Source organism: Pelobates fuscus, chromosome 4, assembly GCF_036172605.1.
Source record: "Pelobates fuscus isolate aPelFus1 chromosome 4, aPelFus1.pri, whole genome shotgun sequence".
NCBI classification, from domain to species: domain Eukaryota; kingdom Metazoa; phylum Chordata; class Amphibia; order Anura; family Pelobatidae; genus Pelobates; species Pelobates fuscus.
The window spans coordinates 308,530,732-308,602,820 of NC_086320.1; the positions used below are offsets into that span (position 1 = coordinate 308,530,732).

The 72,089-nt window shown below is 41.8% G+C and overlaps 1 protein-coding gene across 1 annotated transcript; it reads right to left on the reverse strand.

Moving 5' to 3' along the window:
* Positions 1–5,369: 5,369 nt before the first annotated feature.
* UBE2E1 (ubiquitin conjugating enzyme E2 E1) lies at positions 5,370–44,090 on the reverse strand. Its single transcript, XM_063452294.1, has 5 exons — positions 43,643–44,090; positions 35,865–35,915; positions 13,746–13,878; positions 7,575–7,722; positions 5,370–6,167 (listed from the first exon to the last, which is right to left on the reverse strand). Exons 1-5 carry the CDS (start codon positions 43,813–43,815, stop codon positions 6,070–6,072), a joined length of 603 nt encoding a protein of 200 aa, XP_063308364.1. The 5' UTR covers positions 43,816–44,090; the 3' UTR covers positions 5,370–6,069.
* Between the last annotated feature and the right edge of the window lie 27,999 nt (positions 44,091–72,089).

Consider the following 72,089-nt stretch of genomic DNA (forward strand, 5'->3'; position numbering starts at 1 on the left):
GCAATGTTGCTCCTACCTGACCGACCCGACCTGCTTAATAGCGGTCAGCAACTCGACAGAGTCTTACTTACCTCCGCATGGCAAGTGTGGCCTGGTGCTCACCGGGCGGGAGAGGCGGCCGATCTCCCGATCCTGGGATGCCCAGGAGCAGCTACTTCGCAGCAGGAGCTCAGTTACCCCCCCCCCTCGGACCGGTGGGGGTTGTTATCCCGGTCCACCCCTGAGAGGCTGTCTGGAGCTAATGGACGCACAGAGCACAGCCGCCCAGGCTGACATACTCATCTGCGACTCTCCCAATATGGCGGCAGCCGCATGTCCTCCTGGTACCAGCAAAGCATGGCAGGATATTTAGTCTAAGCTGGACAGACTCTTTAATCAATTTTGGAAGCAAATAACAAGCAGGAAGCCCCAACAAGCTCCACCACAGCTAAGCGAAGCAGTCCCCATTAAAATCCACCAAAGCAAAAGGCGTCGAAGACGGGACCGGAGGCACAAACAGAAATGCAGAGCCTGCCCCACGTCAAGCACTCGCCTCCACCTTAAGGCACCACAATCCCGCACCGGACGTAAAGCACCACCGGGACAGATCCGACCACCCGACAAAACAAGCTTCCACCACCTCAAGCCGCGAACCCGGCACTCAGCCAGAGACTTGCCTTTGTTGTTCCAGGTATCAGGGACTCTCAGGGTCTGCACCTGGCGCCCAGAAGGGATCGGATGAGCACAAGCAGTAAACAGCAGCCTGCCAAGCATGTCCCACTATAGCCGATCCTCCACACCATGCCTTTGATCACATGAACTGGTCTCTGCGCATTAACTAATCATAAAGTAGCACGCGTTTAAACATGTCATTATTTCACCTCCTAAAAAGTTTATTGTCGTAGTTCCTTACCTTAACCGTTCATGTATTATGTTAATCACTAGTCTCATCTCATGGGGCGACTCACACTTGATTTATAACTAGTGGTGGAGCTGCTGATATAAATACACAGTTGATAACGTGCAAGCTACACCCTAAACATGACAGCCATCTTTCACAACAATGTACTGCTATATACTCATACCCTCAGTGCAACTAGCCATGATATACGCACGTTCAGCCTAGCATGCTCAAATATAACACACTTCTGTCTAAAAAAAAAAAAAAAAAGAATGCAGCTTCAGAATGAATCTAAATTGTATGCTGTCTAGGAGGTGGGAGGGTCTGGGAGGGAGGGTCTGCTGCTGATTGGCTGGAATGTGTCTGCTGACTGTGAGGTACAGGGTCAAAGTTTACTCAATGATGATGAATAGGGGGCGAACCGAACATCGCATATGTTCGCCATCCGTGGCGAACACGAACATGCTATGTTCACCAGCGAACCGTTCGGGACATCACTAATGGGAAATTCATGGCATAAAGAAATGCACAGAACCAAAATAAAAAATTCCATTGTTCTGGTTTGTTTAGTCCTCACCCATTCTGCAATGGGTTTGCTGGAAGAGTGAGGGAAAATATATAGATTTTATAGTCAGATCCATTACAGAATTTTTTTTTTTTAATGTTTAACCCCTTAGTAACCAGACTTTATTTATATTTTTACCGTTAAGAACCAGGGCTGTTTTCACATTTCTGCGGTGTTTGTGTTTAGCTGTAATTTTCCTCTTACTCATTTACTGTACTCACACATATTATATATAGTTTTTCTCGCAATGGTCTTTCTAAAGATACTATTATTTTCATATCATAATTTACTATAAAACAAATTATTATATATATATATATATATATATTTTTTTTTTTAACCACACTTTCTAACTTTGACCGCCAAAATCTGTTGCGTATCTACAACCATCAAACACCCATGCTAAAGTTTCTAAATTTTGTACCTTGGGTTGTCTTCATTTGCAAATGGTATGCCATCATGGGGGTAATTCTCATTCCTGGGCTACCATACGCTCTCAAAGGCAGCATAACCAATCTGGCAAATTTCAAGGTGAAAAAAACAGAAAATCAAGCCTTATATTTGACCCTGTAACTTTTAAAAACACTATAAAACCTGTACATGGTGGTTATACTCGGGGGAACTTCACTGAATACATATTAGTGTTTCAAAACTGTAAAACGTATCACAACAATTATATCGTCAGTGTAAGTGTCATTTGTATGTGAAAAATGCAAAAAAAGTCACTTTCACCGACTATCATCACTGTGATTATGTCTTACGGTTTTGAAACACTAATATTTGTGTTCAGCAAAGTCTCCAGAGTAAAAACCGTACAGGTTTTAGGGTGTCATGGAAAGTTACAGGGTTAAATAGTTAGCAAACGAAAATCTCTGGACTTTCGACTTGGGTTGTCAGGCAGGTCCATCAAATTGCAATCAATAAAATTACTTAATTATGTAAAAATATTACATAAATCTGCACGTAGAATTCTATATAATTATAGTGTGTGTATATACACAAAAAAAAGGGGTTGGTGAAAACCCCTTCCACCTTATATAAGTGGATAGTTGATGCAATGTTAAACACAAATACACACACCAGGCAAACCATAATATATAGATGGAGTATGTGTCTGCTGTATACAACAGTTTTGAAACACAACTGGCTTTGCTTCTCTTCCAGAGTTGTTTCAAAGCTGTTGTATACAGCAGACACATACTCCAAGGAATCCATGTATAAAGTGGAATTATGAGGCAAAAATGTGGTTCTTTGAGCTCATTTGCATATGCATACCCAGAATCCCTTGCAGTAGTGAGAGCACTGTTAAAGTGAGATTTCTGTGGAAAAGGCAATTCTTATGGCTTGCCTGGTTTATGTTTAACAATGTATTAACTGTCCACTTCAGGTGATGAGTGTTTTCATCCACACCTTTTTCCCCACCACAAATATTTATGGGGGTGGGGGTGTGTGTATCGCACAAAGGCAGAGCATCGGAAGCCTGCCCAATGGCTTCCGATGCTATGCTACACGGCCGGGCGCCACGTGGGGCAACCTGGAAGTGAGCGGTCACTCGACGGCCTGGCAGTAAGAGGTGATGTAGGATGCCTCGACATCGAGGCATCGCTGCAACACCCTTATAGCAGCTGAAATCTATCATGATCGCTTCCAGCACTCATATTTGCCGCGGACGTACTAGGTATGTCCGCAGTCCTTAAGGACAATTTTTTTTTTTTGTCAGATGTACCTAGTACGTCCGCGGTCCTTAGGGGTTACATTTTAAATTCACTTTGAATTCTCACTTTAGTGAATAACCCTGCATTGAATTAAATATTGGAAATATTTATATTAAATCTTGAGCGAATGACTTCACATGCCAGGGCACACATTGCATTGGGTGATAGTGACTGCCACAACTGTATCTTAGTCTTACCCAGATTTAGATGAGGCACTAAACAAACACGATGAATGCTTGTTCGTAGGCCATACAATTGTGCCATTGGCCTGCTCCTGGCACTAGGCCTAATATGGCTTGTTTACCCCTTATCCACTCTGAGAATGCTGCCGTGGAAAACTAGGTCATCAAGGATTACACAGGGGGAAAAAAAATATTTGATCCCCTGCTGATTTTAAACATTTGCCCACTGGCAAAGAAATGATCAGCCTATAATTTTAACGGCAGGTGTATTTTAACAGTAAGAACAAAAAAAAAAATACAGAAACGCATGTCAAGAAAGTTGTAAATTGATTTGCAATTAGTACTTGGTGGCAAAACCCTTGTTGGCAATCACAGAGGTCAGACGTTTCTTGTAGTTGGGCACCAGGTTTGCACACATCTCAGAAGGGATTTGTTCCCACTCCTCTTTGCAGATCCTCTCAAAGTCATTAAGGTTTCGAAGCGGACATTTGGTAACTCTAACTTCAGCTCCCTCCAGGTTTTCTATGGGATTAAGGTCTGGAGACTGGCAATGCCATTCCAGGACCTTAACGTGCTTCTTCTTGAGCCACTCCTTTGTTACCTTGGCTGTGTGTTTTGGGTCATTGTCATGCTGGAATACCCATCCATGACCCATTTTCAATTCCCTGACTGTGAAAAGTAGGTTCTCACCCATAAACTGTTGGGGGCTAAATCTTACGACATCCAGGATTAGCAGTGAAGGGTGGGATATCTGGCCTCTTGCGATGAGGCGCTACCCACTCCTCAGCAGCACGTATTCTTCTGGCAGGGGGCCTAGCAGACACAGATACATCACTAGCAGCAGACGCTATATCTAGTGATGTATCTGAGCAACTGGCAGGGTCAAAATCTGGACGTGTCAGACTCTGACGCAAGGATGGCATACGCCTCTTCAGCGTTATACAACCAATTGGAAGTGCTCTAAAGTTTTTAGGTATAGCAGTAAAAGCCATTCATGGCCTGTTCTAGTATATCCATCCATCACTTACCAGGGAGAATTGGCTTTAGGCTGTACTGCTGTTCAGTTCTAATCTATTTTGTTTATTTTGAGAAGTGCATAGCATGTTGTGTCGCCCTCATACACAAGCTGATTTCGTAAAGGTTAAAAACAAATCCCTATTTCATCGTCTAATTTGTGGCTTAACTTGCTCAGATTTTTTAAAATCAATCTCTTTACAAAAAGATTAAAAATCAATATCTTGTTCTTTCATCAAAGATGTTTAAAAACATCCTATCTTTTTAAAAGTTTGCAATCACTGAGTGCATTGACCACTTCAGCCCATAGGCAGAGCATCGGAAGCCTGCCTGATGGCTTCCGATTCTCTGCTACACTGTCGGGCGCCACATGAGGCAACCCGAAAGTGATGGATCACTCAGCGGCCCGGCAGTCAGGAGAGGTATTGCAAGATGCCTCGACATCGAGGCATCGCTGCAATACCCTTAGAGCGACTGAAAACGATCACGATCGCTTCCAGCGCTCATATTTGCCGCAGATCTACTAGATACGTATACGTTTCTTAAGGGGGGTTAATATCGCCACAAAAATCTTAACTTGGACAATCCAGGCTGGGGATGACAAAAGCGTAGAGAAGGTTCAAAAAGCCACCAAATGTCTGTCTCTCTCTCTCTCCCATGTTCAGTTTATATTTCTAAGCTTTAGTAAAATCACTTATTCAGCCTTTGCTTTAAACTCATGGCATCAATGGAGATCGTTTTAGTTACATTGACAAACTGTCAGACTAAGTTTACTGCACAGACAGATAACTAGAATACCTTGTTCTTTTTGAGAACCAGAAAATGCCAACACCCTTCTTAGAATACCAACCGCATAAAGCAGTCTCCCGGAGGGGTATCCGTTTAATAACGGACCGTTTACCAATTTTAATTTTTTTATGGTTGCCTAAATTCTCCAGATGAACACTAGTGAAACTTTTTTTGTGTGGAGGCATGAGGGAGAATTACCAACCTTAATAAAAATTCAGCCAACATATTCTTCCACTTTTATTAACACAGTAACAAACGTAGGCATAATTGGCCTACAAACATAACCAATCCAATGAGTAATTCTTATCCACCTTTTACAGTTAAACATCTTAAGGTATATTTCACTAAAGGTTCTCGTTAACAAGTCTTTTCTCTGGTTATTAGACATACAAAAGGGGGGGGGGGGAAAGTTCATAACACACACACAAAAAGTTTCATGTCCCGGAACTGGGATTTATAACCTCTGAAGGTGGTAGGTGAGGTCTGGAGATTCGAACAGTGCAGCCTCCTTTATTACATTTTATTAACCACTACTGCTCCTTGTCCATTAAAGAAATAACAAAATACTTTACACAAAGGCCTAGGGTATAAGCAGTGTAACTGTACAAAACTAATAGTTTATATACTGCACCCAAACAAAAGAGGGGAAAAGATATTTTACATTCTTTGTACTCCTTTTATAAGCCAATATTTCAGAGCTTGTCTGCCTTACAAAAAGCTGTCCTCATCCAGTCTAATGATCTACTGCAGAAAGATACCTTAAGTTACAATAACAAAATTCTCTGGAAATAAGAGACTGAATAAAATCTGTTATAGAAATACCCTATTCTTTATCAATTCCCACCCTCCCTTGACCCCTTCAAATTAACAAGCAGCTCTCTCCATCACAGACAAACAGATGAGTTTGGTGGGGAAGCCGTGTGTCTATGTGGCATATCTCTTGGTCCACTGTCTGGCCATTCGGTCATGCTCCCCTCTGTTAGTCATGTACTGAGTGGCAATGCTTCCAACGAGGGGATCAGCTGGAAAAAAAAGTACAAAAACAAAATCCTGTGAGTGCTTTCTTTGCATTTATAGATTTTAAGCTTGCTTGAACAACTCTTTTCACACTATTATGTCCATCATTTATGGTTTTATCCCACTTATAAACTGTATAGAGCTGATTAATATGTTGGCTCTACAAAAATGACCATTATAGAAAAATAAATGACTAATGGTAAAAAAAAAAATATTTTTAGAGGAACATACCTCCCAACATTCTGGGATACTAGGTGATGGCCCACCACATCATCTAAATAACTGAATAAAGTAAATTTCAGCACAATTTGGATTAAAGGGACACTCCAGGCACCCAGACCACTTCTGTCCATTGGGGTGGTCTGGGTGCCAACTCCCACCACCCTTAACCCTGCAAGTATAATTATTGCAGTTTTCACAAACTGCAATAATTACCTTGCAGGGTTAAGTACTCTTCTAGCGGCTGTCTATTAGACAGCCACTAGAGGGACTTCCGTGTTCTTAGAACATAAAAATTGTTTTAAACGATGCTGGACATCCTCATGCTATGCAAGAGGACCTCCAGCGTTGCCGGAATCCCCATAGGAAAGCATTGAATAATACTTTCTTATGGGGAGGTCTAATGCACGCGCGGTCTCCCCCACCAGCTGACGTCAGCAGGGGAGGAGCGTGGGCCGAGCCTGACTCAGGCACTGGATTCAGATAATTAGCTGAAGTAGTTTTAACCCCTTTAGCAACATGGGATGGGGGGTGGGAGGGAAGGAGGAACTGCAGTTATCCTGGCACTGGAGAGTCCCTATAAGGATTTATTGTTTTCTACAATTTGGGGACCTAGAGGTGGACGCAACTGACAGTCCAGGATTAGCAAGTGCACTTTCTATACGTTTTGTCTTCCAAATTTTTAAATCATACCATCTATCCTTAACTCTGAGCATCCTCACTCTAAAAGTAAACACCTCTAGCATTAAGCTGTTGACCCGGACCATGACCTAAAAAAAATTATAGAACCCAAGTCCTGAAGTATACTGACACAATTGAAAACAAAAAGTTAACATGAACTTTAATGATTGCCTCCATTGTAGCAGTCGGTGTAGATTTGCTGCAACATCTTACATCAATGTTGTGTCACATGCCTGCAAGATATCACAGCAATATACAGCCCTAACAATGCATCATGTTTAGTTGGTAGATGAGGTGGGGAAGTCTTACAGAGGGGATTACAATAAGGTAGAAACTACACTAAATGGACTTAATGTTTCAGAACCCAAACCCTGAAATGAACATGTTGCTATTTGTCAGTGTATCACAACAATTACTTAATGAAAGACCTATTAGATTTATTTTGACATCAGCAACACAACATGGTCCAGACGTGTTAGTGTGAGCTGGTGTTTGTTTGAGAGTAGTCTTACCAGGGTTGCAATCTGTGAGCAGCGAGCAGATAGACAGGAGAACTTTAGAAATTGTTAGAGCTGGGCTCCAGTTATCTTTCAGGATATCGAGGCAGATCACGCCCTGGCTGTTAATGTTACAGTGGTAAATTCTTGTCCGAAACGTCACCTAGAAGAGGAGATAAAAAAAAAAAAAAAAGACATTTAGCATTCCTTGTTTGCACACATAATACTAAACACAAAGTGAAGTGGCTATAGAGCCTTCAAATGCAACAAAACAATCAGTGCATGCAAATTTTAGTCTATAAACGGGACATCATACCTGTATTTCTCAGCCTACAATCTCTAAAAGTGTGAAAGGAACACTGGGAGGCGCAGTTACTGAGGCCATGCAGCACTGAGATAGTGAGAGGTTTTATGTTTACAATTCTTCTCCCATGCTAAGTCAACCAACCAGGATCTATAGTGCTGATGTATTGAAGATGTGGTGTATAGTCTAAGAGACTATTTTTTTCCCTTCTACTATACTATTTAAAGGAACACTATAGGGTCAGGAACACAAACTTTCATTCCTGACCCTATAGTGTTGAAACCACAATCTAGACCCCATAGCCTTCCGCTGCCTCATAAATATTGTAAAATCTTCACTGCATTTTCTTTGAAAACTGGAACAGCAACAGCAAATTACAAGATAAAATTCATAAGATCAAACAAAGCATACAAGTAGTTACATTTGCCTTATTAACTGCACTGCATGAGTGCAATCTATGGGACACTAGTTTTTTTTTTTCCGCTCACCTAGCTAAATACTACGGGAAAACACTTTTCTACAATCTAAAAGCTGCAATACAAAATCAAAAATTATTTACTTGAGCCTGCTGACCTCTAGTGGTTATACCGGAGAATTACCACTATTCTACAAATAAAGAAAGCCACAATTTAATATTTTTGGATAAACTTTTCAAATTATTTAATACTTTTGGATACATATTTCATATGATGTGTCTCCAGAAGGTACCATTACAAGTCTATAGGAATTTTTGTAGATAATTGTTTTTTTTTTTTTTTTTTAAATTATCCGAAAATGTTAAAATCAAGGCTGTAGTGTGAAATGTCAAACTACCTACTTTCAAGGATGCAAAATAGGTTTCACATATTTTATTGTTTTTTACATTTCTCGGTTTCAAAACGTTTTTTATTTTAATACATCTTGGCAGGGAACCCAAGGCAGGGTTATTAACAGAATTAAACACATTTAGTGTTCAAATTTTTGTTTTGTTTATTCAAATAATTATTGAATTAATTTCCCATTTCACATCTGGTTCATTACTCAAATTCAAATTATGCTTGTTGGCCCAAAGCCATCTAATTCTGAAGTCATGGGCTCCTGCCTCATAATGAGTGTGAAGTACTAATGCTGTGCACCAACTATTCCATCTTTTATACTCGAATACCATCCCACCCTGAACTCCAATCTGGCCTGTGTGACTATTGTCATATAAACTGTTTCGGTGATTGGACATTCCGTTGTTTATATCGGTCTTGTGACGGATTACGAATTGGCCTATATACACCACTGTTCACACCTCAGCTCAAAAGGTGACTTATTTTATGGATTTCCACATTAACCCCTTAAGGACCAAACTTCTGGAATAAAAGGGAATCATGACGTGTCCTTAAGGGGTTAAAGGGACACTATAGTCACCTGAACAACTTTAGCTTAATGAAGCAGTTTTGGTGTATAGAACATGCCCCTGCAGCCTCACTGCTCAATCCTCGGCCATTTAGGAGTTAAATCCCTTTGTTTATGAACCCTAGTCACACCTCCCTGCATGTGACTTGCACAGCCTTCCATAAACACTTCCTGTAAAGAGAGCCCTATTTAGGCTTTCTTTATTGCAAGTTCTGTTTAATTAAGATTTTCTTATCCCCTGCTATGTTAATAGCTTGCTAGACCCTGCAATAGGCTCCTGTATGTGATTAAAGTTCAATTTAGAGATTGAGATACAATTATTTAAGGTAAATTACATCTGTTTGAAAGTGAAACCAGGTTTTTTTTTTTCATGCAGGCTCTGTCAATCATAGCCAGGGGAGGTGTGGCTAATGCTGCATAAACACAAACAAAGTGATTTAACTCCTAAATGACAGTGAATTGAGCAGTGAAATTGCAGGGGAATGATCTATATACTAAAACTGCTTTATTTAGCTAGAGTAATTTAGGTGACTACAGTGTTCCTTTAATAAGACTTAAAACTTTGAGCCTTTCCTATAACTCTGAACATATCCAATGCACGGTTCATAACACAGTTCCCATGTTTAAACGCCAAACTGTCAATGGTTGTGGATAGCGTATATGGTGTTTATTCACATGGAAGCAAGAATCTGAGATGATACATTTGAACATTTGAATGAAGTGAAGGGATGAAAGAGATGAAAGTCTGGGGAAACTGAAAGACTACAAACAGAACAGCTACTTTCCTAGCTCACAATCCTTTATTTCTGCCAAGTCCAATGAAATGAGCACAACATGTGTTTGTTTTTTTAAAATTGATTATATGATTATACGGATTGCTATAACGAGGTGTGACGCCTCACAATGGTGTATCCTAAATGGTGATCCTTCAAGGTATTGCCTCTTACTCTTCCAGAGATTTTGCTATGAACAGGGTTAGAATTTTAATTTGGTCATTATTATTGCAGAAGCTCCATTTACCTCAAAAATACAAAGATCAGGTCAGCGCAAAGTTAAGAAAGTGCAGTTTGTCTCACACAGACCTCCTGAAAGAACAATACTGTATTATTGGAATCGAGACTGGACTGCTACATTGTACCAGTGCTTTGGGCCTCAGGGACGAAAAGGGCCTTTAAAACCATCAAATGTGTTTTTCATAAAAATAAGAAGCTCTGTTACTTACAAAAAAAAAAACTTCTGAAAGCACTTTACCAACAAAAAAATATTTAGTGGAACAGATTATTTACAGGCCAAGTGTAGTTTGGATAATGTCCGTTTGTTATGGCTGGTAGCCATAATCCATTTATATGGGAAATGTGCTCAAATAGTACATGGATGTCGGCACTTACGTTTGAAAGCAGGCAGACGTTGTTTGCTATAGTCAGAAGAAAATGCCTTCCGTTCAGACGTGTTGCTCTAGTGTTTGATATTATAGGGTAATGGGCGGATAATGAAGCGACACTTAAATGCAATTTGCTTGCATTCAAATAATTTGTTAACATGTAGAAAATTGTTTGAGGGTAAAAAAAAACCAAAAAAAAAAAACCTTCAACGTATAAGCAAGCATAGCGTAGAAGCATGGCTTTTCAAGTAATTCTGTTATTCACTGACATTAGATAATCAGTTTAAGGGAAGACATAGCTCTCTACTAAATATAACGACCTTCGCCCAATCAATAGTCCGCATTGCTTTCACATTCCCGGTGTCCGGTGATTGCACTGCAGGTTCTGTACTTTGTGTTTAACATCTGTGAGTACTCTATTTCTATATCTAGAAAAAATCCACTTCATCTCTGCTCATTTCCATCCAGATATTTTTATTGGCTGAACATACTAGGAGTTGTAGCTTAGTGCAATGCATTCCAGGGGTTGCTGAACCATAAAAATGTTAGGATTTCCTTAAGGGATGTTAGGTAGCACCATTGCTTGCTTATCCAGAGGCAGGTAAGGTAGTATCACAGGTACAGGTAGTATCACAAAAACAGTAAGAATTTACTATGGACAACATTAGGCAAAAATGTCTCAAAAGCAGATATAGGGTAGCTACCAGGGATGCCTATTGCGAGCATGTTAAAAGGTGTTGCCATAATCATGTTATGAACAGTGGAACTTTAAAAACACCCCCAGGTTTAATCCAACCATCCATCTTGAAGCAATGCTGTGGCTGAATGTTCCTCCACCCCGTTGTAGAAAGTCAGATAACTATTAACCCCTTAAGGACCAAAGGGTGAGGGGGACCCAAGGACCCTATAGAGCTGGGGAAAAAAAGAGTATGTTTTCCTAACATTGGGTTTCTTTTTGGTTTGAGGAGAGTCACACGCTCCTTTCAGGGTAACTTTGTGTTCCTTATGTAGAAGGAGAATCATCATGTTTTGCAATACCCATAATGCAATTCCATAGTGCCGGTGAAACATGGGATATTCAAATATTAAATGTTAGACTTTGGAGCGCAAAGGCAACAGTGTAAAAACAAAAGTGGTGTAAAGTCGGAATAAAATAAGCATTCACTAACTAAACATACCTAGTTAATTTGTTTCCATTCGAATTACCCCACTTCACTTTTCAAAATTTTTCAACACTTTAAGACGACAATACTTTGATAAATCTCTCCTGGTGGTTTTATTACTTTCAATTTTGTTGCAGTGATGGGTGGATGAATCAGTCGGCTACCCTGACAACATAACTATGACTGCCTCCCATTTGTAATTCCTTAATAAAAGTCTGACCTGGTTTATTAAATGGCCCACTCTGATGTAGACAATCTTTTGACCCACAACCTCTCCAGCAAACAACGTGATCAGGAATTAAATCAACCCATATAACAGGATTGGTTCTCCTATTTACAGCATACCGTATATACGAGTATAAGCAGAGTTTTTCAGCACATTTTTTGTGCTGAAAAACCCCAACTCGGCTTATACTCGAGTCAGTGTCTGTATTATAGCAATTTACATTGCCATAATACAGACTGGGGGCTGGCAGCGAGCGCTTACCTCTCCTGCAGCTCCTGTCAGCTCCCTTCTCCTCCGCGCCGGTCCTTTCAGCACCTCTGTCAGCTCCCAGTGTAAGTGGGGTCATAGTGCGGCTCTCGCGAGACTTACAGTGTGAGCTGACAGAGGAGCTGCACGGACCGGTGCGGAGGAGAAGGGAGCTGACAGGAGCTGCAGGAGAGGTAAGTGCTCTCTGACAGCCCCCAGTCTGTATTATGCCCCCAGTCTGTATTACTACCAATGTCCCTGGACCCCCAGGGAGTGAGAGCCCCCCTCCCTGCCATGTATCAAGCAGGGAGGGGGGGACGAAAAAAATAAAAATAATAATAATAAAAAAAAAAAAATAATATTTAAAAAATAAAAATGCCCACCCCCCACCAAGGCTCTGCAACACAAACACACACTGCATCACACACACACACACTGCATTCATTATATACACACACAGTGAATAAATATTCAATTAATATTATTTTTTTAGGATCTAATTTTATTTAGAAATTTACCAGTAGCTGCTGCATTTCCCAATAAAAATAATAAAAAAATAATAATATAACAAAAAAAAAATTAAAATAATGTATAAAAAAATAATAAAACTGCCCACCCCCCACCAAGGCTCTGCAACACAAACACACACACTGCATCACACACACACACACACACACACACACAGACACTGCATTCATACACACACACTGCACTCATACACACACACACTGCACTCATTATATACACACACTGTAAATAAATATTCAATTAATATAATTTTTTTAGGATCTAATTTTATTTAGAAATTTACCAGTAGCTGCTGCATTTCCCACCCTGGTCTTATACTCGAGTCAATAAGTTTTCCCATTTTTTTGTGGTAAAATTAGGGGCCTCGGCTTATATTCAGGTCAGCTTATACTCGAGTATATACGGTAATCAGTTTCTGACAGCCACAGCCAACACTACAAACAGACTGGTCCCACTTTTAACAATAGAGGATATGCTACATGGATATTCAATAAAGTTTGAACTTCCAGGAATTCAATGTGAATTAAATTTTAGGCCGTTCGATTGTTTTTTTTTACAGTTTAAAATTTAATATTAATTTGCTTTGAATTTAATAATAATAAAAAAAAACACAATACTAAATAACAATACACATGGGACTTTAATCATTCAATAAAAATAAATAAAATCCCCCCAAAACCCTCAACAGCTCATAAATACCAAACTTGGACTTGTACAAAAAAAGTACATGTTAAACAGACCCTGCTTCTCTCTAATTTTTCACCTTCACTGACGTTTCTAAAATGATCCTTTCCCAGCGTTGATACAAGGGGCTTGTATCCCTTTATTGTCCTAGGGTACCTAATCCAGATACGACTTTAGTAGCCTGTACAGTTTTGAAGCCCTGTCACTCTGCCTGCAGCGCAGAGTGGGGCAGGTTCTCTCCCATGGAACTGAATCCTGTATTGTTACTTACTTTTGGAGGCTTGAAGGGGTATTCAGGTGTGAATGTGATATCCAAGAAAAACACTCCTCCTTCGTACACAGAACCTGGTGGTCCTAAGATTGTTGATCTCCATTCATAGATGTTATCTCCTTTTGGACCAGCACTAGGGAAACATTGAAAAATAAATCTTTTTTTAATCCAGCTCAATTGCTTTGATTCCAGTATCCCTTAAAAAACATTTTTTTATACAATATATATATATATATATTAAATAAATTGCTCCACTAGTTTGGCTAAAAGATGACATTTCCAGGTCGCAGGTCATCAAACTGTTGGAACAATGTTAACAATGAACATGAATACAACAAATATCAATATTTATAGGGAATCAGCTGTATCCTAAAAATACAACTGAACAAAACTTAGTGTGATACTTAACACACAATATGTCGTAAAGGTGTATATGGGCACAATGGGTGCCTCGCTCAATATTTGGAGGGGTTAATATCCCTACTAAATGCCTCCACTCCAATTGTCCTTATAAACTCTGTACATAAATGGAAGCAAGGAACTCCAGCAGGATGGTTAAACTATAAAAAAAAAAAGCTCTATTTTTAAATAAATCTAAAATCTGGGCCTACGTGTTTCTTCCTCTTAGGGACATCCTCAGGGACCAATATAAAAAAAACACTAAAGCAAATTATTACATCTAAAAAGGCACAAATCACTTATTACAGCTCTATATATGTGATGCAGTAAACAAATATTTGTGTTCGGGGGATTCTCATATGATATAGAATAAGATGGTTGTAGCGATGTAGCTTTAGGAATAATCGGTTGAGGTGTGCCGAAACCGACGTATGCTGTAGGCCGGTAAAAAGTGGGCTTACATAGAGGAAATATGAACAATGGGAGTGGAGGGTGGGGCTATTCGTCTGACCCACAAAGGTAAGCAGGGAAAGGGGGGAGTCCCTTTTGTAGGTCTATAGCCCCTCCCACAACTTCAGGCCATGCCTTCCAATATGCGAATAAAGACAAAACAACGTAAAAACTGCTGATTTAGGCAGTAAACATTCAGCAATTTAATTTTTTTGAACAATATGTAACTGGTAGAAAGTTAGAGAAGGCATACTACTGTGCCAGGATAGTCCACTTACGTACACATTGTATTTTCAGTATGAAAATACAATGTATATTTTTGGATACCTAGAGAGGACACTTTTTAGGTCACAGTAAGAGTCTGACTAAAGATTGAATCAGAACCAGATCTAGTAAATCATATCCCGTCAAGTGGTTCTATAGGCCAGCAACACTCATTTCACAAACCACCCAGACTGCGTATGTAACAGTAAAATTATACTGGTAAGCCTCAATGATCAGTTTACAAAGTACCGGCTTTGCCAAGCAGTGCGTAGAATTTTACATTTTGTACTTAACATACGTACACACGCACCACAAACCTCACTTTTCAAACATTAGAACATAGGTTATAACATTGTATTAAAAATATAAAGAAAATAATGGAGGTGTTCTCAGATTTGCTAATTTAATCCAGCTGGAGTTGGGCACCAAGTTTAAATGCATTTATATAGTAAATATATAGTATATATTTCATATCATTGTCCAGTACAATAAACAAGTGAAATGTTACAAGCGCAGTGCTGACATGTATATAATTGTGCATATTGGACACATTTTAATTCTATACTTTTCCTGCACTGCCCAAATTGCCCGACATCAATTTAAATGCACACTGGGAGTTTTCAATAGACTTGGCCAATTATGTTAGTACTTTGAACAGCCTCAAACGGAAAAAAAAAAATATCTAACTAAATTGTATTTATTTATTTAACAAATAAAACACATACACAATAAAATAATAATTTAAAGGGTTACTCCAAGCAAAAAAACAGTATATTCATAAAGCACTTTTTTTTTTGCTAAAGTAACCCTTTCTGAGGTCTTCCCTTCCCAAATTAAAAATAAATAAATAAATAAATGTTAAAATCAGCTCTGTTCCGGTTTAATAAAGAAATCTGGCTAAACGCAAAGTGAGCTGATATACGATTTACATTAGCTATACTTAATTTAGATTTAAAATCTGTTTTTGGTTGGAGTAACCCATACTGGCAAGGTACCTCCTTTTACAAAAAATAAAAAATAGAAATAAAGCTAAAATGTACTTGTGCTCTACTGCCAAGCCCATTTTCTGCCTGCAGCCCGATCCTCCTCCACTGAGGTCATTCCCCATTAATCACTGGTGGGAGACGACACCAATGAGAATTGGCTGAGTGGAGGACTTGAGCCACCATTGGTTGTCTGTCGCCATCCTGCTGATGATAGACTGTTTTTATGCACAGTATTCACATTAGCTAGCCTGAAGTGGCCGATGACTCAATTGGAGGAGATATTACACCTCCAGGAGTGATGTGCATTTTTTCTGTTTCAGTAGGAAACGCTGCACAAGCAGACTCCAAGCTTCATCGTCACTTCAAATCACTGAAGTGGTTGTGGTGCTTGCAGTATCACTTTAACGCCAAAGAACAGACGTTTTCAGTTCTCACGAATACTGTAACCACTCACAGGGTTTTAAAGTTTCATGAACGTAGTTATTCATTTGCTTTCAATACCCACTACATATTTCACGAGAGAATAATACAGAATACAAACAATGTGTAAATCAGACAAAACAAACAAAAAACATTAAAAAGCATGCCGTCTGACACAAAGTATAATAAAAATAGCCTTAAGATGTGATTTTCCATTTAACACAAAATGTTCTTTACTTGAGATGTGTTTATTTTGCATACCAACATAAATTGTCTTGCAAGGTAAGTAAGGCTAAACGATAAAATTACTTTTTGGCAAAAATTGGATGCCGTTGAGAAAAGTTCACCAAGCACTCACCATGAAAATCTCTAGGATGTCTCAATATTTAGCACTTGTCACCCAGATAAGCACCTGTTTTGTTTACTGTAAGGCAGGTTAGGCATCTGTAGGAGTCATTTCTCTTAACTCCGTATAAACAAATGATGCTTTTAACCATAAGGCAGAAGCAGTTTTACATTTATGTTTAATCACAAAATTTTCCTTTAGTCCAGCCACACACTATACTTGGTTTTAAAGGAGAGATATGGTCTTTGTTTGAATTAACTAAACATCCACCCGAGTTTTGCCTATGATAACTTGCATACAACTATTGCATAAAATAAACAAACAAATCGAAAACAGATTTGTAAGTCAGACCGTGAAATTGTTTCGTTTTCAGAAATAAGTTGATTCATTTGAACGTAAGAAATTTAAAAGCATGCGGCAGCCCTGTATAAACATAGCATTTCTGGAATAATCAGGATTATTACCACAGTTAATTTTTTTAATGTGCACTAAATGTGTGCAATTTGTTTACAGCCAAAAGTCTGCCTAGGTAAAGGTTATTGCAAGACCGTATTCATTCCTTTTCATGAAGCTTTAAGTTATATGATCCTACTGCTACCTTCTTGTTATTTTTATCTTAAATGTTGTTGTAAACTGTACACCTACTGTGAAGAATAGTTATAAAAAATAAAAACATAGCCAAAAAGCGAGAGAAGTCCACATTTCCATTCATTTTTATTTCACTGTATATGTGTAAATTTTTTGTCAATCAGCTTAACCCCTTAAGGACACATGACATGTGTGACATGTCATGATTCCCTTTTATTCCAGAAGTTTGGTCCTTAAGGGGTTAAAAGGACCACTATAGACTCCCAGACCACTTCAGCTCAATGAAGTGGTCTGGGTGCCAGGTCCCCCTAATTTTAACCATGCAGCCGAAAACACGGCAGTTTCAGAGAAACTGCTATGTTTACACTGCAGGGTCAATCCAGCCTCTAGTGGCTGTCTCCCTGACAGCCACTAGAATCGCTTCTGCGATTTACACTGAGTAAATCGCACTTATTTGACGTTGGATGTCCTTACGGAGTCCAGCGTAAAATAAGATCCCCATAGGAAAGTATTGAGTACTTTCCTATGGGTGGGTTTGATTGAGCACGCGCCTCTGGCTGCGTATTCGACTCCACTCGGGAGCTGACGTGGATGGAGGAGGAGAGGTCACCAGTGCAGTTGGAGCCTGGCATTGGATTAAGGTAAGCAAATAAATGGTTAATTAACCATCTATTGGCCGCGGAACGGGGGCCTAGTCACAGTTTAGATGACTAGGGCTCTATAGTGTTAGGAATACATATTTGTATTCCTAAAGCTATAGTGTCCTTTAAGGAAAACACGAAAGTGTCCTAGTGTCCAAACCCCCTAACCTCTAAAAATTACAATGGATGAATCTATGCTCCTCAGTACCTGTCCAAATACATATCTTCCTTAGTATCGGTCTTGTACGGCTTGAGACATTGTTCAGTGAGCAGGTTTTCAGATATAGGATATATCGGCAGTGGGTCCTGCTGTACAAGAACTTTGATGGATTATGATAAAATTAGATTTCCCCATTATCAGGTCTCAAAGTTAAAGGACTTTGAGTGATAAAGGTTACTTTTTGATAAATCATTTGAAAACAGTTGGGGGGGGGGGGGGAAGGGAGAAAACGGCATTTACAGATATCTTCATTAAACCATAACCACTAAAATAAGATAAAGTGGTTGTGGTGTGTGGAGTAAATGTTTAAAGGAATACTATAGTGTCAGGAATACAAACATGTATTCCTCACACTACAGTGCATGAATCGCTGTTTAAGTCGCCAGGTCTCCCTCTCAGTGGAGATTAAAAGTTTAAAGCTTACCTTTTCTCCCACTCCGTGCCAGTTTTGTCATGCCTGGCCCCGCCTCCATGACTGATTGTCAATCTTGATGATTTTAGTCAATCCAATACAAAGCATTGGGAGGAAATTGAGCATGCGCAGCAACTGCCGCACTGTGCCAATCAGCATTTTCTCATAAAGATACATTGAATCAGTGCATCTCTGTGGGGAGCATGCAGCGTCTCCATGCAGAGCCTGAAGACGATGAAAGCCACTCTGCAGAACTGGACTAGGAAACCCCTCTAGTGGGCGTGAGTGAATGCGTGGTTCTGGTAACTGTAGTGTCTAATTAAAGCAGGAATGTGACCGTCTGGGGACTTTGCTGAAATTGCAAAGTCCCCTGACAGGGATATTGCTGCTGATGGTCCGATGCCAACATGCGGCAGCTAAGTGTGAGTTTACATACTTGAACCTGTACCTCACAGACACCGCCATCTTGGTCATGCTGCTCCTCTTCAACTCTACATCACTGCTGTACTTTGATGCATGCGAAGAATGTTTTGGATCAAGGTACAATTTCTTACGGAAGAAACAGAATCACATACAGGGGCGGACATTACACACAGCCCCATATTATTCTGTTCTCTGAGGCCCACTGCACTGCACCTGAAAGGCAGCTTAGGTATAGTGACAGTGTAATCTCATTGTAGTGCTAAGGTGCCTGGTCATCTTAGCCCAGGATTTCCCTTGTTATTTCCCCAGGAATGCTTCTTTTAATGCTTCAGTATTGCTGTAGAGAGGAACACTGTTGAAAGCTTGACAATAAAAAGGTATCATTGCATACTGCAATACTTTTGGTATTTTGGCATTAGATAGAGACATAAATAGATAGAGAGAAAGACAGAGAGAGAGACACACACAGACAGGTAGATAGATACATAGATAGCGAGAGACATAGATAGATAGAGAGATAAATAGATAGATAAATAAATATAAATAGATAGCGAGAGACATAGATCGATACACACACACACACCTAGATATATAGCCTTTAAACCTGTGGTGTTTCAGTCTGTGTACCTCAAGGAACATTAAAGTAGGTCACAAACACATTGACCTTGAGCTTTATAGGTTAAGTGCAGTCCTCTATAAAAAAAAAATAAGTGTCAGCATTAAAATTGGGATTCTAATGTGGCAATTAATTAAAACTAATAGGTCAATTTGAATAGAATTATGTATATCTCACGAGTAAAGCTTCAAGTAAACATGATATTTATAAGCTATTGAAAGTAAAAAAAACAAAACAAAAACAAACCCAAAAACAAAAATCTATTTAAAAAACAAAACACCACAACCTCCCCCCTTTGAAAAAAATAAGGCAGAAAAAACAAACCTTGCGTAGGTGTGTATTGGACGTTTATCTGTCACTGAAGTGAGGCTCTCTCAAAAATGTTACTAATTTTAATCATCAATTGAGTAATACATTCCTGTGTTAGTAAAGTGCTTAAAACATGAAAATTTTGAGGGCGGGGCCTGACAGCCGAGCTGGCAAGACGTGTGCACAGCGAGCTCCGACACAAACATGCGCAATATTGGCTAATATTGGCCAAAATCTTGATTATAGCTGTGCTGCTCGCTGATAACCCATAGCTGGATCGGTTGTGGACACTCATTTTGTGCACTTCTGACAAGAAAACCCACACTCCACCGATGCGGCCTAGCAAAGAAAGCGGCCTAGTGGTTGGGAGAGGCGGCTGATCTCCCGCCCTGGGCACCGCTATAAGCAACAGCTCTCTTGATATCCCCGTCATCCCGGTCCCCACTGGGGAATCTCACAAACTTACCACTAGAGGCTGGTCCGCCGGAGCAGAGGCCGCTGTTCGGGCCCAAAATGGCCACCGAGCAAAAACCTCTGCAGCAACAAACAAGCCCCACGGTCCAGACCTGGAGAAAGCACTTTGAGGCTCGCTTTAACCAAATATGCCAGGAATTCTGGCAGCGTATGGAGCACAAAGCCACCCACCCTGCTCTACCTGTTACGAAGGGGAGGGAGGCCACAACGGCGACTTACCGGTCGAGTGCCCACACGAAGTCGCTCACATCTTGCCGACGGACTCTCCCGACGCCAAGCCATTCAGCTGCCATAGGCGTGCGCACGAGTTGTGCCGGGTGTGCCTGGGCACACCCTAATCCCCGCGGCACGCCTATGGAGTGATACCGTCAGGGGAGATCTCAGGATCCCCCCTGTCGGTCCGTGCAGAGCCGGCGCTATCTGAGCGCCGGCTCTGCTCTCAGCCTCCCTCCCCACCGACCCACATGCAGGGAGGGAGGCAGGAGAGGACCGGCGGAGCTATTGCCAGCAGCTCCGCCGGGTTCCTCTCGCGAGATCTGAGCGTTGCCGCGGCAACGCTCAGATCTCGCGTGAGTGAACTCTAGCCCTGCGGGGCTAGAGTTCACTCTCCACTGGACCACCAGGGAAGGATGGCAGCAGCAGGATCCCCCCTCCCAGGCATAAGGTAAGAAGGGAGGGGGGATAACTGATCTGCCCCCACCTCCACTGGACCACCAGGGAATGTAGCAAGGAAGGATCCCCCCTTCCTACATAAAGTAAGAAGGGAGGGGGGATATTAAGTAATGTACCCCCACCTCCACCCCCCACAATCACCCACACACACACATACACAGCACCAACACACATACAGCACCCACACAAATACACAGCACCCATAGACATACACAGCACCTAAACACATACAGAGCACCCACAGACATACACAGCACCCACAGACATACACAGCACCAACACACATACAGCACTGACACACATAAAGCACCCACACACATACACAGCACCCACAGACATACACAGCACCTACACACATACAGCACTCACAGACACATAGCACCCACAGACATACAGCACCCACAGACATACAGCACCCACAGACATACAGCACCCACAGACATACAGCACCCACAGACATACAGCACCCACAGACATACAGCACCCACAGACATACAGCACCCACAGACATACAGCACCCACAGACATACAGCACCCACAGACATACAGCACCCACAGACATACAGCACCCACAGACATACAGCACCCATAGACATTCACAGCACCCACAGACATTCACAGCACCCACACACATACAGCACACACACACACACACACAGCACCCTCACACACATTACACAAACCGCACACTCACACAGCACACTAACAGTACCCTCACAAACACAAACAGGACCCTAACAAACACACACACAGCACACTATCAGTATCCTCACACACAAACAGCACCCTCACACACAGTACATTTACAGCACCCTCACAAGTGCACACACACAAACAGCACCCTGACACACAGTACATTCACAGCACCCTCACAAGCACGCACACACAAACACCCTCACCCACATAGTACACTACCAGCACCCTCACATACACATCACACTAACAGCACACTCACACAGCTCACACACAGCAGTGTGTGTGTGTGTATATATATATATATATATATATATATATATATATATATATATATACACACATATATATATACATATACATACATATATACATACATACATACATACATATATATATATGCGGCGTGTGCTTGTGCTTTAGGGTGCACACCCTAATGCAATAGGCTGCGCACGCCTATGTCAGCTGCACACCAACATCGACCATCCACCCCACGACCTCGCTGCAGCCTCTCCGCACGTCACTCAGGTGGGAGCAACACACGCACCCACACACCACTCCGCAGGAGAGAGCACGTATGGAAAAGCAGACACAGAGCACAACAGAGGCCCAGAATACAGGATCCGACAAGACTGGATGACATTTCACCTGCGCGGACCAAAAACCAAAGGGCGCCCGGGATCGGAGCGACCCTCACCTGCAAAGCGGTGGACCCTTGTTCCCAGAGGGTGACAGCCTGCCAACAGCAGGCATCGGTTAAACGACCCCAGGCAGAGACAATCCCAAACGTTGAGCATACCCCCACCTGCTGCCCGGGGACGAAATAAAAACAAAAAACACCCCAATGGCTCAACCTTCATCCTCTGCATTCTCCCTGAGAGAAGTGCTACCCCAGGGTGAACAAACCAGTTGCACTAATTTAGCATGTTATCCACTGCTCATCACCGGCTGAAACCATGCCTAGCAATTACTTCTGTATGAAAACATACTATCTTCACATAGTCTGAAAATAAGTACCCAGTGGCTCCCACACTCAAATGTTAATCGCTGTTTTGCATGTTATAAAACCATCTCTTATATGACAAAGTTAATGTCTGCATACACTACTCTTAAACACACTTAAAACAAAGCCTTTCTCTGACACTACTTGTATTAACCTGTGAATTGTATTTTACTATGCTTAACTACCCTAGCATGTTATATTACATAAGCAATGTTTATTAGCCTGTTATTTTCATGATCATACAAAAAATGTGCTGATCAAACTGCCAAACTTGGAAATGTCTTGAAAACGCTTGTAGATGCTGTTATGGCTCTGCACGCTTGTTGTTATCATATGCACAAGAAAAATAAAAAATTTAAAAAAATAAATTAAAATTTGGGAGGTTTAACCCTTTACCTTTAGGTAAAAACCCCTTGGTATTAAGCATGTAAGGTGGCTTTTCTCCCCCCCGTTGCAGGTGAACTAAAGCTGTATGGACATAAAAGCGTTTTTTGTATTGACTTGAGTGATGTGCTGAGCCTGTGAGTGCGCTATTGGTGTCTTTCCTAAGTGGGATACAGTTTGTTATGAGCAAGTCCCAGGTGTAGGACCTACAGTCATTCACTCCCGCTACACTACACCACTTGCCACTACATTTTAGCATTCTAGCTGCTGTGGACTACATTTCCGAGAATGAACAGCCAGCCATCCATCCATTAAAAAAAATAAAAAAAAATAAATAAATAAATAAAAACAGGCTTGCAATGAGTTGCTAATAAACACGAAACAGTCTCGTGCTTGATTGCAAATTAATTGATTTGTTAATTATTTCCAACAATGGTTTAAAACAAACAAAAAATATATATATAGTTCAGATCATATGCCAATACATAAAAAAAAATATATATATATATAGTCAAGCTCAGCCATACAACCCATACACTTGTACAAGGCTGTCAAACACTGTCTGCCATGGATAAAAATGTCTTTCTAATGACCATTAGTCACAGGGAGCACACACTATACCAAAATTGTATCACATTACGCTAGTTTCTTTATATTTCATCATTTAAACAGCTTCAAACTAATCTCTATAACCTTTCCGGCTAAGCTGCATGCACAAAACCTCAAATATCTAGACAGAATGACTGCAAAAAGAAATATATCACTGTTCTTAAAAAAAAAATCGCATGAAAAGAAACTAATGTAGGGGGAATGACTAGACAGCAGAACCTGCCTAATAGAGTCGAGCTTTTACAGTTTGGAAGATTATATTTAATATTTACTTATAATGGCTTTTACGTCCTCTGAAATATTACTGATTGACATTACGCAACTGCATCTTTATGTAGGAATCTGATGATTGCGATTGTGCAGAATATAAAAACAGGCCTGTGGGTGGTAATTATAAAGTAATGAAGAAAAAAACATGCTTAACGGGATAGACTAGCTGGGATGTTAACCTGGAACTGTGGAGACCTGACAAGTGACTTGCTGCCGAATTTTTCCAATTACTTTCCAGTGGCTTACTGCTTGTAATATCCTTTTTAAATTTACCAAAATCCTATTTTAATGAATAGAGATGCCGGGTTTATTCAATAAAATGTGAAACGTTGGGAATTCAAAGCAAATGTAAAATATTACGCCAAAATTGCAAAGTTGAAAAAAAAAAAAAAATTCTAAAATCGGCTAAAATGTAAATGTTAACTTAGAATTCCCAACGACTTATACTTTACTAAATAATACGATTTCGATTTTTGCTGAGAACTAAAAAGCAATCAATAGCCTTTGGACTAAAACATAAAAAAATAAATAAAAAGAAAAACCTTCTAGTGAAGGCATGTTATACCTACTCTGCGTGACCATTGGGAATGAACTGATATTTTAAAGGGGAAGCGTCAAAGAAATGTTTTATTGGACATTTAGGCAAGTACATGAAGTAAGAATCCATTAAAAGGAACATTAGTGTTTTGGAATAATCAATGGATTGTGCAGAGCTATATAAACACTGATGTTTAGAAAGAATTAAAGAATGATTAAGATCACTAATAGCACAAGGTACAATAAAATAGAATGCTAGCGAGGGTGAAATAACAAATACACCTCTGCTGACATAGGATCAACAACAAAAAATTTTTAAAGTTAATTTTGTTTTGTAAAGCCAAAGACGTCTTGCATTTGCTGTTTTCTTGAGAAAGAAACAACACCCTCCCCCTGTCCCTCCCCCCGAAAAAAAAAATATTTTCAAGATATTTGCAGTAAAATAAATATTTGCAAAACAGAAATCCTTCAAAGTTGGTAACTCTTTGATTCAACCGAAAATCATAGCATTTTTGAAGGATTAACAGCTCCCAAAAGATATCCATAAACGGATCGTGAATATATTTGTTAAGCGATAATCATTTTTTCTAGATCACATAAACCAGATTAATTCTCTTTATGAATTTTATTGCTATTCTTCATTCTCTATAAATTCCAGGTCAGGACCAAATTATTTTACAGTGGCATTTCTTTTATGAGAACATTGATGAAAAAAAATAAAAAATAAAGTAAAACAAAGTGCCTGGCCCATTTGTATTAAATATGGCAGAGTTTGGAGTTATAAGGTGAAGAATTATTTCAGACCTCCAGAAAAGCCATAAAATGAAATAAGCTGATGTAAGAATGGATGGTTTATATAGTGGTCACAGAGCTAAGCGATATTCGTTAGGGAAGAGGAATCAGATGTAGATAAAAAAACAAATTCTGACTCACAGAGCTCCTATTGGCTTTAATTGTCCAAGCTGAACCTTGCAACTCTCCACAGACATACACTGACCTCCACCGTGGCCAAGAGTACAAATGAGTTACAACTGGATCTCACAATTAATTTTCTCATAGGGGGATTAACTTGGGGCAGTCCAATGTTTGGTAAAGACAATAGAAAAGTAGCGAAACATTTTACAGGAGGTAGAGTCACCATGGGAATAATCCAATGACATTCTAGCGACTTCTAGAACTTGCAACAATTTATAACTCTCCCCGTAGCTATGTACTTTAACGTTTACAACTGTGTACGCCAACAATTCCATTTATACATACATACATTATTCCTGCAGCAAAGAGATTTTGCTTATAACACACAAAAAATGTTATTTAATCCCCACTCATTTTACATGAATATATTTGTCAACATGTTATTGTGAAGCAAATCTTTTCAAAAATAATGATATTCTGTAATATGTTTAATGACAAGCTTGCTAAATATAGCGTGTCCTTGCAATTTTCCGTTGCTAGTTCATGACTACCTTTAAAAAAAGAGTCAGAAATCACTATTTTCTATCCTGCTAAAAAAAAGAGTACAGACTGTCAGAATCGAGGAATGCTTACCGGTAAGTGGTACCCTCATGGATGTCTGTGAGCAAATGTCTGTATATCAGTGTAACAAAACAAACATACAATAATAAATATACACACACACATAGATAGAGAGAGAATACACTGTTAAACACAGATCTGCACACCAGTCACGCCATAAGACTTGCTTTTCCCACAAAGATCTCAAATTTTCAGTGATGTTACTTCTGGAGAGGATTTATTTAGAATTTGTATATATTTTATTACATTACTATGAGATTATATGTGTATATATATACATATAATCTATATATATACATATAATATATATATAAAATAAAATTAGTGCCCACCTCCTAATGTAAGCAGTTCCTGGTGTCCCTTCTCTGCAGCCTTCAGGAGACCTGGAAGTTCCTGCTAGGATCTTCTGTTCGCTCTCCTGGGTTAAGCCCTGCAGTGTAGCGCTAGCTCAATGGCTGAGAGCATCTGCTGATCACTCTTAGCCAATGAGCTAAGCCCTGCTCTGTGTGAAGTAGAGAATTTCCTCTGTTTATTCTGGAAGCTACAGTCAGTTGAGGAGCAGCACTTGGGTCCTCAGGTTAGAAGTCAACCCGTTCCAAAATTGCACTCCTGGCACCATAAATGTTATGACATGCTGTAGTGGTTATGGTTTTCGGGGTGTTCCTTTAAAGCAAGATTCATTTGCCGGACATCATGTGGAAAAACATACTCACATGCAGGGTTACTAAATGAGAATTGCTGGGAATCCAAAATAAATTTTAAATTGAATGCCACAATATAAAAATTGAGAAAAGAATTGCCCTGGGGAATATTTCTAATTCTAACATTTTGTCCTACATTTTGAAATTCACTTTCACTCCACCTTGATTCCCACGAATTCTCCTGTTATGGAATAACCCGAATAATGTTCTATATTTGGGATATAGAATGCTAAACAGTGTATTATGGGAAAATAATGCCACGGATCGGTTGTAGGGACATCATAAACATTCCGATTTGTAATTTATGGATGTCTCCTGAGGTGGTATTATTTTCCCATAACATATGGCATGCCAATTTAGGACTTTTATATTGCATGTTACATGGGTTTTTCTTTTTTTAAATATTTGGAGGTTTTTGTGCATCAGAGATTTTGTGAAAGACACCTCACATCACATAAACTAACCCCCCAAAAATAACAACAGATTGAAACAATTCTGGCACAGACAGACAGACAGACAGACACAAAAGTATAAAATAAGTAAATGCACTCAGATACATAGTGGAGGGTAAATTACGTCATTATTCAATGGCACCTATTGGTTCAACTGCCATCATAAAGGTTAATAAAGGAAGTCAGTGGAGTATTTTTTTTTTTTTTTAAATTCTTTATTTTTGTTGTGCGGGGGGTTACAGACATATCAAACATACGCCACAATAGCGTGTCACGGTTTGCATATAGAGTGAACAATGGCTTGAATATTCGCACGTTTTTATAAAGTAGGTACGGTTAACTAAACAGTTATTTCAACATAGCGAAAAGTTGCTATAGAGGGTAGCATAGAAATGGCAACCTAGTTTAGTATACTTACAAAAATAACTTAAGGAAACGTGGTTTCTGTGAAATAGCATATGAAAACATATCTAACTTTGCTCCAGGTGTTGTTCTGATGCTATGCGCCTTGTGTGTCTTCTGGACCTAAAGTTAGGTGCGGCTGGTCTTTAAGTGGCTATAAGCTGTATACGGTAAGTTGGTCGGTAGGAGATAGGCTTATATGATATAGTAGAGCAGCCCCTCACAGGGCATCTGTGTTTGCTGTCGCTGTGTGTGGTTGATATAGTGGTTTCATCTCATGTGTATGCCTGTCTTAGTGTGTGGAACTATGGTGGTCTCTCAAACTATTAGTCGCGCAGGGCGTAATAAACAAGCATTCGGTATCCTATGAGTTAATACCAAGTTTGAGCAATAGAAAAATGGTGAGGCTTGCTCAAAGCTAATACATTCAAGCTATACACTAGATGAAAGCTGGCGTTTGGAGGCTATTAAAAACAATTACAAATTCAAACTCAAAACAAAACAGTAACAGTGTCCGCTTGGTACCAGTGGACCGGGTCATGCCTGCGAGTCCGTGTTCGAGGGTACGCGGTATCGGCAGTCTATGCCTTGGTGTGGTAAGTTGTTTCAATGGCAATGCGAAGTGTGGGTAGCGTCCGGCTATACTCGTGTCGTTGGCTGCGTTTGAGGGTGGTCTTGTTGTACCCTGGGTCTCTGGTGTCGTCAGAGGGCTTGGGTTCTTCTGGAGATGGGGCGAGTTCGGGTCATAATAAAGGGTCCAGGCAAAAATAGTAAAGCCGGTCTCTTGGGTGGTATAATAAAGGGTTTGGGGTTTAACGTAAGTTAATATAGGCTGATGGCTTTGTGGGGTACGGTTAGTTGCTGCTCCCTTCAGGTAGTTGCTGTTGCGTATGTATCTGCGGTGCTCCGTCGGGGGACAAACGGTGGGATGTTAGCCGGGTCCCAGGAGTGAGAGGGCTGGTCAGGTTGATTAGCTCGGGTGAGTGCATCCCGGGGGAGCCCCAGGGCCGGTAGTATTGCGGCAGCCTCTTGGAGGGTGGTCACGGTGTGTGGTGTTGCTCCCTGATGCACCAGCAGTGTGCGGGAGAGTCTCCACTGGTAGCGGATGCTGTGCTGCTGGAGAAGTGTCGTGAATGGCCGGAGTGTCTTTCTCCATGCAAGGGTGCTCCCCGAAAGGTCGGCCAACATTGTAAGCTGCAGGTTTTCAAAGCGGTAAGGTGTTTGTCCCCTCAGGGCTGTAAGAATTGCATTCTTGTCTGACCTGCTATTAAAACGGACCACCAGGTCTCTGGAGGCGGTTTTCGGGGCTCTGGCGGGTTTGGGGATACGGAATTGGCCTTCGACTGTCATTGCTTTAGCCTGCCTGGGTCGTAATAATGCCCCTATCAGGCGTCTCACTAAGTGTGGGAGTTCAGCGTCCGGTATCTCCTCCGGGACCCCTCTAACCTTTATGTTGTTCTGGCGCCGGGAGTCCTCCTGGGCAGCAAGTCGGCGTTCATGCAGCTGGTTTAGGTGCTGCAGTTCTTGTACTGTGTGTTGGAGCGCGGTTAACTGCTGGGAGTGCTCTGTGGCGGTGTGCTCGATTTTATCAATGCGGCCTGTGAGGCCCTGTAGGTCCCCTCGGATCGTGGCTATGTCTGCTGAAATATGGCTTTGGAGTGCGGCCAGCATCTCCTGCAGGTCTGATTTGGTGACCGGGGACGCCTCTGGGCCCTGTGGTCTTTGTATGGGCCTCTCCGGTACCTGTGGATAGTCTGTCGGCTCCCAGTGAGTCCTCGTCTGAGAAATCGGAGCATCCTCCTGTGATCGCGGCCATCTTGGGCCCGACATTGCCATGCGCCTGCCGCCAGAGATCTCAGATTGTGAGCCCAGGACTGGCCTTATCGGGTCTGGGCTTTTTCGTTTTCCGACCCATCTTGTTGTAGTCGACTAGGACTGTCTCCCGAAACACCGTGGGTGCCGGTAGGGCGGTTATTTTCCCCGTTTTTAGCTTTCTCGGTGAGGAGCTCTAAAAAGATGCGACCAGTCGCTGCGGCTGTCAGGCTCCGCCCCCCCAGTGGAGTATTTTTAAAGGGACAAATCCAAACTTTGCAATATATCAAATATTAACATTTCAGATGTTTTGCTCAGGACATGCTTTTTTATTGTGGATTATACCCTTTGTTTCTTTCTTTCCAATCTCTGAGACACATTGATTGGAATATTTGTAAACTACGTTTATTTCTCAGTTTGGCAATGTAGTAACCCATCAGATTAACAAAGTTTCTTTTTTTTATATGCTCATTAAAATGCAGATTTGATTTTAAACTTCACGATCTCTGCAAACCACACAAACCCTCTTTGTGTCCTTTTATTAGTGGCTTAACAACAAAGACAGCATAACACGCAGGTATAATTATCAATTATAATGGCTCATTAGCTATGTAGGAACGGCAAATTACAAAAATAAATAAATTACAAAAAGAACAACAACACAGAGCAAGTATTTGATTAAAATAAGTGTTGAGCAAACCACAATGTGAGTAATAAATCCCACATAAGTAGTTAAAACGGTTGTTGCCCATCTCTCGGTTGAATAGTGAGTAACCCACAGTGGGTCTACAATCACTGCAATGTAAATGTCATAAAATTAAGTCTATCCATTAGAGGATGCGAAATGGTGTCCTTCCATTAGAAATTCTGGGTTTATGTAATTATTTCAAGCTCTGTACTGGAGCAACAAACATCATGACACTGTTTCTACTGCCCCCCAGGTTTCATTAGAAATTACATTTCAGGGACATGCGTGGCTGTTAATTTGCGGTTGATCTTCACACAATTGCCTTTTATGCCTTCAAACTAGCATTCAATGTGACAATAACGATGATATGAAATCCAGTAATGACACTACAACAAGAGTCCCCAAAGAGAAAAGGATGCAGATAACAATACAGGATACAGTGCTGCTACAATCCCATTGGATTCCAATCGCTAATTTAGCATATGTAAAATGGGAGCTGAAAATGAATATTTGTGCAGCAAAAAGGTATGTTATACAAAGATATCCAAGTTCGTCTTTGTTTGCTAGAACGGCCTAGGTTTTTTTTTTATATACATTGTAAAAATAATGAACTAAAATACATATGCAAAAAATAAAAAAAATAAATGTATTGTTATAATGCCACATCCCTCAAGAAGTAGTCAAACCATTTTCTCAAACATACTTTCATGCATATATATACACTCTGGAACACAAATTCCATAGAACTATACATTTATCAAATTTATCATAGTTACAGTATTAGGAAAATGTGTTGAGAGCAATTTCCATTGGCTATCATATCACAGAAAAACGTAATTCATACACACACACACATACACAATCTATTCACTTGTCCCCAGTGTTGCACATAAAGAAACTCTCCACCTTCAACACAAATCCATTTTCGAAAGGGTGCCTGTCCGCAATGCCTCTCCTCGGCTGATAAGGAATGCCTTGTGTGCCGGTGACAGCCTACTCAGTGAAGTTGTTTTGAGAGTGGAAAGTTCCTTTAAAAGCATACTATTAGTTGGTAACCCATAGAGATCTCTTGGGAGCTTGCACATACACTGGCTGCAAGGCAACTAAAGTTAGTGTTACAATGAGGTTTGGGGTTGTACTACAGCACCATGAGTTAGATAATTTAGGCTTTAAGTTAAAGGAACACTATAGGGTCAGGTACACAAATGTGTATTCCTGACCCTATAGTGTTAAAAATACTTTTTAGCCCCCCCTCCCTGCCCCCGATCTGCTTCCTTTGATGACATCATCAGAATTGATTATCTCAGCCAGTCACAATGGGTTAGCGTGGAGATGCTGAACTTCAGTCCGTGCTGCACACTGTGCAGCACTGACCCAGGTAACACCTCTAGTGGCCATTTGAGGAGTGGCCCCTAGAGGTGGCCCCTAGAGGTGTTCCGAGAGGTGTTGCCTTTTCTCTGAAATGCAGTCTTTATAGCAAAAAGCCTGAAGGGACTGTCTATACTCACCAGAACAACTGCAGTAAGCTGTGATTGTTCTGGTGACTATAGTGTTCCTTTAAGGTTAAAATTATAGACTGATCCTTGCCATGATCCTCGGGGTACAGTTAGGATTAGACAAATATTTAGGCTTGAGGTTATTGTTATGATATGAATATTAACCCATAATATCCTACTTTCTGATTCTGTAGAACCCCCTCCTCCCCAGTCGCACAAGGCAGTATAACCCTAAATTTACTTAACTTACAGGGCTACACCAAACAGCCTTCTTCAGTCCCTCTGGATCCCTGAGAGGCAAGGTAACAGTTTTTATAGTTGACCAACTTGAGCACAACAACCATTAAACTATCAGTCCTTGAACCAGTCACAAAAAGGAAATGAATCAGTAAATTATCTGGTAGCATTACTAAAAGAAACTGAGCCAATCTCTGAAAGAGTGGGCAGTAAAATAATAATAATAATAATAATAAAAAGAATTACAAAGATTCATTTGGCTTAAGTGATCAAAGAGCAATATAAATGAAAAGAATCGGAAAAGGTTGTATTTTTGTAAAACTGTGTAAGTCATAATAGAACTTAAGTAAGCTGTAACATTTAAAAAAAAAAAAAAGTCTATTTTAAAGTTCCTTTTTCTGTCTGCAAGTGGGATCCAGATCAGAGCAGCGTGTTCCTCCCCCAGACCATTCTCTTTCATTTCAGACTGCGGTGTGAATCTCTAGCCATTTTTGAGAAATATCATGTTATTTTAGGTTTGTCCCTCCTTTTGGACTTCTTGACACGTCCCTGTGCATGCTCATATATGTGATGACACCAAGCAAGCATGCAACTCCAGAGAGAGGAAAACATATTTAGGACAGACATCAGGGAATTGGGGATATGGTTAGCTATGTGACAATCCAAAATGAAAAAGAACTGGCTAAGTATGGAACTTGTAAAATAGGACGACTGGTATTTGATATTAACATAACTGCTTGTAATGTTTCAGTTTTGTCATGTAAGCATTTTGCCAAACAGAAAAAAAAAAAAAAAAGAAAAGAAAAAAGTATCTCAGAGGTCCTTAACCCCTTAAGGACACATGACATGTGTGACATGTCAGGATTCCCTTTTATTCCAGAAGTTTGGTCCTTAAGGGGTTAAAAAGGCAAGCAGTTTACTGCTCAATTACAAATAGTCAAATTAATTAAGGACACTTATAATATTCTTGCAAGCAGAGTGTATATCTTTTTATGGACCTCTTTGCCAGAAAAACAAAAGACTAGACAAAATCAACTTCAAAATCTCATAAACAAACACTTGAAGCCTTCTAGAAACCTGCTAGCACAACAAATCACTCATTTTCTAATCAGCAGGGCTCAATGGAAAACCAGATTGTCCTTGAGAAATTAAGCACTCACACAATAATAATGTAGATACTATAAACCAGCTCTGCTTTTAAAAGAATTCCATTTAGACACAGATATGAGGTTTAATCCTTTAACACCAAACTGTAGTGAATCGATAATGTGAAAATGTAAGTGCTGATTTTCCATAACTTTCCACCTCTGCTAAAGTCTATTTTATCCTGAATTTTGCAATTTTTTAATTTTTTTTTTTTAAGTCACTACTATTCTAGGTTTAGAGAAAAAATACTTTTCTTGCATACCAAACACATTCAGATAACCATCATAGTTCTGGAGTAACTTTCCAGACCTTAGTAAAGTACAACAGGGAAAGGAACTTATTATATCCCTGCCTGGTAGTGATACAGGGTTATTTACCAAAGTGAATTTAAGGTCAAAGTAGCCATAATAGACACATTCCCCAAATCGGCTATGTTTCCAGTGTGGCTACTTTTGACTTACATGTGAAATTCACTTTGAATTACAGACAATTCTAACATTAGTCGATAATCCTGTCTATTTCACATGAGTAAAGTATACAAGTTCTAAATCCTATCACTCAAGGCCACAATAGAATAGCGATGCCAAAGTGTCACATTCTGTTTGCTTAACAGCCTGCAACACTGTGCTTGCCTTATCCATTTATGAATATTTCCTCCTTGTTGCGCTAATGTAAAAGCAAAAAGGTACAATCTTCTATAGCATTATTTCTAATTTATTTACGTTCTACCTGTACACTTTATTCAACAATCTGCAGTACAATCAACAAGAGGGGTACTCTGTTAAAGGGAATTTATATAACAATAGCTACTGCCGGAATCCCACTGCTAACCCTTTTTGCTTGTTTGCATTGTCATTGTCCTGTCTTGCGCTACCTCCTAAATCCTCAGAGCTCTTCACAATGGAATGCACACACCACTGGTGCGCAAGGAGTTAATTCGTCCCTTGGAAGGCTTATTAAAGTGGCACTTCACAAAGCACTCGATAATTCATGCAACCATACATTAACAATTCCAAGCGTGTTTTTAAACTGATACATAGACAATAAGTAAATACAGCATGAAAAGGCGACTACTGAGATAAGTGCATGAAATAAATGAATAAATAAATAACACTTTTTTTAAAAATAATTAAAAAAAAACACACAAAAAAAAAACATAAAATGCTCTGTGTGTCTGACACTGAACAGATGACAAGGTATGATTACAGGGTTATAACCTTATAAAAAGCAGTGGTGCTCGATTAGCAATAGCACACTATTCTACGTGGACTAGGGAATAATAGGACAAGTATGTTAACTCTTTCAAAACAAGTTACTACAACCGTAAGAAAAATAAACATCCACAAACCTTACGATGGCCAATCATACATAGCCCTTGTAATGTGTTACGTGTGATCAGCAGTATAGTATCACATATTCAAAATGGTCTGCACAGACTTATAACAAAGGCGATATTGTACTACCTGAAATTGAAATCTAATCCAGTTATTTTTTTTTATGATTTCCAAAATGATGTATTGTTGGGATTCCGTGGGAATTTGGCAACAAGTAACATTAACAGCTTTACACAAAACAGACTATGTCCAAGGCATGAAAATGGTGGCGTAATTGCACAATTCTGATAATCCTAATGATACAATAAAGCCCAAATAAAAGCCACCACAATTACAATACAAACAAATAAATGATAAATATAGGACAATAAATTCAACATATCCCCTCCAACCTCCCGCCCCCCAAAACGAAAGCACATTAAAGCAACTCCCTCGATTTATATTTCAGCTTACAGGTTGAAGGGACAGTCTAAATATTAGCAATAGCACTCAGTGTAGTGGTTACGTTGCCAATGGGTGTTGTACCCTGACTTTTTTTTTGTGTTATGGAGAGTTTTGACATTAAACCAGGGCTATTCCAGACATCTGGAGATCACGTCTGGCCAGATTGGACGGAATAAACATTGATAATGCTTGTTAAGTGTTAAAGGGCTGGACACAGGGCAGTCTCCAGGTGCCAAGGAGAATTATTATTTTTTGACAAACCACTCCTTATAGGAACATAAAACTACGTTCTTAAAGCTATAATATCTCTCTGCCCTATGGTTACTGTCCAGCTCCCTGGTGTTAAAATTGTTTAAAAACCCTCTTAACACCTACCTCTTTCAGCGCGGAGGTCTCTTAGTGCTGGCTCCGACTCCGCCTCCTCCGCTTATAGGTACTAGTGGCCTCCCCCATAGGAAAGCATTGAATCAATGCTTAGTAAAACTCTGTGAAACTGCAGATAGTGCCTCTAGTGGCTGTCTGGGAGACAACCACTAGAGACAGCCTTAACACTGAAATGAAAACTAGGGGAACAGGGATGAGATTAAGTGGTCTGGGGGCCTACAGTGTCCCTCTAATAGTCAGAATAAAATCCATTGAGCGGATGTGTCCAGAGACTATTAGCAACAAAATCACTAGACTTCTGCAAAAGGTAAAACATGGATGAATTGATTTATTCGGATGTGCAGTAAAAAAAAAAATAATTAACTAATTTGGACGAACTGGCTTAAACACATTTTTGTACAAATCTAATAACCACTACACTGAGCAGGAATGGTTGTATTGCTTAGGACCTAAATGTTTTATTTATTTATTTTTAAATCAAGGTTCCCGTTTATACAGGACATTGACTCAATTTATGTGTTTGTAATATGGCGGGTGATATTTGGAAAAGGAATGAATGTGCAGAATAGGACACAGAACATCTTTGCCCTAAACAGTAGACTATTTAAAACCAATAACTGAAGGTACAAAAGTTCCATTATTCCACTTATTTTTAGGTTTTGGCACCCTAAAGATTAATACTTAGAGAAGTATGAGTGTACAATTGCAATCCAAAACTATTATACTATAAATATGAATTTATAGTTTACATTTTTTTTTTTTTAAACAAACCTGCAGTTGGGTGGAGGGTCCAAAGTGATATCTGCCAATTCTTTCTGAATCCTGCAGGAAATAAATGCAATAGTTAATTCAAAATTCAAGATAGTTAATTCAAAAAAGCCTTCAAAATTCTCATTCATCCTCTCCCTCACAGCCCATCTTAGAGGAGCGCTCCTGGAACCTGTATCAGGAATAGCTGTGCTAATCATCCTGACATATAGACATTCACAGAAATGTAATAGAGGTAGTGTAGCCCTGCCCTAGTGCACATCTTTTGGACAATATTAGACTGTAATATGAAGCAGTTGGCTCACCGCTTACTATTTCAGTGGGGTTCGTCTTCAAACATGAATGCATTCATAAACCTGTTATCGGCTTTAAAAAGGGAATCTCAATACACATGCATTCAGAAGCTAAATGGTAATTAATTCATAAGGCATACGATTTAAATATTTTTTCTGCTTTTTAAACGTATGCAGATATTATAAGAACACACTGAAGCAATGTTCTAAAATGCAACATAAACAAAAGGCAAAAACCCTTTTAAGCTAGTAGTCTGATACACTGATGATTTAGCGATGGTTAGCAATCACAGCAGTAAAACAATGTATTTATTCACTGAACAAAGACAATCCCAACAACAGTTTATTGTGTGTGGAGTTTTACAGGGAGACCACAGGAAATTGCAAAAGTGTCCATCTTAAAGTTACACTATAGTTTCAGGCGTACAAATCTGTATTCTTGACACTATAGTGCTGGAATAGTTATTTAGTTGTCTTCCCTCCGTGGAGAGTAAAGGTTTAAAAACGTACCTTTGCTCCGATGCCGCACCAGTCTCGCTGCAGCTGGTCCTGTCTGGCTCCACCTCTATGGCGGAGTTCATCAGTCTTGATGATCTCAGCCAATCCAATGCTTTCCCATAGGATAGCATTGGGATGCTATTACGCATACGTGAAAAAATGCAGCTCTGCGCCAATCAACATCTCCTCATAGAGATGCATTGAATCAGTGCATCTCTATGGGGAACATTTAACGTCTCCATGCAGAGCGCGGAGACTCAGACTGTCAGTGCTGCATACTGTGCAGCACTGGACGAGGAAGCACCTCTACTTGCTGTCTGAGTGACTGCCACTAGAGGTGTTACTAGGCAGCAATGTAAACACTGGCTTTTCTCTAAAAAGGCATACTTACATTAAAAAGCCTGCAGGGACAGGCTATAGACACCAGACACATTATGCAGAGAAAATTAACACATTTACCTTTCCTTCTGAGTAACTAAATCCAAAATTTGTCTTTTAACTGCAGTATACAACACAGGGCTGGCTAATTGTTTTTTTTTTTTTAAAATAGCTTATTGGTATTTATCAATTATTTTTTTATTGACATCCAATGACCATTATCATAACATGCTTTTATGAGTTTTAAAATATTGAGCTACTTCGTTCTGCTTCAAGATTGATATAGTCTGCTTATGATTCTCATTGGCCAATAGCTTCATAGATACTTTGAAAACAATGAACTGCGCTTCATGATTTGGCAGTATTATCACAATAGAGGATGTCTTTAATGAGGATTAAAGACATAGATAACTAGATGGCAGTAATATCAAAATAATTATATATGTTTTAAGACCTATATTTAATCATAACATGAGCTGACAATTCAGTCTAGCGACGAGCATAATTTGCACAATAATCTACAAAATAGTTGCATTCAAACACAACTGATCTTTGTAGTACTGTCAGTGGGCATTTCCTTTGCAATTGTCTGTGTGTACACAAGCCAACTTCAAGGTAACCCTAAAAAACAAAAATTGGGCATTGATGAAGCTACGGGTTGGCACCAATTACATTAATGGTTCACTACCTTTCTGACAAGGATTAAATGATGTGCTTGGCAGCTGCATTTTCACCCACATTTTAAGTTTCTGTTAGGCATTTCAATAGACAAAGTACCAAACCACCAATACATACAAATGTTAACAATAACCATCTATAGAAATGTCATATCAAATGGTTAAAGAGTTTGAGGCCGTTAAATAAGATATTAAAAGGACAAACGTCCTTGACAAATTGGCAAAACCTGATGGCAGTAGCTTCACTTTGGTCAAGTTGAGAGAAAATTCACAAGACAAAGTAGCCCCTATTTTGTCTCAGTATATGTTTTGATTTGAAGTTTCAGTGAAAATCCAACACTGTCAATGTGAGTATTTCATAAAGAGTTTGACACTGGAGGGAGATGGGGCCAGGTGAACGAGTGGGCAGCATGTCTTTTTGCCAAGTAAGCTTAATTCTATGCAACCCTGACACTGGCTGCTTGAGCAAAGAGATGTATTCATTACCAAACAATAAGATTGCCAGCAATCACAAGGCCTCTAAATGGACAAGAAACGGGAGGATAAGGGTAGAACTTATACTGAATGAAAGGAGATCCCCACCATGATTTTTTTCCACATGCTTGCAACACCTCAGTTTCTGGCCGCTGTTTGTGTCTTTCCATCAGGATAGAAAAAAAGGAAGGCAAATTAAAATTGAGAGCCCATCATACTCAGACTGCTTGATTCCTGTTCCAGATCATAACAGACTCATCCCTAGGGACTGAACAACGTTACTACTGTGCGAGTTGCTGTATCTCCTGGGACAAGGAGTTTACTAGTGCCATTATGGCAAACTGTTGCGCTTTGAGGCTTCCATCTTTGGGTTTGCACCAATGATGCCCATGTTGGGGTGGCAAGCATTTCATAGCAATCACAGCCCCACTTAGGGAGCAAACATTAAAAAAAATAATGTGATTTTCTAGAGGCATTAGTGAGTCTATTATTAGAATAGGATAACCAACTCCTAATATATATATATATATATATATATGTTTGTTTGTTTTTCTTATCTTTTTTAAACAGTGAAACATATGATAAAAAAAGCTACACCAACAACATACCAACCCCACTTTGCCTCACCCCCCCACCCACTCGGGTTCCTGCTCCTATGCTTTGACTTTGACATCAGGTCTTAAATGCAAAATGAATCCACTGCGTGTTGGCTTGTCTGGAGACAGTCTTTCACAATATCCAAGATATTTCAGAAAAACATTTGTATCGCACTTAGTGGCCTGCATCAGATATTTGTTGCATGCTGCTGGTGGCTGATAGCTCAATTTACATAAGGTGGACTGTGCAATCTTGTATGGTGTAGTCAATAGAGATTGTTAGAATGCCTATATTTACAAAAATCTGCTCTGCCAAAACTTAATGTTCACACCCTATCCCAGTGATGGCTAACCGTGACACCATAAATTCTTTCTGGACTACATTTCCCATGATGCTCAGCTAACTTTTTTTTTTTTTTGTATTCTTTATTTTGATTTGTGCATGAGGTAACAACAAGCGTCTAGCGCCACAACAGCTGCTACAAGCATTTTCATTGCATTTCAACATGTGGCGGATTAAACAACACAATTTTTATGTATATGAAAAATCCAAAACATAAAGGTAACAGGCTGTGTTTCGCTAGTTGTGCAATGTAGAAATGCTAGACTAGTCATTACTACAACAGAGCCAGTCCTATAATTGAGCTAGTTACTTTTAAGAATATGATGTGCCGAATGGCATTGCATTTCTGAGAAGGGAAACATTTATATTTATACTGAAGCCAGAATTACTACAGCTTAAGTTCTTGCTTGGTAGTTAACAGGATAAGCTTAACACAGTAGAGTTTCGTACAAGATCATGCTAGGTTTCAATATCAAGTTGTATGACAATAGCTTCGCTAGGCTTTCATGCAGTAGTGGTTGAGCTCAGGCTAAACCAACATGGTACCGTGTGGTTGCTAAGGGTATACACTTATTCTACTTTCTGCTGGTGGTTAAAGGATATGTCTGTGTCAGTGAGTGTTAAAGCGGTAGGCCTTTCGCTAATGTCGGCTGTCGTGTAGTGTGCAGGGGGAGGCCTCAGGCTGTCGGTTGCAGGGTGTAGGGTGCTAGTGCGAATAAAAAAGAAAAGAAAAGAAAATTTAACAGTTTGAGTCCTATCTTTGAACAGGAATGTCCGCCTTGCCCCTTACGGTGGTACCAGCACCTGTCCTCGATCAGACGACCCCACACATGGGCCACTGGAGATGGATAGTTTCTGTGGCTGGCAAGGTTATGGGCCCCTCTTCGACGTGGGTTCTCCTGGTAGTCTGCTGTGCCGTAGCTTGGTAGGTCTCTTTAGCCCTGGATTGCAGAGTGTTGGCTTGCTGGCCAGAGATGCTGTGCTCTGATGCATTGCTGGAGCTTTGTGGTTGTCCGGTATTCCCGTTCGCTAACACATGGGAGCGGGTGCTTGGTTGCCACCGTTTGCTCTGCTGGGTGGCGGCTTTGGGGGCTCGTGGCAGGGGCCTATAGTGGCGGCGCCGGGTTGTGGGGCGGATCCAGGTGGCCACCGCTCGCACTGCTTGGTCGTGGGTCAGCCCCTGGTGACAGTAGTGTCCAGAAGCTCTCACATAGCCGATCGAGAGTGCCTGCCCTTGGCCCGGTGTGTGTGGCTTTTGGGTCGGGTTGTTGTTGAGCCGCCATCTTGGCCGGGCCTTGGTGGCACGGTTTCCCCGTGGTTGGAGACGCCGGTAAGCGTTTCGTCTGCTGCAGCAATCTGCTGTTCACGTGGGGACCGGGATGGCCCCCACCGGTTTCCAGTGGGGAGGCATTTATGGCGTCCGCCATTTTGATTGGTGCACCCAGGTAGGCCTCAGAGTTCAGGTCACTTGTGGGGTGTTAAATACCCTTTTAGTGGGAAGCCTTAGCCTGTGTGCAGGTGCCGTGAGATCCCTCACTGGCAAAAAGGGTGGGGTGGGGTACAGGAGCCCCTTCCACCTCCCATGTGCCCCGGCGCTGCTGGCTGCAGGAAGACTGGCCGTATCTCCTCCGCTGTGCCCGATTGCAGGTCCAAAGGAAGTTTCGGGTTCTGACCACCTGTCGAGTGGCGGGACGCCTCACCAGGTGTCTCTCAGGATTGCAGAGTGATTCTAGCCGGATCGGAGCCCGGTTTCTCGGGAGAGAAGTCGTTTTTTTTTTAAATTTGTTTGCTTTCCCTTTGCAGGAGCTCACTTCGTGTGCGACTTGTCTGCATGGCGGTCAGGCCCCGCCCCCGCTCAGCTAGCTTTTAAAGTTTACATCATGGGAAATGTAGTCTAGAAACAATTGATGGTGTCACGATTAGCCATCACTGCCCTATCCCTTCACTGTGGGTAGGCACAATTAAAATTTGGCAAGTCTGGTATAAAATATTTAAAAATTGGCCCAGACAGTAATGGAGGTCTGTCTGTTTTAGACTTGTGCAAGCCCCACACAATTTTCCCAGTTATTCATGCTTTAAATAATACTAAAATATAATAAAAACAGCTTTATTAGACTACACAGTGTGTCAGTCCATACAGGAAGACATAACTGGGTAAATGTCTGGGGCCTAATGAGCAAGCTTTATTTCTTCCAATTGATGAATACCCACTGAAAACAGCCTGTGGACCCAATTTTGGGACCTGGATTCCAAGTCCCTGCCAATAATAAAGTTTGAATGGATGTAGAATGATGAGAAATGTCCCATATGGTATGCCCTTGTGTGGAGAGATCCCTATTAACCTATTACATGTCTAGCAGGATTTGAAGAACAAAAATGGAGTTGCTGAATGAAACGGGTTGATTTTAACTTCATTTTTTTCCCCCGCTTGTCAACATGTTACATAGATTCTGGTTCTTAAAGGAAATGCAGATACCAAACCAGACATTGCACAAGTCCACTTAAAAAAACAACAACAACAAAAAACAATCCCTCTCCTTCCTCCCCCCTCCCCTCCCCGTGATCTAAAGAATTCATCCTTGCAGGGTTGTATGTACAGAGATGAAAAAAAGCAAGAATATTTCAGAGAACAGGGGCTTGCACGGTAAGGCTAGATAGTACTTGGCTACTATACATTTATGATTTGGTAGCTTGTGGTTTTAATAGTGAAACAGGGAAAATGTCAGGTATCAGTGGTTTAAAAGGAGATGGGCTGAAGTAATTTGTTGCAGATTAAAGGGTTTTCTGTACAAACTCCCTTAATAGCCTGTAGATTGTAAACTCATTTGGGCAGGACTCTCTTGTTTACATGTTTGACAGCACTGTGGAATCTGCTGGCACTATATAATAATGGTCTTTAATCTGTATAAGTACATTAACGTTGGGATCTCTAGGGGTATGTCACCCTCCTGTCATTTTATGTATGTGGTTGGGAGGACAAATTGTGGATAACTGGTTGGTTTAGACATTAGTGGCTGAATTGGATGGTGGTTTAAATGACCACCAGATCGACTTAGGTCATGGATTCAGCCTCAATCTATCATTCAGTTCCAGTTGTTTAATAGCCGAAGTTAATGCCATTAAGAAAATCATAAATCCTTATCACCTCAGCTCCATAATGACAAATATATGCCAATTCAAATGTCAATTCCCCTTTGAGCTTATAAAAGTCGCATCGAATTTGTGTTTTCATACCAAAGCATCCTGAAAATAAAAAGAGTAACCCTTGTTTGTCTTGTATCCAATCATGTCTGTTCCTGTGTTTATGTAAACATGCAATGCAACTGTGATAGCAGATCATTACTTCTGTGTAACCTCAGTGCTGAGTATTAACCCATCTGACACCACTGCTCCCACTATGCTCAGCCAGCCACACTCTAGCTGCTGTGAAGGAAGTAGTTGAGTGGCCACAAGGCTGATTCTTTAACAGTTGCATAACTCCAACTCCAACAATGCTCTGGAAGCCATAGCAAAGCATCATGGGGGTTGTAGTTCTACAACAACCTAGTAATCTACCTTTTTTGACCATCCCTACTGCTCACACAGCTTGAAGCCTACACATAACACTGGTTAAAATGGTTTATTATCCAGCTTCCTATATGTCAGAGATTACATACAGATTTCCTAGTCCTCCATTGGAAAACAGAAGACACAAGTCTCACCACTTAGGATGGGGGGAGGGGGCCAATGGCGGCCTCAGGCCTTTAAAATAACCCCCTACCGGTGACAAGTGGGTCTCCTGCCCCCGCCCGTACAAAGCAACACAGCCAGGGGTATCCCATACAATGGGCGGCCTGGGGGCATGGGGGTCCTGCACAGCAGGGGGTCCCCTGAAAGCTAACATGCAAATGAGAGGCGTGGGTGGAGCCGAGATATTTAAATGACCTGGGAGGAGCTCCACCCCTTCGATGCCGCCTGCTCCCCCCCCCCCAACCCCCGTGTTGCATGAGGGGGGTCTAAATCAGGGGACACATTAAGGGTTAAACAGGAATGCCGTGAGATTACTTAAAGGGACCGCATACACTTTGTCTTGTTGCATACAACTAAAAATAAATAAATACAATTTGAAAAAAAATTGTAAAAAATGTTACATCCTGAAAAGAAAAAAAAAACCTCTAAGACTGCCTTCTATTGTCCCGAGGAGACCTTACTGCTTCCTAAAAAGCAGCCCCTGTGAACGTGAACCACAGTTAGCCCTATGTACACACACAAAGGATGGCACTGCCTGTGTGTGCAATGTCTGTAGGCCACACCATGAGCTTAACCCGTTCACTGCCGGCCTGGTATAGGAGAGGTGAGGCTGTGGGCACGGTGTGACTGCCCTGGCTCCCCCTGCTCTGTGTACAGACCGTATAGAATGCATGGAACGTTCAGCCCGGGATACAATGTATCTAATCATGGAGGATGATGATCCCCTCCAGCTGATCAGCACTTCCTATGAGCAGCACACAAAGCATGCTGGCACAAGGGAGGGGGGACTCACCTTTTAGCGCTGGTGGACAGGAGTTTGGAGTTCTTGCTCATACTGACTTTGGTCTCCTTCTTCTTGCCGCTGGAGGAGTTGTTGTTAGAGCCTGGCTCCTTGTCGATGTGCTGGCTGGAGGAGGTGGTGGATGAAGAGGAGCTGGTGCTGGCCCTGGAATCGTCATCCGACATAGCGAGATCACACACACACACAGAGCCTGCACCAAACCAGAGAGGGGAGGAGGAAGAGGATATGGGTGACCAGATGCAATATCCTCCCCCCAAAAATAAAACAAGGACGGATCTACAAGCCCAATCTGCCTTCCTCACTCAGAGAGCCCTCTGGTTACTTGCCAGCCCTGGCCTTGAGATGGAGCATGTCTTGTGAGCAGCACCCAGTAACACACAGACACACACACAATGCAGAGTGTTAGTCTGCAGCAGCACAGCCAGCCACTCTCTCACACACCAACAGGCTCTTCCTACAGAGGCGGGGGAGGGGTGAAGGGGATTTAAATGCAAAGGAGGATACAAAAGATTTGTATATATAAAAAAAAAAGAAATAGATTTATTTTTTTTGGCAAGTATGGAGTCTGCAAACCTAATATAATAATCCTATTGACTTTTGGAGAGTGAAACATCAAACACTATGATCGTCAAGTCAGTGTTGCAGTCAACAAAAATAATGCCATCAGATTTATGAAATAATTCATTTAAGCAATTTCCAAGTGGTGGCATGCAATGTAGGTTATGTATAAAGCAAATTCTGGGTCAAAGTTCTAAAAGTAGACCAGTCGCCACAGAAACCAATGGAATGTCTCTGCTGATTGCTCCACTTTCAGAACTTAGAATCATTCTTTATACATAAGCCCCTTTGTCAACAGATTTCAGAAGTGAGATGTGTGTGGCATATTCTCCCTCTCCTAAGAAAACAATTAATATACACATTTAACAAAACACCTACCATACCAAAGCAAAGGAGTGGGAAAAATAAGCCACAGGGACCATCTCATGTTTATTAATTTTATTTATGTATATTACTAATTTTGTGTACTCAATAGCCAATCTAAAATGCAATGTAGAGATTCATGGCAATCCACAATATCACATTAGTAACTGAAATGTCGTGAGGTCCTCTTTGTTGGATGGTTGGATAAACCAATGTCTCAATGCAGATTTCCTTCTAACTTCCATTTTGCTTAGATTTACTTTGGTAGCTCTACCCAACCAGGTCAAGTTGTGGCAAGAAGTACCTGGCCATATCATGGCACAATCTATATATTCCTTGTTAAGAAGAGTTCTGTAGTCAGTGGCGACATATCAGTAATAGGATCCTAGGTCTAGTCGTGTCAGGAGCAAGGCTCTAGTACAACGGGAACACACAAGAAATCTGTTCCCTTTGCTTTATTTGCAGAGGATACCAAATTCCCACATTTCATACTGCTCACTGTACGTGAGCATTCACCCACATAACTGAGAAATCGCAGAAGATCAAATACACGTGTATTACATTCATATTATAGATACAATCTTGTGTGCTCTCTGTATAATCCTGTGCTTCTCCCTTAACAGAAGGCCAACATCATTTTGACAAACTGACATAATGTCAGGGGTGGTTTTACCTCCTATTATAATTATTTATGTAGTGCCAACATATTGTGCAGCGCTGTACAATAGGTAAACGAGAAAAACATTTCATTCTAACAAAACACGTATGAAATATGGGAACAGTAGGTGAAGAGGACCCTGCCAAATGAGTTATAATCCAAATGGATGAGGGACAAATACACAAAGGAAAGTAAAGGAGTCAAGTGATCTGAATGTACCTGAGGATGGATGAGGTGTTTGCAAGGGTATAAAGAGTTAAGGGGAGAGCTGATAGACTTCTCTAAAGGAGTTTATTTTAAGGGACTTTTTGAAGGACTGCAGAGATGGGAAGAGTCAGTTGTCTCTCGGAAGGGTATTCCATAAGGAAGGGCTACCCTGAGGTGAGTCTTGGTGTTGCTAGGGGCTCTCAGTACTCTCTATATTCCTTCACTGGGATTTCCCAAAGACTCATAAGCCGGCTCAGATACAAAAATATTTATTGATAAAGTAACAAAGCATAAAAAAACTATAGGTCCTACGCGTTTCTTCTCCAGCCTTATAAGACTTTCTCAGGGACCATAAAAATCATAAAATAAAAACAAGACAAAATACAGTAAATCCGAATATGTTCCCTCCCGCCCTGAGTCCATGTAAAAGGTCCACCACTTCTCCAGTTGCTGTAATGAATGTTCCCCCTCCTCTTGATTCGCTTTCTTCGAATCTCGTCAATTCCTTCCAGCTGCTCCCTCTCTTGTCTCTAATTTCTTTCTTCGCTGCTTGGATCTCTATATGTGTCTCATTCTGCTCTCCCATTCTTCAGTTCCTGGACACTATGCTCCACTGTGCATTCCATGGACCATCTATACCTGGAACACTCAGCCTGGCAATAGTTAGTGAGTTTTAAGGTCACTTATAAATTCTTCATTCTGTTGGGCAGGACTTAAACATCGACCTGGAAGACTGTAGGTGTCTGAGCCATATTTTGTAAAAACTGATAGGAGTGGTATATCTATCATCCCATGTATTTAGTAGAGCTGTGACTATGGGTTTTTCATATAAGCTCTGTTGGCCAGGCCTCAAAGACCAGAATAAAAGGCTCTTCATTGGTGGAGCATCTTCCTGGGAAGTGAGGGCCTGTCTCAATTTGTAGTCATCTTCTTTAATCTGCACCTCTTTACCACCTTGTAAGGTAGGTGTTTTTATATTGTATTTTTTTAATATTGGCATTTTTTTGGCATTATTTTAGTGCATTGCCTATATAATTTGTACGGTATATTGGAAGTCATTTTTATAACATTGATTTCTTTTACTTCATAATTGAGTTCTATCTATGGGGCCCAACTATACTCCATATTTATAAATGATTCTTTTTTTGTGTGTGTAAAAAATCTGTACATATGTACCTAGACATTTCCATAATCTACTATAAAAAAACAAAGATTCCAAGACTACATTACGGCAGAATTTATCAGAGGTTGACAGATGGATCTGCCAAAACAAACTGCTCTTAAATACTTGCAAAATGCTTCAATGGTGTGTAGAACAAAGCACAAATTGCTCAATCAATAACAAGTTAGATGTCAAAACAACATGAGATTATACATTTTCCCCCATATAAACCCAAATAAATATCTTGGAATGTTGCTAGATCACAAAGTCTCATTTAGACATCATAGACACTATGATGGAAATGTTATCAATTTGTGTTCAGTTTGGGAACAAATCTTGTTAAACCCCTTACCTCCAAATTTGAGGGCATTATGGACATATAGAATACCACTTCTTGTCTAACAAGAAGGTCTACCACTTGACCAAGGGGTTTGAGCTCTTAAATTGAGAAAATAGAACACACGTGGTGTAAATCTTTACTGAATAATATATAACTTTTATTTAAATTTAGTAAAAAGGTATATATAGTGAGAGAAAAAGTCTAGATAATCTGCTACATTTAATGCAGATAAACCACTGAGTTAGAAATATATATATATATATATATAAAAGAGAAAAAGATATAATGAAAATAACCCAAACACGAAATAACACGGTGTCCAAAAAAATAATATGTACAATTAGATCAAGCACATAGAGGAAAAGGTAAATAAATCGGTATTACACCTACTGGTTCAGACTCCGTGTTATTTTGTGTTTGGGTTGTTTTCATTATGGCCATATAGAGATATTTAGAGATATTTATATGGCTATATAGATATTATATAGAGGTAATTTAAATTCCAGTAAAAACTTCAGGAAGCAGCATTGCTAAATGTTCCTTGACGATTTGCCACATTACTTATGCAGAATATAGTTCTCACATCTCCCTCTTCCCTAAGTAAGCCACAACTCACTTGACCTTTAGCATTTTATTCTAGTACTGTATCTACATTATGTTCCAGAAGCTATTAGATATTTGTATAGGCCCAGTGCAGTCAGGCATCCTGGTCACACGTGCATTTACTAGAAAAGGTCCTCCATGTAAATTGACTGTGTTTGCTAGTCAGGGCCCTTTTGTGTTTTTTGTTTTTAGTTGTCTTTAGTATTGTTTCAAGTTGTCTTCTGTTACCGTGACCTTTGCCTGGTATTGGATTGTGATTCTCTTTTATCCTGACCATGGCTACTTTTTAAGTTTGTTATCTATTAAAGGGGCAATCTAAGCACCAAAACCACTGCATCCCATTGTAGTAGTTGCAGTTCATGGAGGAAGTGTCCTCGGATTCTATATATTTTTTGTAAATATATTTTTATTATCATTTTCATTTTATGTTCACGGTGAGACTCGCAGGTCTCTCCAAGCGTATCGTAACTGAGATATATTTGGCATTCACAGTGAGACTCGCAGGTCTCTTCGAGAGCATTGTAAGTGAAGCACAACTTGTGCTAGAACATGTACGTAAAAACAAGTAGGCATTCGGGCACGCAGGTCCCTGCTCCGTAATACAGTGGTAAGGCTTCCATTGTTGTTTTCGCATGTCCCCCCCGGTTTGACTGTACACGGCCTCCCATCTAGGTCCCGTCAGGGCGTCTAGGTCTAGTGTGTGCTCGGCCTTGTTTATTAAGTGAGGGGGTGACCGGTCAGCATTGCGTCAGTGACTCCCAAGTCACCTCAGGCTTCGTGTGGTGTATGCCTATTTGACTCATAATTCCACTGTCAAGTGGTCAGATGTGTCCCAGTGTCTTCGGAGTATGGGTCTGCGTCCCAAATGAGGTTAGCAGGAGAAAATAGGGGGGGGGGGAAAAGGAGGAGGAAAGATTGGGGAGGGGGGGGATACGGGCTGTGTGGGAAAATAAGTGGGTAGGGTGGCGGGGTCAGCAGTGGGCGTCAGTTCTGTCAGGTGGGTTCTCTGCGTCTAGGCGGGCGGTGAAGTCTGCCTGTGTGGTGGATACGATCCAGTGTGTCCAGGTCTCCATGTATTTTGCGGTGGTGTTAGTCGCCTTTGAGTGTAGTTCTTCTATCGCCCTGAGTTCTTCCATTTGGTTGAACCATATCCTAAGAGGAGGGGACCTATCTTGTCTCCACTATTGTGGTATTACCTGTTTGGCCACATTAAGGATCCTAATAGTCATGGACTTCTTGTATCGGGATCTGGGTATGGTCGTGTGGTGTAGTAGCATCGCCGCTGGCTCCAGTGGCGGAGGTGCGTCTTAGAATTTCTCCAGGATGGCGTGTATGCCCTTCCAGAATGGTTTAATTCTGTGGCATTCCCACCATAGGTGCAGTGTAGTGCCCTTTGCCTCTCCACACCGCCAACATAGGTCGGAGTGTGAGGGGTCTATTGCATGGAGTTTATATGGGGTACGGTACCAGTAGCTCAGCAGTTTAAATGCCGTCTCTTGTGTCTTGGTGAAAGTAGAACAGTGGTGTGTGAGATAGCATATTTTTTCCCACTCTGTCTCGGTAAATGTCTTCCCCAGTGTAGTTTTCCATTTGCCCTTAAAGGCAGGAATCTCTGTCGGAGTCTCCCTTTGTAGTAGCGAATATATGAATGATATGCCGTGGGGTAGAGGGTGTATACAGTACTCTTCGAAGGTAGTCGGGTTTCTAGCATGGGCTTGTCCCCCGGGTAGGGAGTCTATGTAGTTTGACAGCTGTTTGTATTTGAAGATTTGCAGGAATGTAGGGGGTGTGTTCTCTGTCAGGTTAGCAAGTGTCTTCCGGCCAGTGTGTGTGTATATGTTGTGTAGCCTGGGGATGGGCGTGCGGATGATATCTCTGAATGCGCTCGGATCGAGGCCGGGGGGGAAGTCATGGTTATGGATCAAGGGCAGCAGGGGCGAAGGGTGTTGGGTTAGTCCGTGTACTCGGCCCACCCTGTGCCATACTCGTAGGGTATGGTGTGCTAAGGAGGAGCATCCCCGGCCGAGTCCACCCCCGGAGCACCACGGTAGGACTGACACTGGTCCCGCCGTCTCTGTCTCTTCTACCACCTTCCACAGTTTGTGGACGTTGGTCTTGGTCCATTCCATGACTCTCTGTAAGTGTCCTGCCGTGTAGTATAAGTGGAAGTCAGGGATGGCCAGCCCTCCCCTTTCCTTGGGTAGTGTAAGGGCCTGGAACTTAATCCTTGGTCTTTTCCTGTTCCATATGTAGCTACCTGTCATCGAGCGTAAAGCTGTAAAAAATCCTTTGGGGATTGTTATGGGGAGCGTCTGGAACAGGTAGAGTAGACGTGGGAGGAGGTTCATTTTAATAACTTGGATCCTTCCCAGCCATAAAATATGTGGGTAGGACCATTCAGTTAGTTCTCTCTTGAATAAGTTTAGCATAGGGGTAAAGTTTTCTCTGTATAGGTCCTCCTTCTGTTTGGTCAGCCACGTACCCAGGTAGCGTATTTTTTGCTCTGCCCACTGGAATGGGAAGCTAGCGCGGAGAGGGGAGGCTCGGCCGTTGGGCAGGTCAGCATTCAAGATGTAGGATTTGGAGTAATTTATTTTTAGATTGGAGATGACTCCAAATGTCTTGAAGGCTTGAAGTTTGTTGGGTAGGGAGATCTCCGGTCTAGTAACAAAAAAAAGGAGGTCGTCTGCGTAGGCGGCCACTTTGTGGTGTGTGTCCCCCGTTTGTATGCCTGTGATGTCGTGGTGCTGTTTGATAGCTGTCAGGAGGGGTTCGAGGGCAAGGACGAAGAGCAATGGGGATAGTGGGCATCCCTGACGGGTGCCGTTATGAATAGGGAACTCATCTGTTAGTGCTCCATTCACTATTACATGGGCCGTGGGCCTGTCATACATGGCCTCGACCCAACTGCGCATGTGGGGTCCGAGTCCCACATGGGTTAGGATCTGGAACAAGTATTCCCATCCCACGCTGTCGAAGGCCTTCTCCGCGTCAGTGGACAGCAGGAGGAGGCCCCCGGCGTCTCTGTTCTTGTTGTGCATGAGGGCGAGGGCCCTAATGGTGTTGTCTCTCGCCTCACGGTTTGCTACGAACCCGACCTGGTCAGGGTGGACCAGTGTGGGGATATGCGGCTGCAAGCGCATGGCCAAGATCTTTGCCATCAATTTGATATCGCAGTTGATAAGGGAGATGGGTCTGTAGTTCCCACAGTGCTCTGCGTCCTTGCCCTCTTTTGGGATGATGGTTATGTGTGCTGTCAACGCTTGCTTGGGGAAGTGATGGCCTTCTCTTACCGCGTTAAACGAGGCCAGCATTGGTTGGTATAGTTTGTCCGCGAAGTGTTTGTAATAACAGAGAGGCAGGCCGTCTGGGCCCGGACTCTTACCGGTTTTGGTGCGTTTTATTGCCAATGCCAGTTCCTCTATTGAGATGGGTTTGTCTAGTTGGTCTGTGACCTGCTTATCTAATGTAGGTAATTTGTGTGCTTGCATGTATTGCTGGATGGAGTCTTTTAAGCGAGCAGTCGCCGTTGCCGACTGTGGTTGGGGGAGCGAGTAGAGCTCCGAGTAGTAAGCTCTCACTGTCTGTAAGATCTCCTCGGATTCTATATTAATCGAGTTTTGAATGGTCTCACGTAAATCGAGAGTCTCCATGGTTGCTCAGAGACTACTCCTCGATTCCTAACTTCCACTTTAGCAGTTTTGTCCAAATTTGGCTTGGCACAAACCCGGGGGACAGCACACATAGCCTCCTAGCTCCATACCCACTAGAATATTCTATAGAAGTTATGGTGTGTAGAGTGCCACTTTAACTTTTGGCACCTCTAAGCTCTTTCTGTCGGGTAGCTATTGACCTATTCGCCACAAGTGGAGACATTTCTGTTCCTGACACAAATACCTGTCAGCAGTCCAGTTTTATTTATCTATTTATTTATTTATTTATTTATTGAAAGTGGATGGGAATATTTTGTTTCGCAATTTAAAGATAATGCTTGTACAGGAAAAATATATTACAAAAAGTATTGCGTTCTTCAATTGTAAAGGTTGATTGACTCATTAAAGAACAGTATACAATTCACAAATACCTCTATCATGTTCTCCAGCCTAAAACAGTTATGTCATTGGGCCAGATTGTACCACTAGTGATAAATGTACCCTTGACAATTGAACAACAATCTTTACACAATCTGACAATCTTCAAGACATAGATGTATCTCTGACATAAACTACAGGGACATATTCCCTGATTCTTTACTAATTCTGCATATTTACGAAAAGGTTTATTCAAAGTAACACTCCAAGCACCACAACTATCGCAGTGCACTACAGCGACCACAGAGTTGGAAATGCCCTGGCTCTCCCTCACTTTAAGCAGTCAAACCATTCCAGAATTGTTAGACTTCTCCCCTGCACTATTTCCTCCAAAGAGCCAGAAGCTTCTAAGCATTTGACCATTTTTATTTCTTGATCAAAGGAGATATCTGACTGCCATTCGAGGGTCAAGAAGGAATGTTTGCCTATTTTGTTGGGAAACAACTGGGGTTTTTTTTTTTTTGCCTTGTTCTGTATCAACAGCAAAAACAGATGTGAGAGCTAGGTAACTATCAATATCTATCTGCTTCTCCATGTCTCAAAACCAGAACCAGTACACCAAGAGTCGACACTGCTGTACTTTACTCCTTGATCATGTTGAGTGTGACAGTGCATTGAAAGAAGAGCAGTTGTAACACCTCTGGCCAGTGGCGTACACACACTCCATGGGGCCCCGGTGCGAAACTGATCCGTGGGCCCCCCCCACCATGAACCTCTCCCCCCTGACTGTGGGCCCCTCCCCCCCGACACATACATACAGACACAAACACATACACACACCCCCGACAGACACATACATACATACACACACGCAGACACATACATACAGAGACACACACGCAGACACATACATACAGAGACACACACGCAGACACATACATACAGAGACACACACACATACAGAGACACAGACACACATACATACACAGACATACAGATACACACATACAGAAACAGACACACACACAGAGACACAGACACACAATCATACACACATACAGAGACACAGACACAAACATACATGCACAGACATACACACACACACACACATACAGAGACAAAGACACAGACATACATACACACAGAGACACAGACACACACACACAGAGACACAGACATACATACGGATACACACAGACACAGACATACACACATACAGAGACACAGACATACATACACACATACAGAGACACAGACATACATACACACATACACAGACACACATACACAGACATACATAGACATACATACACAAAATGTTTCCTACCATGTGTGGGTCCAGTGGTGGCTCAGCCTGATGGGAGTCAGAGTTCCCACTCTGACTCCCTCCTCCTTTCTGTTTCCTCCCGCGCGGGCTCTCAGTATGCTGGGAGGAGTGACGTGCGGTCACTTCCTCCCAGCAGTGATGATCTCATCACAGGGGGCCCGGTTGAGCACTTAAAGTGCTCAGCGCAGACCGGGCCCCCTTAAAATCCATGTCCATCGGGTGGCCCTGACCGCATGGGCCACCCGATGGACCCCTTGACATGTGGCCCCGGCGGTTTGCCGCACGGGCCGGGGCCGCAAAGCGTGGCAGCTGCTACCCGGTCGCGGGGAGGCCGCAGGGCGGCCAGGCCCCCTGTAGTGCCGGGCCCGGTCGCAGCTGCGACCCCTGCGACCGCGGTACGTACGCCACTGCCTCTGGCTTTTTGATAGTCACTTTTATCGATGCAGGAGGTGTATTTCACTGACATTGGGCAATACTGGGAAGCTCGGAGCTGTCAGACAGATCAGTGAAGATTACTGGAAACTGAGGGGAGAATGATGATGGGAACTGAGCACACGTGGCTCAGCTCTCAATGCCTAATGTATGTTATATGAAATATAGTGTGCCAAAATAACAGTGCATTGCAGTATGCAGTGATACCTTTTTATTGGACTGCCAATATTTACTTAAAGACAAGCCTGTTCAGGTCAGATGTTATACTGATCAATATAATGGAATTTACACAACATAAATGATATAATTACATTCTGAGTGGGCGTGGGATGGTGTAAAAAGCAGAAGAGGGTTCTGAAAGTGAGACATGCAGAGGTGTAGGAAATAGACAGAATAACCCAGACAAATCAGATACTAACATGATACAAGAAATCTTCATAATAAGTCCAGTTAGGACTGAAACTCCATCCACTGTTGATTACACTTTGTAATTGAGATAAAACAGAATTAAGAAGTAGTTTGAGTTATCTCCTGTTATTATATATGTAGTTTGAGCCTGCAGAAGCACAAAGGAAAATGTAATAATATTATACTCGCATTTATTTTTATTTAACAATTCTTATACACTGCTATTTTTTAGAGTGCTTTAGGATTAACAAATATACCAATGAAAAAAAACAACACATTTTGATACAGTCATTGAGCTGCAATAAATCAGATTAGACTAAAGTACAATTACAGCAAATTATTGAACATACAAGCAAGACAAGGTTACATAGAATTAATTATAGAACAATGAACATTCCGCTGAGCCAAGGATCTAGTGCCTACCCTCTGGAAACAGACCCATGCCCCTACGCTAGGGCAGTGGTTCGATAGGGTAGAGGACATTCAGTCTGCTGAAGCACGTCAGGCATCCCTGATGGGACACGATATAAGGCATATAGAGATGGGAGACCCTGGATGGACTATGTAGCAAAGAGGGATACCCAAGTTGGCTACAGCGCAACAGCAGACTCGGGGGATTGAGGGGCTTACGGGGCAGACCTCTTTGTCTTACATTCTGTTTTCCACACTATTCTTATCCTTTTTACTTTTATTTGTGCACTACTAAAAAGTACTCATAGTAAAGCTTTGATGTCACTGATCCCTCTTTATCGACTACAGGAGCGCTCCTGGCCTATGGGTGCCTGTGTGGGGGCGGGGTGGTCCTCTACTGGATGGGTTTGTAGCCAAGACTGGTTTGTGGCAGATGGCCCTACTCTATTTTGACCAGTGTGGGAATGCCCAAAGGACGCATAGGTTTCCCTTCACAAGGAACATCTTGCGCTAGCTTGTAATTAGATATTTATTGGTCAACCCTAACATTGAGGTACCGCCCTTGTCTACTTATACACTCCCCCTGGTGGCAGTGATGTTTTAGTATGCTCACACAGAATCTCACTTTCAATACCTTATCTAATTGATGGTTTCCTGCGCTCTATGGGAGCTGAAAAACTGTCTGTTCGCCTCTACTAAGCTGACTCGCTCATGCAGTCCTTTATGTTCCCCTTAAATGTGATTAGAGCACATATTGCACTACTGATGCACTCCCCAGGGCCGTAGGATGATAAAATGCCTACCTTGCAATGCCTACCTTGGTTCTGGCAATACGAGCTGCAGGCATATGCTAAAGCATGAGGGTACAATACCACTACACTGCGCTTATGCTTGACATTGAGACAACACTACATGCTTTAAGTAGAACTCATGTGTGTCCTGTGTGAGGAACTGCCTTGTATAATATAATGTTTACTGTATCCTAAGATAGGGTCCTGCGAGCCCTATTGTTTCTATACTTCATTGTTTCATGAGAAAATACTCTCTCAATAAAAATGATATTTACGAAAAGTTCCAATGAGCTTCGGTATATATTTAAGTTGAAAAAAAAAACACCTGATTGGGTTATGGCTATGGAAGATTAGGATCAGGATGGAAGATGCACTGGTAGGTAGAGTGATATAATGAGAGAGGATTTGATGAGTGGAGCCAACCAGAAGAATGAGTTATTGAGTATCTGAGAATGGTTTCCTAATTATTATTATAATTTATATAGTGGCAACACATTCACCTACACTTTGCAATAAAAAAACGGGGTTATTTGACAAGACAGGAGGTGAAGAAAAAGAAGGCCCTGCTCAAAAGAGCTTACAATCAATGAAAAAAGTGTAAAGACACACAAGAAATGCTAGCATGAGATGTATCTTCAGAAGTTTGCAAAAGGATGAGAGGGAAGTGGCTGATTGTATGTGAGGTGGGAGCTTGTTCCAGTAGCAGGGGCAAGGAGTGAGAATGAGCAGAAGTGAGTAGATGAAAAATAGGTAGAAGGGGCTGGGATAGAAAGATTGGAGTATAGTAGTTAGTGGTCAACAGCTGGAATGTGAATAGTAATTTACACAATTTTTATGGTATGGTATGGCAGACTGGCCGCCAGAAGTTAAAATGAGATCAAAGGTGTAACCATGCATGTGTAGAAAACACCAGAAATAACAAACTGCACCAAGGAAAACAAAAAAATAAATAGGAATAAAAATTATTTTTTAAATTTTTTTTTATAAAAACACCTGTGTACAATTATATATGTGAAAATAGTTACATATGGCAAATAGAAGTCTTCACACACACTTATGTTTTTCAGTTATCCACCATGCATGCGTGTTGGGGGAGATTCAGTTATGGACAGGACAAAGACGGAGATGAGTGGGAGGAACCCTGATGCAATGGAAGATATGTTGATGTTCAATTTAAAATCTCCATGGATGATGAGTGGGCTATTAAGGGGGAGGGAGGGTTGAAGGTAAAAATGAAGCAGTCAATGAGTATGTGTTCATGTATATTACATATGTATGTGTATATTAAAACATTATGGGTGTCTGAGTGTCTCTAAGTATGAGTATGGATCTTTGTGAGTGTTAGCATAAGTGTCTTAATGTGTCAGAATGTAACTGAATGTGTCTGTGAGTGAATGTATGTCTAAATCTGACCTTCTCTGAGTGTGTGTCTGCCAGTGTTTGTAAGAGTGTACCTTTCTAATGCATATTTCTCTCATGTCAGGCCATTGATAAACAGTTTAACTTCTTAAGATAAGATGGCTCCCAGGACCACAAGGCACCATAACTACTTTATTGATATGAATTTGTTATGGTTTCTGGAGTGTTCCTTCAACCTTTCTCATGTGATGCTCCAATTTCTTTTAAATGGATATTATAGATTTTGCAGTTGATATAACAATATCATTCACCACAGTTCAGTCCTAGCATAGCCAGGACACAGATTCTATTGGAGGAATAGATACATTGTTTCTTTCTTTCTTTTTTTATTCTTTCTTTTTGTTGTGCACGCATGAACATCATGCTTGAATAGCCACGACAGCTATAGCAAGCTTATTTGACAATAGAGTATAACAATAGTATGGCATTTTGAGTAACGGCACAATTTTTAAAAGGTATAAAAGAGCATTTACGAAAGTTAACAACAGAAGGTAATATCGATAAAGAGCAATTTCCATCCTGGCCGTATGGTTAGTGTCGGCGTATGTGCGTATGGCCTGGAGTAAGCCTATATTTGAAGGCAAGGTGTGCGCTTATGTGTCTCGTGCCTCAAGGTTGGAGTGGGACTCTGCACTTGAAGGGAGCATGTCGATACGCCTTTGTTGTGGGGCATATGGAAATTCCATTCGTAGACCATGTGGGTGGTCGTAAGGCATTGTGAAAGGCGAGGGCTGTGCATAGCCTAGATTGTCGTATGTGAGGGGGGTTTATAGAGGATGCTGACGCGCAACCTGATGAGGTATTTGTGCAGCTCCTAGTTAGTGACCTCGTTGTAAAGTAGTTAGGGTGGAGCTGGGGGGGGGGGGGGGGGGTTTGATAGTAAAGGGAGCCAACTAGTCCGGGTTCTGCCCGGTTCGGCGGTAAATAACCGCCGTATAGCAATCCTGCTATGTGTGTGCAGGGAGCTCTGGGTTACACAACGATAGGGGCCTATGCCTGTAAGCAAACATTTACATTACGGTAGCGTAGATAAGAGGGAGAACATTAGAACAAAAAGCAAAATATAAGTAACTCAAACTTCCCGGTTCAGGTGATCTTCACTCCAGGTGTTCCCCTGGATGCTGGAACAAATGGGATAATCTTGGCTGGATCCCAAGTAATAGTGGTCGAAGAAGGCAGGAGTCCCATATCTGTCAAGACAGTGTCCATCTCTGCGACGTCCGTCGCTTTATATTCCTTGCCTTTGGTGTTGGAAGAGGAGTATGTGTGATGGTCCCCAACGATACTTCACTCCCTTAGCCGTCAATTCCGCTGTAAGTGGTCGGAGAGATTTGCGCCATTTCAGGGTTGTGCGCGAGAGATCAGAATAAAACGTTAAGTCCATGTCTTCAAAGCGTTACGGATTCTTCCCTTTGATGGCGCCCATTAAAGCAGCTTTGTCTTGCCCGTGTTGAAATTCGACCAGGAGGTCACTTGTCGCTGAGCTTGCGAGTTGTGACGGCTTGGGTAGGCGGAACATGCCATCCAGCTGCACCCCTTTAGCTTGTTTGGGGGACAGGAGGGCCGTGAAAAGCTATCTTAGATGATGGGGAAGTTCGGCCGGGGATATTGCGTCTGAAAGGCCTCTGATTTTAACATGCTTCCACCTCCTTTTGTCTTCCATAGCTGCCAGTTGGTGGGTGAGTGTAATGTGGCTGTTTCTTTTTTTTATGCTCTTTCAATGCTTACTGACAGATGTCAAGGGGCACAGCTAATAATGATATACAAGATGGAGGTACCAGTATGGAGCGAAATACAGCAGGTTCAATTTCTATGTTTAATTTTATTTTTCAGACCTCATAAATGACATATTTGTGAATTATATGGGATAGAGAGCAGGATGAACCATAAGGCAACCCTAGGCAGCCTCTGAGGGCCCAGGGGTTAGACTGGGGCCACAGAACCATGAATTTGATTGGCCGTATTAACCTTCCCTATCTGACGAATGAAGAGGGGACCCCAAACTGATAACCTGCCATTTTAAATGTTTGAAAAGCTTATCCAACAATATAAAAGTGATCAATTTAATAAACGTTCCAAATGATTCAATATTGTTGGAAAAAATTTCCACATTATTTATCTACAAATATTCCAATGTGCTTTAATGGTGACTTCTATAGATAAATTATTTGGAGTTTTTCTAACAGGTTTTCTAAGAGTATCGAATCATATGTAAAGCTTATTAAATTGAAGCCTTATTCGATTCTGAACATGTTTAAAATAGGTGCTTTGTAAATGTCTGGAGATATTACTTTATATAGGATGTTAATGCGAAAAGCACTGATTTTAAATTCGAAATTGAATGTACGGCTTGATGATGCAGATTCCATCGAAACAACTGAATTCCGATTGGATTTTGCTATAGTAAATATAAGAATTCTCAGTTTGTTTGGAATATGGAATTTGATTGATCCGGACAGCATTGAGTGTTTGCGAATAACACGGTACGGTATCACTCTGGCTCTCTAAAAAGCTGGAAAATGTGCTTGACAGCCAGTCAGACTACCATAGCATTTTTTTCCAGCAGCCACTAAACGGCTGTCTAAGCATGATATGACTATTGTTGGTATGTTTGCACAAAGAGACAAGGATTACAGATTTTAAAAAAATAGCATTTTATTTTTCTAGGTTTGAAACTGTAGCAGTCCTTTACAATCAAAGGCTTGTATAAGCTGGTGAAAGGGTTAAAGATAATGCTTTCAGTAAATTACACAAACACACCCATGTGTCTAAGGAAGATCAGGGCAGCTTCAACACTAGAAACTGCAGGAGGCGCACTCAATGCAAGGCATGTACAGCATCCGGCTCTAATCCATGCCTTGAGCTTCTGCATGAGACACTGCAGAGCAATGCAAATGGAGGACAAAAGGACATTCAACCATAGGGATCAAATAGCCATTTTAAGGCTTTTTGAAGTAACAGGATCAGTGGGGAGGGAAGTGAAAATAAACCTTAATTAGCAATGTAAATAGTGGGTTTATTTACATTAGGGGCTTTATCTACTAAACAATGCATTGTGGGAAGGAAAGCAAAATGTAAGGGATTTATTTACGTTACATCGTGTAATATAGCAACCTGCAAAATATAGTTAAAAATGGCCATACTGGAATAAAAATTCACATATGTGGTCTTAAACATTGCAATTCAAGTGTCATCTAACTAAACAGATTAGATAGAAAATTATCAGGAATTCACCAGAGAATTAATCATTTTAGGCCAAAATAGACACATTTGAAAAACATTCTCCTCGTCAGCTATGTATCCAGCTCAGCTATTTTGACTTATATTTGCTATTCCATAGTAAGCTCCTGATAATTCACTGTTCTTTAAAGGGACACTATAGTCACCCAGACCCCTTTCTCTTTGGTCTGGGTGCAGTGTCAATATACACTTAACATTGCAATGTAAAACAATGCAATTTCAGAGAAACTACCATGATTCAATTGAAGGATTAGGAGACGTACTTTCTGGGAGCTCAAGCACAGAAGTCATCGTTAACGAATGGTACACTAAGCGTCCTTAAATAATCATTTTTGCAAGTTTATTCTAAGGACTGGACCCTGCAACCTACCGGGATTTCCATCCTATCATCTAGGAGAGGCGGCCAATCTCCCGCCTGGGACTGTGCACACTGAATTGAATCTACTGAAGCCCTGTTACTTCCCACCTTTGAACCTGCGGAGGATATCCTGCTCCCCAATGGGAACACTAACTGCCCTGCAGTGCGCCGCGCCGAGGTCTTCACTAAATCAATCTGGCCCAGAGAGCCCGGATTGACTGCTTCCCTTGCAGACCAAATTTTTTTTGGGGGGGTACAGAAAGGAAGAAGGTGGGGGGGGGGGGGGGGGAGGGGGACAGGCTTTGCATCATAAAGCAGTACAAAAGCATCAGGGCTTAACAACAATGGTTAGGCATTGCAGACCAAATTTGACAAGCTGTTCCAGGATTTCTGCCACTCTCGTACATTTACCTCACCTGTCCTAATCCAACTATGAGGTCTATTGCTGCAGCTGCACTCCAGCTTGACTAGCTACAAAGCCAAGCCAAGACCACCTGGGCAAGACCCTGATACAGTGCCGATGGTGGTGAAGTGGAGGCAGGTGCATGGAAAAAAGCTTTGACGCAGATGGCCCGGTCTTGCTGTGAACCACTACTTTCCTGGGGTACAGTGCAATATGGGACACCCACATACACAGCTCTCATATTATTCAACACGTTATAAAAAAGCCTGGCTATGGGCCCTGAAATCCAGTCTCAAAAGAGTTATATGAGATCGGTACATTGGACTGTATTTCAGCTCGGGACTGGTGGGGTACAGTTAAGTGGGACTCCTGTGCACACTCTCACTGGGTCATTGTGCATTATATGACGAGCATAGGCTACGCATATTGATAACCACAAGCAGCTTACTATATGCAGAGATGTTGGCTATCTGCCCTTTCACCATATATTTTCATACTCAGTGGTATCTCTTATTAAGTGAAATGCCAGTTGACACAGCCTGATTTTTCTTATATTTTCGTTACGCTCCTTCCTGACATTCTTTCTTATCTTGCTAATAGAGCATTAATACTTACCTATTAATCATCATGTCAATATCATGACACCTTCTCATTTAAAAATTAGTTTGGACTCTTATCACTGACCTGACATACCTGCCTAGCCTCATTTATCCTGTTTTATGTTGAAAAAAAAAAAAAAAAAGTGCAGCCTCTCTTGACATTACCTGTTATATTTACATGTTACCAATTGCTGTTTACATGTATACATTGTGTGACTACCAACTCATGTATTTTTTACTGCACTTCTAAAATAAAGAATGTAAAAAAAACAATACAAAACTGCCTCTAGTAGCGGTTTCACACACTTTCACTCAGGAGTTTACCGCTTTGCATGAGGACGTCCACCATCTTCAAATCCTCAAATCCCCCCACAGGAAATCATTCATTCAATACGTGCAACGTAGATAGCAAATCATTGATTGAGTGCCATAATTCAAGGGGTACTCTTGAATTCATTGGTCCGAGCCTTATGAAAATGCAACATCCCAATAGGAACCGCTCTCAAACCACATAAGCCAATGGTACTAAACTATACCATGGGCAAGCACAAGCCCAATACTGATAAATACCAGTAACAGAGAAGATGTCCAGGCACTCCATTAGCATGAGACACGTTTATTAGAACCATGAGGAACACTGCAAAGGTTCGACCCAATTTTGTATACTACTTGCAGAATTTGTTCTGTGTAGCCTGTGAGTGTAGTCTGGGTGATGAGAGTCTAGGTGCTGATAAAATGTAAAAAAAAATTGAGAAGTTTTAAAAGGTAAGTATGCAGGGACAGCTGTATAACCAGTGCAGTGGTGCTAGTGTGCGGAATATCCTTTTAAGCTTGAAAAAACGTGATTGAGCTGTATGAAGGTCATGATCACAAAGATGCCAAGATTCCCCTGACATGTGTACAAAATCAAGCTGTTATTCTAAAGGCGGTATGATTTTTCTACCAGTTGATTTAGTTTAGTATTCCATTTGCAGAATCAGAAATAAAATAAATAAATGACTGCAGAAAAAAATATAAACTGAAACATAACATTTATTGTGCACATATAGTGTCCTTAGCAATACACAGCCACCAGTGCAATAAAATAAAACCTCTAATGGATAGTTGAACATTAATACTGTACACCACACTGATTATTACAGATTTAAATTGAAGATTACACTATAACATTCATGTAACGCTTGTTTGCATGAAACGCTGCATGAGCTGGGACTGGAAAATTGCAAAATAAACATATGGCCTGTTACCGTGCACAGTGTAAGCAGCAGAATATATTGATGCAAACAACCTGCAGGCTGGATTCAATCTGAGAGTCTCCGAGCAGCTTTTCCATTAGTGAGGCAGATCCCAAGCTGGCCACTTCTTCCTGTACCCTCTGAATTCTGGTGGTAATCAAAGTCTGATCCTGGAGAATTAAAGGCCTGATAATATGCAATAATTAGTGCCACACACAGAATGACAAACCGCATTCTTCATTAGATATGACACTTTGCTATGGTGTATGTGTGTTTGTTCGCAATTAACTGAAGCTTTCTTTTTTTAAATGTAATACTGAAAAGAATTCTATGCCTTGGTTTAAGTACAATGGAGCAATAAACACATTACACTGGTATTTGATTTATTTTTTTCCTTTTTTTTATTTTGTCTGTATTGTAAAGGAGGTACACTGTCGTTTTGTAATAACATTTATTAAAGTGTTCCTCCAGGCACCATGACAACTTTAGTGGTGCTCGGAGTTTGTATGCGCAGTGTTTTCCTATGAAGCTCTGCACATATGAAGTTTAACCCCTTTGCTGTAGGGTGACCACATTTCCTAATTGCCATTCAGGGACACTTACTTTCACGAGTGCATTTAATTAAATTTATACTTGAGACGTCACGTGACCCCGACCACGTGACTTGAGACGTCTAGTGTTCATGCGGTCATGCTACTCGGCGCAGCAGGGCAGGGGAGGAGCCACGCACAGTGTGATCTTAACATTATGGGCAAAGCAGTGCACTGGGGCCTACACAACAACTCAGAGGAATAAAAATTTAAATTATCTATAAAATTAAGTTTATTTATTGGAACCTTCAGCAAATGCAATACATACATACACACAGGCTGCTGAACATGACCACAGCCTGCTGAACACATTCACACACCGACTGCTGAATACACGCACACAACAACTGCTGAATACATGCACACACCGACTGCTGAGTACGGACATAGACTGCCGAGTACACACACAAACAGACTGCTGAGTACACACAGACAGGCTGCTGAGTACACACAGACAGACTTCTGAATACATACACACAGTGTGCTGAATACACATACGGACTGCTAATACACACACACAGACTGCTGAATACACACAGGCTTCTGAAACACACACACACACACACACAGACTGCTGAATACATACAGACTGCTGAATACACACACACACACATTGATGAATACACACACAGATACTGTTAAATACACACAGGCTGAATATATATATATATATATATATATATATATACACACACACTGCTGAATAGACACAGAGAAACTGCTAAATATACACATACTGCTGAGTACACACACACACACTGCTGAGTACACACAGACAGACTGCTGAGTACAGACATACAGACTGCTCAATACACACACATACACACACACTGCTGAATACACACACAGATACTGCTAAATACACACATACTGCTGAATACACACAGGCTGCTGAATACACACACACACACACACAGGCAGGCAGGCTGCTGAATACACACACAGAGACTGCTGAATACACACACAGAGACTGCTAAATAGACAAATACTGCTGAATACACCCAGACTGCAGTGAGGGTGCAGTGTATGTGTGTAGGGGTGCTGTGTGTGTGAGGGGTGCAGTGTGTTTGTGAGGGGTGCTGTGTATAAGTGGTGCTGTGTGTGTGAGGGGTGCAGTGTGTGAGGGGTGCGGGGTGTTGTGTGGGGGTGAGGGGTGCTGTGTGTGTGTGAAAGTGCTGTGTGTGAGGGGTGATGTGTGTGTGAGGGGTGCTGTGTGTGTGTGTAAGAGGTGCTGGGTGTGTGAGGGGTGTTGTGTGAGGAGTGCTGGGTGTGTGTGGGGGTGCTGCGTGTGTGAGGGGTGCTGTGTGTGTGTGTGAGGGGTGCTGTGTGTGTGTGAGAGAGGTGATGAGTGAGTGGGGGGTGCTGTGTGTGTGAGAGGGGTGCTGTGGGTTTAGGGGTGTTGTGTGTGAGGAGTGCTGTGTGGGTGTGTGTGTGTGTGAGTGAGGGGTGCAGGGAACAAATGTTTTTTTTTATTTTTATTTCTAAAATAATAATAAATATCAATTAATAAAATCTTTTTGTCCCCCCACCCTTCTTCTTACCTTTGGGGAAGGAGGGGGGGGGACTGTGGTGAGTAGTGATCTATACCCATTGTACAGTGCTACGGAATTTGCTGGCGCTATATAAATAATCAAATAATAATAGCCTGCAGCTCCTTTGGCTGCAGTCTATCTTCACTCCTGCGAGCAGAATGCTGTGTGGAGCGTTACCGTGGTAACGCGCGCCCACCATCCACACCACATGCTCGCGGGAGGAGCGATCTTCCTCCCAGATTGCTCCTCCTGCCTCCCAGGTCCCTCCTGCCCTCTCTCTCCCACTAACGAAGGGTCTTTAGGATGGTGAGGGCAATCTTTGATCTCCCCACGAGGGGGCCCACAGGAAGAAAACGGGGCTGGCAGGGGAGATCAAAGGATCTCCGCTGTCGGCGGCGGTGCAACTCAGCTCATTCCTGGACACTACATTGTCCAGGAGCCTGGACAGACTCTCAAAATGCGGTACAGTCCCGGGCGATCCGTGACATGTGAGCACCCTACTTTGCTGCCGGAGGTGTAATTCAATTTCTGGCAGTGTAAGGGGCAGATTTACATACCAGGTGCCACCCCCTGCACCCCTCCCGCCTACAACTCTCTCTCTCTCTCTGTATATATTCATATTTGACAATTGCACATATCTATATGTATGTGTATATTCCTTTTTGTAGAGCATTGTGTTTAAATCTGTGAGTTTAGTGAGTGTATGTAGCTGTGTAAATGTATGCAGGATTAAAAATAACATTAGAAGTTGTTAGTGGCTGTCTACTAGACAGCCACTAGAGGGAACTTCCTGGATTCTAGCAAAGATTTCCTTTGCTAGAGCGTCGCTGGACGTCCTCACGCTGTGTGAGGACCTCCAGCGTCGCTCATTTCCCCATAGGAAAGCATTGAAATTATTTTTCAATGCTTTCCTATGGGGAGCGCTAATGTGCATGCGCGGCATTGCCGCGCATGCGCATTAGGTCTCCCCAGCCAGTGGGCGGGATCAGTCTCACCCACCGGCTGACGGAGACAGTAGGAGGAGCGGTGCGGAGGAGGAGACAGCGACGATGGACATCGTCGCTGCCTCAGGTAAGTGACTGAAGGGATTTTCACCCCTTCAGTAACCGGGGATTGGGGAGGGTGGCAGAGGGACCCTCCAGTGCCAGGAAAATGGATTGTTTTCCTGGCAATGGAGATTCCCTTTAAGTCTCCTGGTACTTATCTCCCCACCCGCCCACTTAAAGAAATTTTTAACAATATGTTAGATATACTTCCCACCCCCCCCATGAAAGCTCTTTTAAAAAAAATATTTATTTTTGCAGTGCATAAAGATAATTACAGACAAGCCCACAATGTCCCAACAGCTATAGCAGGCAGTTCAAAATACATATCAGGATAGATGTGTGGCATTTCAAAATAACAGCACTAATTTTATGGTGGAATAGATTCAGGCAAGACACATATGTCTAAAACATTGGCTGAAACTAAGCGGGTAGAGACAGGAGGCAAGTTAGACATAGCAATTAATATCAGGAAAGTAAGTGGATAAGCTTAGTCCAGGAGTATGCTAAGTATAACACAAGTACTATTATGTCAGACATGTGGTAAGGCATGTAGAGAATATTAAGGTAAACATTCTGACAATATGAGTGACTATAGTAATGGATATTACACTGTACTAATCAGACTGTGCATTCAGTAGCTTGTACCGCCGAGGCCACCTGCACCAATCAGACCTTTGTATAAGAAAGAAGTAAAAGTAACAAGAATTAATACAAAATAAAGAAACTATAGCTGCTTCTGCAAAACATAATTGAGCGTCTGGTAGGTATGTCAGCTCCCACGGAAAAAAGCATTAAAGTCAGCCAATTCCAACACTGGGCTTAATGCGTGTATCCGAACTCAGTCCCGAGGGGGCCATGCAGAGGAGACCAGGTGAGCCGCCCCTCCAGCCACAGGCCTGTCTGAGAGCCAGCACCACAATTTCACAGACTCGGTGTCTCTCCGATGCTAAGTCTTTCCCCTATGGGGGACTGGGGAAGGGTCTCTGTCGCCACTTTCTGAGGCGCCGAGTGGTCCTTCGCAGATGTGGGTGGCATATGAGGCTCGAACCCCAAATTGCTCTCAGCCTAGGAGGGCAAACTGCAAGAGTAGAGGTAAGTATGATGGTAGCTGTCACTGTGCCCAGTTGGGGTCTCTTCGGTTTTCATCCACCTCCTCTCCGAGCTCCCCCAGCAGATTTAGATGCAGGTGTCACCGTGTCAGTTGCTGTGAACAATGCTCAAGCTACATCCAGAACAACTCAAAGATTGCCTCAAGTTTCTCTGACATTGTGAGAGAAGCGCCAGAAGGGCTAATGATTTTTGGTGTTGAACGCTGCATGTTCTGCAGGTGTGTGGCAGCCATCTTGCTCTAGGCCTGATTCAGCTTCTCAGCAGAGATTGAGCAAGGCAGGCGGCTGGTATGCGGAGGTTGGTGCAGTACTGATTGTAGCGGTACTTACCTTATCCGGGGGCGACCGAGGTCCTCAGTTCCCGCCGAGCGGCTCGCTTGGGGCTCGAATGACGGCGGGCACTGACCGCTGGATGCGGTCACGTGTCCCGCCTAGCTCCAAGAGCGCGCCGCGCGTCTCTGGCACACTTTTTTTTTTTTTTTAATTCTTTATTTTTGTAGTGCACAGAAATATTACAAGCAGGCATGAGGTGCCCCGAGAGCAGTCCTCAGGCATTTTCCTCGCGTAACATGCGGGACAAAAGATTAACAGGCACAATTTTTTATATTTTATGCAACTCAAGTTAGGCTTGTAAAATTAAGTATATACTGTACTAAGCTTAGTCAATTTTTATGCTAGTCTATAGATGTTACAGGTTATGCATGCATATTATGATAGCTGCATAGGCACGTCGGTACAGTTTAATTATGGTAAATGTTAATTTCAGTTAGTCACTTTAATACTGTTATGAGACGATTAGTACTATCATCAGTCGCTTTGATACTATAGCGGTGTAGCTAAGCATACTTCTTGACTGACTAGGCATAGAATATGTAATTGCATGTTATGCTAAACTTAACCAAAATATGTAGTAGCTGGAGGGCAAAGGCAAGAAACAGAGGGAGAATCAGCACTTAAGATTGCCCTACAGCTTTTCCACCCCCAGTTGGACTCCATGCCAGCAAGGTGACGTTCCGTGGATGCACTTTTAAGGACCATTCTTTGGTCGTGAAAGAGTTTTAGTGTTTAAAGGGGGACACAAGGTCTGGAGACTGTGATATGAATTCTAGTCCTGTTAAGTGGCAATATAGTATGGCGGTATAGTCTTTTATAGGTAACCTGTGGTCTTGGTGGGTGTCTGTCTTAGGCGGCGGACTAGTCGGCTGTTGTTGCCCTCATGTGTTGATCTGGGCGGTGCGGCAGGTAAGGCCAGTGCACCATGGCAGTGTCCCACTCCGTGTTTTGTAGCTTTGGGCTTGATCAGATTAATGCAGCTCCGCCACAGCCTGACTTGTGTGGTCACGGCATGTATTTGCTGGTTCCCTTGCAGCCCGCATCGGCAATCCGCCCGTGTGGAGTCAGGAGAGGTGGGTGCGCCATTCGGCCTTTGATCGTGGGTGGCTTGTCGTGCCGTCTCCGCCATTTTAAAAGCGGCCTCTTTTCACTGTGTCCGCTCTGCTGGTGCTTGAGTGCCGTTGTTGCTGCACTCTGATGGGCTGCGGGGTGGGGACCAGGATCACCCCTGCCGGTCCAGAGGGGGGGGGGACAGGGCCAGAACGGCCTAGCCTCGTGCTTCTGTCTTGCCGCTGGCGGGCAGGATAGCTGGGCAGCGGCCGTCCACCCCACTCACCGCCCGAGCGGTCCCCATGTGGATGACGGGGATCGCCCCTCCGAGGGACTAAAACTTCCCAGCAAGCCTCTCCTCGGGACCAGGGTGGCTTCATGCACTGGGTCACAGCTACCAGTCTTCGGATGAGTAGGTAGGTAGTTTTTAAATTGCCAAATCTGGAGAGTATCTCAGGAGCTACTCAGTTGTGCGTCCGTTCGGCATGGCGCTACGCGCCGCCCCCCTCTGGCACACTCTTAAAGGGGAAGTTGGAGCCGAAAACTAAAACGGTCTCCCATTGGCCCCTGTCACCCCACATTCCCCATACACTCACATTTTGGGGGTGTGGATATGACAGGGGCCAATCAAATTAAATGTTAGGGTATTTATACTTACCTCTCCCTTAACTCCCTGCCCTATCGTGGTTTCTGTTTCAGTTCCCTTTAGCGCTTGTTGTGTTCAGTTGGTATTTCTCGTACTTGACCTTGGCTTTGTATTTGACTCCGTTTATCTCTTTATCCCTGTTTTGTCCTGTTTGCCGGCTTACTGATTACTGTGTACCAGACCTTGGCTAGTTCTTGTTTTCGCTGTCTCTTTGTACCCTTGACCTCGGATCGTTCCTGACTCTGCATTTCTCTCCTCTACGTCTAGTCCGGCCATTCTAAGGTCCGGTAAGACGTATCTCTGCTCTATATTGTCAATTGCTTGACTAAATCTTGCGAGTTAGGGTAAACTACCGTGACACAGACGCAGGGACTGGGATAACTCCCACCGGCCCGGGGGGAGGGGGGGAAGGAGTGACCCAGGCAGCACTTGAGTCGATTATTTGGCGAGAGTTTGGCCGGGTCCCTTGCCCTCGAGCAGACAGCAGGCCGAAGGTAGTTCCAGGACCCAGTAAGAGTTTGACAGAGCTGAGAGTGTCGATCCAAGATGTGCTCAGGAGTACCTTATGCAGAAAGTATAGTTCCAATATGTACAGGATAACTTGATTTATTTGTTAAAATCAAATGCAAGTTGAGGAGCTCTTTCAGCCTGCTTCCTGCCTGCATGGCAGCCAGGCCCCCACCCCTTCCATGAAAGCGTTTGTGCATTTATAGCTGCAATGTTTCATTGTGGTTTATTAAAAAAAAAAATGCTTGCAACAGCTACTGGTATCTTGTCTTCAGCCTCTTCCAAGACCCCCCCTCAAACCCAGTTTGTGTGTCAGAGCGTATCTGAGTGTGTGTCTGTGTATGTGTGTGTGCATACGTGTGTATGTATCTGTGTGTCGGGGTGTACATCTGTGTATGTGTGTGCGCATCTGTGTGTGTATATGTCAGTGTGTGTATCTGTGGGTAAGGGTGTGTGCATGTGTCATTGTATGTGTATCTATGTATCAGGTTGTGCATCTGTGTATATGTGTGTACGTCTGTGTGTCAGGGTGTGCATCTATGTGTGTGTGTGTGTGTGTGCATCTGTGTGTATATATGTCAGTGTGTTTATTTATGTGTCAGGGTATGTGCATGTGTCAGGGTGTGCATCTATGTGTGTGCATGTGTCAAGGTGTGTGCATGTGTCAGTTTTGTATGTGTTGGTGTGTGCATCTATGTGTGTTTATGTGACGATGTGTATGTGAATTTGTGTGTAGATATGTGTGTTTATATATGTGTATCTGTGTGTTAATGTGGCAGTGTATGTGTGTATGTGCATACATCCAAGCAATTAAACACCAACAAAACATGCAAACACACGCCTTCACAACTATACGTTTAAACTTAACCCTGCAATCAAATGCAAACATTAAACATAGCCCTGTATTAAAACAATAAAATTATATAAAAACACCCCTTCAATTCAACACCAACACTACATACAAACAGACCCCTGCATTCTAATGCAAACACTACACACAAGTACACCACTGCAATCAATGGCAACAGTAGATACAAATACCTTGCATGCACACATATAGTCAATACAAAAACATGCTTACATTCAAACGCACAAACACTGCTCACAAATACAACCCTGAAATAATAGGCAAATGGTACATCCCCAGCTGGCATGGCATCGTTGGAGTTGTACGACAGATGGGTAACTGCTCTTTGGCCACTCTTGCACCAGGGCCCTCTCTGTGTTAGTTCCGCCACTGCTGTGATCCATGACATTTGTTATCACTTTTCTACATTGGGCCATCCAAATTGCTAGCAAATGCATAGTTTATTTTAGCATTTTATACATTCAGTTAGCATGTTACTCCCCCATTTATATTAGTTTAGGACCCAACGATATTGAAGCACTGTGACGTAATGGTGGGCTTAACACAATATGGCCATATGGTGTAACTGAATACCCATCATTGTTTGCTAAGAAATGTGATTTTAAGTAGCCTTATAACATTTTAACCTTTATTTGTTTTTGTATGTGAGCAGTTCCTTAATCTGTACACATGAGGAGCAAAGGCTAGCCTGTCTTGTCTGGTCACACTGAACCGCTACTATAGCTCAAATTGCTGAAAAACTTAATGCTGGACATGACAGAAAGATGTCAGAACACATAGTGCATCGCTGTTTGCTGCATTATGGGGCTGTGTAGCTACAGACCAGTCAGAGTGCCCACGATGACCTCTGTCTACCGGCAAAAGTGCCTTTGATGGGGACCTAAATGTCAGAACTGGACCATGGAGCAATGGAAGAAGTCTGCCTCATTTGATGAATCACATTTTCTTTTAGATCAGGTAAATGGCCCGTGTGTGCATCATGGGAAGAAGGTAGGATGACAGACTCAATGTTATGGTCTGGCAATGTTCTGCTGGGAGATCTTGGGTACAGGAAACAGAAATTCCTGTACCGCGGTGCGCATTGCTCTGCGCGCCCACCTCCAGCCGGTCCCTCCATTCTAGTGACCCCGGGCCGGTGCGCCAAAAGGCCGCTTGTGCTGCCTTATGGATGCACCGGCCCTGCTGTCTTGGTGCTAGATAACACAAAACATGTTTAGAGGTCTTGTTGAATCCATGCCTCAACTCATCAGATCTGTTTTGTCAGCACAAGGGGGACCTACATTTTATTAGGCAGGTGGTTTTAATGTTGTGACTAATCAGTGTATCAAGGGAAACCTCTAAGCAGCATAAACGCTACTGTTTGCAAGTATTGCTAGCAACATTTAATTAACCATATACCAGACATTTAGCATTAGATGCATATGCATAATTCTAATTTATTCTTGAGCAAATACTTCCAGGTGTACTGTACTTCAACTTTTATGTTTTTCTTACAAAGTGAATTCTTAGAATTTCATTTTTCCGGTAGTAGACGTCTCCCACCAGTAAATGAATGTCAGAATATAAACCATAAAATGACAAAAAAGTAAATCAAAATAGCAAGTGTAATTGTGCTAATGAGATAATAAAAAGTGAATAATCATGTGCTCAGTAAATATCGCTTGCACAAAATATCATGATAACATAACACATTACCAGGTATAGTTGATGTGAGATCAGCCAATTTGCTAAAATAGTTTTAATTGGTGAATATATGTGCTTAGCTATGAAATATACTAACGGCTTGCAGTTTTCTTAGTAAATTACCACCAGTGTTAAATGAAAGAAAAAAATTTGTCTTTACATTTTTGTTTGTAAATGTATCGGTAGATGCCTTCCAAAAATCTACTTTGCTTGTCTCCCATTGACTACAGCAGTGATCTAAAATCAGCGCTGTGCTACCATTTTTCTAAGGACATTCAGAAATATAAGCAACTGTTTATGTTCCTCACAAGGAAACTTAAAACAAATATGGAGGAAATTAAAGATAAAATAAAAATACCATAATTTCTAAAAATAACATACACAGAAGCTGTGAGCTGGCATTAGGCCAAGAGAAATCTTGTGCTTTAAAGGAACTAGCAAAAACATTTCATTGGCACTCCAAAGAAAACATTTGTTGAAAGTGCTATTGGATATTTTTCATAATTTCAAATTAACTACAAGAGAACAG

Coding starts and splice junctions, on each gene's coding strand:
- UBE2E1 (XM_063452294.1), bottom strand. CDS start 43,815: ATGTCGGATGACGATTCCAGGGCCAGCACCAGCTCCTCTTCATCCACC. Junction 35,916..43,642: donor CTGTCCACCAGCGCTAAAAG/GTGAGTCCCCCC, acceptor TATTTCCTGCAG/GATTCAGAAAGAATTGGCAG. Junction 6,168..7,574: donor GCTCACAGATTGCAACCCTG/GTAAGACTACTC, acceptor TTTTTTTTCCAG/CTGATCCCCTCGTTGGAAGC.